The sequence below is a fragment of the Balaenoptera borealis genome, assembly GCF_965194805.1.
Source record: "Balaenoptera borealis genome assembly, chromosome: 1".
NCBI classification, from domain to species: Eukaryota; Metazoa; Chordata; class Mammalia; order Artiodactyla; family Balaenopteridae; genus Balaenoptera; species Balaenoptera borealis.
The window spans coordinates 83,202,597-83,273,473 of record NC_138860.1 but is presented as its reverse complement, the minus strand read 5'-3'; the positions used below and the strand labels follow the sequence as shown (position 1 = coordinate 83,273,473).

General features: G+C 46.2%; 3 protein-coding genes and 1 long non-coding RNA gene across 10 annotated transcripts; 1 reads left to right on the top strand and 3 right to left on the bottom strand.

Annotated features, from left to right (window-relative positions):
• Positions 1–10,906: 10,906 nt before the first annotated feature.
• LOC309628721 (protein S100-A12) lies at positions 10,907–19,180 on the bottom strand. 4 transcript variants are annotated; one of them, XM_082392021.1, is made up of 4 exons: positions 19,052–19,180; positions 15,005–15,122; positions 11,630–11,786; positions 10,907–11,159 (listed from the first exon to the last, which is right to left on the bottom strand). In XM_082392021.1, exons 2-4 carry the CDS (start codon positions 15,058–15,060, stop codon positions 11,019–11,021), a joined length of 354 nt encoding a protein of 117 aa, XP_082248147.1. In that variant the 5' UTR covers positions 15,061–15,122; positions 19,052–19,180; the 3' UTR covers positions 10,907–11,018. The 4 variants fall into 4 exon arrangements, with proteins under 4 accessions (XP_082248147.1, XP_082248145.1, XP_082248146.1 ...); XM_082392019.1 differs by lacking the exon at positions 15,005–15,122 and adding an exon at positions 12,355–12,676 and having other exon boundaries at positions 19,052–19,174; XM_082392020.1 differs by lacking the exons at positions 15,005–15,122; positions 19,052–19,180 and adding exons at positions 12,355–12,676; positions 14,846–14,990.
• A 22,426-nt stretch (positions 19,181–41,606) lies between these two features.
• S100A8 (S100 calcium binding protein A8) lies at positions 41,607–42,711 on the bottom strand. The gene is made up of 3 exons (XM_082392168.1): positions 42,577–42,711; positions 41,954–42,116; positions 41,607–41,803 (listed from the first exon to the last, which is right to left on the bottom strand). Exons 2-3 carry the CDS (start codon positions 42,092–42,094, stop codon positions 41,678–41,680), a joined length of 267 nt encoding a protein of 88 aa, XP_082248294.1. The 5' UTR covers positions 42,095–42,116; positions 42,577–42,711; the 3' UTR covers positions 41,607–41,677.
• Positions 42,712–42,850: 139 nt separating this feature from the next.
• On the bottom strand, positions 42,851–58,013 carry LOC309628766 (protein S100-A15A-like). 2 transcript variants are annotated; one of them, XR_014244725.1, is made up of 3 exons: positions 51,028–58,013; positions 43,664–49,131; positions 42,851–42,994 (listed from the first exon to the last, which is right to left on the bottom strand). XR_014244725.1 is itself a non-coding variant. In XM_082392108.1 (2 exons), exons 1-2 carry the CDS (start codon positions 51,232–51,234, stop codon positions 49,003–49,005), a joined length of 336 nt encoding a protein of 111 aa, XP_082248234.1. In that variant the 5' UTR covers positions 51,235–58,013; the 3' UTR covers positions 42,851–49,002. The 2 variants fall into 2 exon arrangements, 1 of the variants encoding a protein (XP_082248234.1); XM_082392108.1 differs by having other exon boundaries at positions 42,851–49,131.
• A 6,907-nt stretch (positions 58,014–64,920) lies between these two features.
• On the top strand, positions 64,921–69,495 carry LOC309628842. Of its 3 annotated transcripts, XR_014244744.1 has the most exons (3): positions 64,926–67,225; positions 67,535–67,672; positions 68,804–69,495. It is a non-coding gene; the product is annotated as an uncharacterized lncRNA (long non-coding RNA). The 3 variants fall into 3 exon arrangements; XR_014244743.1 differs by lacking the exon at positions 67,535–67,672 and having other exon boundaries at positions 64,921–67,225; XR_014244745.1 differs by lacking the exon at positions 64,926–67,225 and having other exon boundaries at positions 67,260–67,672.
• The last annotated feature ends 1,382 nt before the right edge of the window (positions 69,496–70,877 follow it).

The following is a 70,877-nucleotide window of genomic DNA, read 5'->3' as shown; positions in this document are numbered from 1 at the left end:
ACCCCTCTGCCCACCAGTGCTTATCACAATGTGCCGTAAATATGTCTATGACTCTGCTTCCTCCCTAGACTGTGAACTCCACGAGGTCAAGTCCATGGCATCTGTCTTATTCTCTGCTTTATTCCGAGCACCTAGAGAGGTGGCTGATACACAGTAGGTTCTCAACAAATACTGACTGTTTAGATGTTCTAAAATTCCCCACATGCTCCACGCTCCCTTCTTGGGGGGAGATGTAGAGAAAGGAGGGAGAGGAGGTGGGATTAAAACCAGCAAAATGTCCCCACAACCAGTCGCCAAAGCTTCAATAAAATGCCTCAATCACTGGAAAAAACAACAAACAAAAACAAAACCAGAAGGCTCTAACTATGGAAAACAGTATGGAGGTTCCTTAAAAAACTGAAAATAGAACTACCATATGACCCAGCAATCCCACTACTGGGCATCTACCTTGAGAAAACCATAATTCAAAAAGAGTCATGTACCACAATGTTCATTGCAGCTCTATTTACAATAGCCAGGACATGGAAGCAACCTAAATATCCATCTACAGATGAATGGATAAAGAAGATGTGGCACATATATACAATGGAATATACTCAGCCATAAAAAGAAATGAAATTGAGTTATTTGTAGTGAGGTGGATAGACCTAGAGTCTGTCATACACAGTGCAGTAAGTCAGAAAGAGAAAAATAAATACTGTATGCTAACACATATATATGGAATCTAAAAAAAAAAAAAATGGTACTGATGAACCTAGTTGCAGGGCAGGAATAAAGAGGTAGACATAGAGAGTGGACTTGATGACATGGGGTGGGAGGGCGAAGCTGGGGCGAAGTGAGTAGCATCGACGTATGTATACTACTGAATGTAAAATAGTTGGCTGGTGGGAAGCAGCAGCATAGCACAGGGAGGTCAGCTCGGTGCTTTGCATTGACCTAGAGGGGTCGCATAGGGAGGATGGGAGGGAGGCTCAAGAGGGAGGGGATATGGGGACATGTGTATGCATATGGCTGATTCACTTTATTGTGCAACAGAAACTAACATGGTATTGTGAAGCAATTATACTCCAATAAAAATGTATTTTTAAAAATCCAGAAGGTTCTGGATATCATCACGGCATCTCAAACTGGAAGGTAAGGGCAGCAAGGGGATGGGACTCTGGAACCCCCTCTCCAGTTTTATTCAGTCTTACCAGTTCTGCCTTCATCTGCTGCACACTAGAAGCTTCCATTTGAATAAAGGGATTTGTCTTGAAAAAAGTTTGAACATTATTTGTTTAACCCAACCTGCCTCACCCTCATGCTTGAGTGATTCTCCCCAGTATCCCTGCCAAGCGGTTGGCACAGTTCTGCCTGAACTCCTCCAGGAAAGGGAGCATCCTCCTTTGGTGCTGACACTTAGAAAGTCCTTCATTACACGGAGCCAAAATCTGTCTCCTCGCGCCTGCCAAGCATTAACCCTGGTTTCCTCCCACACCACTGGGGATGCAGAATAAATCTAACCTCCACGCATGCAGCTACCCATCCACTTCTTCAAAATCACATCCAGGCTTTCTCCAGCCTCTATACAGTTGTACCAGGAATGCTCTCCCCACCCTGAAATCTCTAGTGAGTCCCTTAGGGCCCATGAAGGCCTAGAATCTATGTCACCACCTCCAGGAAGATTCCCCTGACCACCCACCTTCCTCAAGCCCATGGTGGCTTCCTCCTCCAGGCCCGTAGAACTCTCTGGTACGTCCACCTTTGCACTTGCAATAGGGAACTGTAACCCCTTATCTGCAAGTCTGGCAGTGGCCCTGGAGGCAGGGACAATAGCTGATTTGTCCCATGTCCCCAGGTACCAACATGGAAAAAGCTCTCAGTGAGCATTACAAATGGGCAAGGGAAGGTAGGGTGGTCCTAGGACCCTGTGGAGCTGGAGGGTGAAGTTGGAGCTTGCATGAGGAGAGGGTAACGTGGGGACTGCTTTGGGCATGAAGGGTGTGCCCTTGGTCTGGCGATCTGGAGGCCAGGAGATGGTGGAGCAGCTGGGCATCAGGACGGCAGGGGACAGAGCTTCATTGATCCCAAGGGTTCCCCCTTTTGCCTATCTCTCTGCCAGCTTGGTCTGAGAGGAAGAGGCTTTTCTGGGCCCCGCGGGAAGGTCTACAGCGAATCACTTTCACAGCCCTGTAGGATTTTCCTAAAAGAGCTGATCGAGGTGACTTAGCCCTTCCATCCCAGTAGTCCCCTCCACCCCCAGAAAGACTGGTTCTACTGAGTAGAGAAGAGCTGGATTCTTCCCTCAGGTAAAGAATAAGAGTGTCAGGGTGAAGGTTAAGATTCCCACTCCAAGTGAAAATTGCTGACTACCTCTATGATTAATGAGTCCTTTCAAGAAACAAAAGCTTTCCAGACAGTATCAAACTCTTAGAGGAAAACATAGGCAGAACACTCTATGACATAAATCACAGCAAGATCCTTTTTGACCCAGCTCCTAGAGAAATGGAAATAAAAACAAAAATAAACAAATGGGACCTAATGAAACTTAAAAGCTTTTGCACAGCAAAGGAAACCATAAACAAGACCAAAAGACAACCCTCAGAATGGGAGAAAATATTTGCAAATGAAGCAACTGACAAAGGATTAATCTCCAAAATTTATAAGCAGCTCGTGCAGCTCAATAACAAAAAAACAAACAACCCAATTCAAAAATGGGCAGAAGACCTAAATAGACATTTCTCCAAAGAAGATATACAGATTGCCAACAAACACATGAAAGGCTGCTCAACATCATTAATCACTAGAGAAATGCAAATCAGAACTTCAATGAGGTATCACCTCACACCAGTCAGAATGGCCATCATCAAAAAATCTACAAACAATAAATGCTGGAGAGGGTGTGGAGAAAAGGGAACACTCTTGCACTGTTGGTGGGAATGTAAATTGATACAGCCACTATGGAGAACAGTATTAAGGTTCCTTAAAAAACTGAAAATAGAACTACCATATGACCCAGCAATCCCACTACGGGACATATACCCTGAGAAAACCATAATTCAAAAAGAGTCATGTACCAAAATGTTCATTGCAGCTCTATTTACAATAGCCAGGACATGGAAGCAACCAAAGTGTCCATCATCGGATGAATGGATAAAGAAGATGTGGCACATGTATACAATGGAATATTACTCAGCCATAAAAAGAAACGAAATGGAGGTATTTGTAGTGAGGTGGATGGAGTTAGAGTCTGTCATACAGAGTGAAGTAAGTCAGAAAGAGAAAAACAAATACAGTATACTAACACATATATATGGAATCTAAGGAAAAAAAAAAAAAGGTCATGAAGAACCTAGTGGCAAGACGGGAATAAAGGCACAGATCTACTAGAGAATGGACTTGAGGATATGGGAAGGGGGAAGGGTAAGGTGGGACAAAGTGAGAGAGTGGCATGGACATATATACACTACGAAACGTAAAATAGATAGCTAGTGGGGAGCAACCACATAGCACAGGGAGATCAGCTCTGTGCTTTGTGACCACCTAGAGGGGTGGGATAGGGAGGGTGGGAGGGAGGGAGATGCAAGAGGGAAGAGATATGGGAACATATGTATATGGATAACTGATTCACTTTGTTATAAAGCAGAAACGAACACACCATCGTAAAGCAATTATACTCCAATAAAGATGTTAAAAAAATAAATTAATTAAATTAAATTAAATTTTAAAAAAAAAAGAAACAAAAGCTTTGGGGTTTCCCCAGCATAACAGTGATTAAAGAACAGAGAAGGCCTGTTGTCAGATGCCTGTCCCTCAGTTCCTATAAGAGGGAGTTGCCCTCCTTGGCAGTGGAAACTGAACTTCTGCGTACATTTCTGGGCATGTTGAGGAAGTACAGTGGCAGCTGCCCGACGCTGCCCAGAGGCTTAACAATGCTCAGAACATGTTCTGGAGCCTGGGTGGTGTGAAATGCTTCCAGAACTGGGCACAGAGATGAATTCTTATAGCATCCACTCATCTGTCTTCTCATTCACTCAGCAGACATTAACTGCAGACTTGCTGTATGTTGGGCTCTGTATAATGCTCTGAGGGGCCCCCATGATAAATACGGCTTCATTCTGTCATTAAGGAACTCCCAGGACTGCAGGGCAGACAGCACAGCTCCTCAAATGATTCCGATATGAAAACTCAAAGGCCAGAAAGGGATAAAGTTCTGTGGGGTTAGAGAGAGGAGGGCTGTCCTTCAGCTGGGCCGTCTCCCCGGAGGGGTGAGTTAAGTCTGGTGGCCACAGGCATCCCAGGATAAACGTGCAGATGCTTCAGAAGGAGGAGAGCACGTGTGCAAAGGCCTGGACGTGGTCAGATGTGGGGTTTGAGCAACAGTGAGGAGCCCTGGGGGTGGAAGAGGGGGAGGTGGGAGATGCAGAGGAGACGGGGACAGACAGTAGGCCACGGAGCTACAATTTCAGCCGAAGAACGGAGGGCACAAGCAGTGGAGGTTTGGGGAGGGAAATGATATAATCATACTTGTATTTTAGAAAAGTCTGTCTGTGCTGTGTGGGATGATTTGGGGTGGGAATGAGACAGTTTAGGAGGCTGCTGCAATAGTCCAGGGTGAGGCTAGGAGAGCCCGAGGTGGTGCTTCTCAGGGAAGATGATGCCTTCAGCCAGGGTCTCAAACTACCCAGACCCCAAGTCAGCAAGGCAGGCGTGTCCCACAACCCCTAGAGGAAGAAGAGAATTGTGTGCTGTTTCCCAAGACCTTGCCAGAAAGCAATGCCTCAGCTTTCACCAGCCGGCTGAGGCAATCTTACACAAGCCTGACACAAGCCCTTCTGTGAAGTAAACTCCAGAATTCAACCTCAACACCTTGCCCCCTCCCAGCGATTGCTGAAAACATGTTTTAGAAAGTCCTGTGTCATAGATTTTGACACTCTAATTACCAAAGTGACAACAGAACTGAAACAATTTGTTGCTCAAGTCCTGTTGCCTCTTGGGACTCAGGCCTGAAACAATTCCTCTACCCCAAGACCCAGGTCATACTCCTGGCCAAACTGGACCCCCAACCCCTGTCCTCAGAGGTCCCCACCGCACACACGAGACAGGGAAAGTGGACACCAGAGGACGGCTGGCCTCCTGTGAGCGTCCCAGGGTTTCCCTTTTCTCTGCGAACTCTCCCACTTTTGCCCATGTACCCAGAATTGTCACATGTATGGTGAGATTGTACAGTGAGAGGGGGACTGTTGCCAAGACCTGAGGCGAGGGGTGAAGAGGAGGGTGATCCCCGGACGGGTGCATCAAGGTGGCAGGATTCTGGCTTGGGGCACGGGGCAACCCAGCTCACTTCCATCCATCCCCCTCCTCTCTTCTCCCTCTACCTCTTGGTTTGTCCCTCTCTTTCTCTATCTTCCCTTCCTACATTCTCTCCCTGAGTCTCTCCCTCACTTGCTGCTTTCTGCCCTCCTGGTCTCAGGGCTGAGGTGCAGTCCCAAGGTGCTTGGGTGCTGCCAGGGAGGGGAATGCCTTTGAGATGTAACTCAGGGTCACATCTCACCGGGATGATGCCTCCAAAACAGAAGATGCTCAGCTTCCAAGATGCCCATTAACAATGGAAGGAGAAAATCACAAAGGGAAACAGTTGAAGGGCTTGAGAGTATTGAGCCTGGAAAAGAGAAGCGGGGGCGTGTCCTCTCCACAGCAAGGTCTCCAAAGCCCTCTGTGATGGGGCATATTTGCTGCCAGTTCCCCCCACCCTCCATCACAAGCATCTCACTTTTTAGCTGTTGGTCCCTTCAGTTAGCAAACAGTAACTCAATTCTACTAAACCAACATTCATCAGTTATTCATTCATTAAGGGACCCCTGTAGGCAGGACACTGTCACAAGCCCATAGAACACAGCAGGTCCCTGTTCGGCTGGAGCTTACGCTTAGGGAGACTCAGGCAAGAAACAAACGGAGGAAGAAAGAATAGATCATTCCAGGTGGGTATGAGCTCCACTGCAAGAGGAAGACGTGCTAGAACAACTACTAGCTGGGCTGGGGAGTCAGACAGGGCTTCCCCGGGGAGGTGACAATGGAAATGAGACCTGGGTGACAAAAAGCACTGGAGAAAGTCTGGAAGGTCTTCGTCAGGTAGTGACACATGAATTATGTTTGGACATCACGCTGGCTGCTGTGTGGATGAGGGGTTGGGGACCAGGTTGGAGGCTGTTGCAGGGATTTATTGAGCCCAGTCTTTGTGTCAAACACTCTGCTCGGTCCCCTGCCCTCAAGGAGCCTTCAACCTAATGGGGGCAACAGACACCCAAATAGCTATTTTCAATATTACGTTGTGGCCAAAAGAAAAGCAACGGTGATAAGCACCAGACGCCCTGGGAGCACAGAGGAGGTGCTTTTCTTCTGTCTTCTTGGGCAAGTGCAGGCCTGCCTGCAGTGGGCGGGGTGGGGGGGGTGGGGGGGAGGCGGGTGGAGGATTAAGGAAACATTCCTCAGACTAATGCTGAAAGGGTGAGGGTTCTGCTTGCCTGGGGCTGGGTTAGGTAATGAGAGAAATCTGAGAAGCATAGGAAGTCAGGGCCTTGCCCTTCACAGCCTGCTTTGCTTCCTTTTAACTTTGAAGACTTTTATATTGACCAAGTTAAATGAAGAGTCCTAGCCATTCTTGCACCGTTGTGGCGGGGGGGGGGGGGGGGGGGGGGGGGGGTCCCTGTAGCCATCCCATTGAATCCAGGCCCTTCTCCTGACTTCCATAGCCCCAATATGCAAGTTGGCTTGACTCGCAATGTGCAACAGCCTACCGGCCTGCGACGTCCTCCTGAAGGGCATGGGTGCACACAGAGCACCTGAGAGAGTGCGCTTGGTGTCCCTTATCACATACTAACTCTCTTGCCCAGAGGGCTCTGTCAGACTCATCATCCCCAAAGCAGCCTGTCGGTGGGGCAGGAGGGTAAGCCCTAGAGTCCCCAAGTTGAAAGCCACTCTGGATAAGAGGTGGAAATATGGGAGGGGGCATGAGCAGGAGAGCTCCCTGGAGGATATGCCATTTGGATTGGGCCTTGGTGGGTAAGCAGGAGTTCCAGAGCCAAAGAAGGGCCCGGTAGCCTGGTAACTACAACAGAGTATCAGACACTTTTTAAATGTTTGTGAATGAAGGGAAAAGAGGGCACTTCAGACAAAGAGAACAGTAGGACAGCAGGTACAAAATCCAAGAAATCTGATAGTCCATGGGGAAACTGGAGAACGTTCTGGAATGGCTGGAGACTAGGGTTCATGGCGGTGGACAGGAGGTCAATGGCGAGATGCTGGAGAGGACATGTCCAGTCTCTGTGGTCCTGTGGTTCTAACTGTCCTCGTGTCTGTTTGCTTGTTTTGTGATACCTGCCATCGTCCGGGGACCAGGCTCTGCATTTTGACGAAGGGACCAGAGATCACCTGGTCCAAACATCACACTTTAAAGATGAGAGACCAGCTCAGAGAAGCAAGGTCATTTGCTCAAACTCACAGAGCCAAGAAGCAGTTGAGCTGGGAGGCTAACCTAGTACATTTTATTCCAGGTTGAAGGCTCTTTTCATCAGCCTTGGGTGCCTCTCCAACTGATGGATTTTGACCATGTTTGGGGACCCTTAACATTTTTCTAAATATGATTGAAGTTCAATTTGTGGTTCAGTTGGCTATTTTGAAACAAAATCATGGCTGTGATTGTTTTCACAATAACAAATGTGCTCGCTTTTGTTCTTATTGGTTGGTTGGGTGGGTGGGTGGCTGGCTGGCTGGCTGGCTGGCTGGCTGGCTGGCTGGTTGGTTGGTTAGTTGACTGGCTGGCTGGTTGGTTGGTTGGTTGGTTGCTGGTTTTTACCAGATGCTAACACTACCATATACATCAGAGTGGCCACAGATACACATGAATGCATTAAGCAAGGGCACAGCTTGTTGCTCTGGCCTTTCGTTTAAAGGCCTTTAAAGAAAGACAGCACCTAACGGCCCTTAGTTACTTGTCTAATACTGGTCAACTTTATCCAAGTTACCCCTAAAATGTAACCTAAATCTGTGCTTTGGTTTAAAATAACCTTTACCTGTTGTGGCTGCAGCAGAGAGAAGATAGCTGACCAGCTGTAACTAAAACCTCCTATATAAATTAGTATTTTACTATTAATGCTAATACCTAGTGAGTGCTTACTCATCATCAGACGTTGTGCTAAGTGTTTTACACGTGTTGCTAGGTTATCTAGTCCTCACCTCAACTCTGGGAAAGGTGCTGCTGTTATTCCCATTTTAGTGATGGGGAAACTGAGGCTTAGAGATTTTAAGTAACTTGTTCAAGGTCTCACAATTAGTAAGTGGTAAAACTAGGATCTGAATCCAGAAATATAACTTTAATCTTCATACTTGGGCCACTACCCTTTCAGTGCCCAAATATAACTTCATTCTCATCCTTCTAGATCCTACTCAAAGTTCTCCATCCCATCCAAGTATCTCAGAACATTAAAATTGGATGACACCTGAGTGTTCACCTAGTCTAAACTCTTCAAATGAATTTACCGAATTCCTTTGAATTCTTCAAAAATGAGGACAGAGATCCAGAGAGGCAAAGTGTTTTTCCCAAGGTCACTCAGCGAGTGAGGGCTTTCCCTGAATGGTCCCCCTTTCTCATTCAGTGATGGAAGCCTTCCAGTCTCAGGCCATTCCAAGACCGCCTTCTCTGGGTCCTGAATTCCTTCATCTTTGGCTAATCCCACTCCACCCTCATCTTCAGCCTCTCCCCCTGCCCCATCCCCAGGAGAGGGTCTCCACAGGCTCCTGCTTCCTCGCATACTTTCCACACTTCCCTCCTGCCTCAGCTTTGCCTCAGATCCACATCTCATGACATAGTAGTTTCCTCTGCTGGGTGGTCCAGCAGACCTCCAGCCCTGGGACCTGTCACTTTCTGGCCTCAGTCCTGAATCCCAGCGTCCTCTGCATCATCTCCACCCAGCTTTGCACCAAATAAACCAAAATACAAACCCACCTCTGCCCCAATATAAAGCTTCTCTTCTCACTTTTCCTCATATCAGTCATATCTGGGCTCCAGCAAGTTACCTCACCTTTTAAAAATGTCGTCATACACTCTGCCCTCCTGGCCTGTCCCTCCTGCTGAGGAGGGGGCAGGGGAGCAGCCGCTGGTGCATCTGCCAGAGCCCAAGTTTGTGCCCTGGCTGCTGTGACTGTGGTGTCCTAGCCTGCTCAGGCTGCGAGAAGGAATGCCATAGGCTGGATGCCTTAAACAACGGACATTTATTCTCCCAGTTCTAGAGGCTGGACATCTGGGATCAGGCTGCCAACGATGGTTAGGGGCCTGGGGAGGGCTCTCTTCCTGGCTTGTAGACTTGCTGTGTGCTCATGGAGAGAGAGAGAAATCTCTCTCTATTCTTCTTCTTATAAGGGCACTAATCCCATCATGAGGGTCCCACCCTCATGACCTAATCTAATTACCTCCCAAAGGCCCCATCTCCAAATACCATCACACTGGGGGTTAAGGCTTCAAGAAGTGAATTTGGGAGGGCACACAAACATTCAGCCCATAACATACGGGTATTCTGACATCTTGACAAAATGGACCTCTTGACCTCTGGACTAAAGGGACACCCCATCTATCCCAGACCTGACTCAGCACCAGACAGTGGTTGGTGGGCAGGGAGGTCCCCAGTGACTTCTGCCCATTCAGACTGAATGCACTTTTCACCAGGGAACAGTGACCCAACACTTGCCCCTTAGGGAGATTATTCCTGTCCTCAGAGACCATGTTCCCTCCTGTTTCCCTCTGGACCATTTATAGGGAATCAAATCAATAGCCTATTGATTTCCATACATTCATCCTTGTAAGAGATATTTCTGAAACACCTACTGCATGCCAGGCACAGTGCTTTTGCTAGAGACCCAGTGCCTACTCTCACACACCCCCATCCATGGAGGAGACGGACATAGAACAAATAAGCACATTAGTGGATACAGAATCACAGCAGGAGAGAAGAGCACAGAAGGAGAGCAGCTTAGTCCTAGGGGAGCATTTCACAAAGAACCTGGACTAGACCAGCATGCGGAGGGAGTCTGGCCCAAGAAGTCTTCCCTCCCCTTATCCTGTGCTGGACAGAGCTCATGCTCTCCCCCTCCTCCTGTCTCTCTTCTTCCCACACCCTTGCAAAGTTCAGCCCCAAGTTTCATGGCCCATACAGGAAATATAAGTGAAATCAATCATCTCACTCCCTTACTCAAAACCCCCTGTGGCTCCTTAGCACACTTGGCACAAAGTCCAAGGTCCTCCCCACGGGCTGTAAGCCCCTGCTCCCTGCTCCCTGTTTCCTGCAGGCTCTGGTCTCCCACCAGCCCCACCTCAGATCTGCACCCGCCACTGTGCTGTTCTTTGAGCAGGTCAGACACATGCCCGTCTTAGGGCCTCAGCCTCTTTCTGCAGGAACTCTTGACCCACAGACATCCGCAAGCTGCTCTCCTTCCTTTCTTTTAGATTTCTGCTCAAACACATCCCTCAATTATCATATTTAAACCAGTATCCCTGTCCTTCCCTCTGCCCCTTATTTCCTTGCTTTAGCTTTCTTCATATCACTTATCATTACCTACCAGTGTATTGTATGGTATATTTTTATGCTAATACCTAGTGGTTTGTCTGTTGGTTCATTTTCTATCCCCTCCCCAATAGAACGCAAGCCCCAAGAGGACAGGGACTTCACGTCTTTGGTCTCTGGCTATTATAGATGCTCAGTAAATATTTGTTAAATAAATGAATAAATGAACAAATAGGGGACATTTAATAAATTATTGGTGAACAAATGAACAGAGCAGGGGTTCTCAGAGGTCTAAATGGGGACTGTCGGAACAGCAGGGGTGAGGAAGGATCAAGTTTTGTGAAAGAAAAAAGTACACAGACACTGTTAAGAACGGTTCAAGGGTACTTTTATTAACTCTCGCTTCCTTCAGGCAAGGCAGACTTCGGTGAGGAGAAGGGAAAGTCTTCTTGGGGACATTGCTGGAAGAGCCCATCAGAGCGTCTACTCTTGGTGGATAGCCTCATGGGCAGTCTTCAGCACCCTGGACACCAAGACTATGAATTCCTCAAAGGTGACCTGTCCGTCTTTATCAGCATCCAGCTCTTGGAATACTTTGTCAATGGAAGGTTGGTCTTTGGTGTTCTTGGAGAAGGGAAAGCAGGGACAGTGAGCTCCCCTTTTTCCAGGCCTCGAATCCCTCAGAACTCAGCTTAGGGAGGCCTGGGAACACTAACTCATTAGCCAAAACTATGTGGGAGAATCCAATGTGAGAAAACAGAAGACAGAGAGAAGCAGCTGTCTTGGGCCATCCTAGAATCAAGTCTTGACCTGGAAGATGCTGTGTAGCTCAGCAATCCAATCCCACCCTGCCCTGCCTCTCTCCACTTTACAGAGGCAAGAAGGAGCAGAGCCTAAGGTGATGGTGGGAGTTATTCAGAGGGGAGGCAGAGCCCCTGTCCCACAGCTGGTTGGGGGGCAGGGGGAGACATCCTTGAAAGCTCAAACTGGGACGAACCCACCCCAGTCCTTGTCCCACCATCATCCTTCAGGCCTTGCCACTGCCCTCAGTGCAAGTGGTTGGGCAACATTGCCAAGAGAGGGGCATCATGTACCTTGAGGGCATTTGGAAGTTCCTTTGTGATCAGCTGCATCAGCTCACGCTTGCTGAGGGTGTCATAATGCCCCACCCGAATGGAGTATTGGTGGAAGATGTTGATGATTCCCTCCAGGTGGTCTTCCAGCTTCGTCATCTCCCTAACTTCACATTCACTTTCAAAGAGACAAAGAAGGTCTTGTCAAGGGGCAGTTCCTCCCCCACCCCACAGCACTTTCACTCTCTCCTCTCTTTCCGTATCAAAGGTTTAGACAAGGGATGACTACCCCTGGGTCTGCTCTGCGTTCTCTCTGCTCTGTGTTTGATCCACGGTGAATGTTCTCATGTGCGGATAGGATGGGGGGAGAAGGACGTAGAATACCGTCTAAAGTCTAAAAGAATCAGCCTTAACTGTCACGGTGTTCCATGTCCCCCCGTCTCCTGGGGACTATAGTTCAGAGGGTGTTAATCACTCAAGCTCACCTGGGAAGGGTGCTGTGGTTGGCCAGGCTGTTCCCTTTCCCCCCAAGTGTTGGTACTTTAGGGCCCTTACAGATGCCAGCCACCCCACCCACCTCGGCCATCCCCAAGTCCCGAGACTGAGTTTTCCTAGCAGAGCAAGAGCTGGCATCCTTGGGCCAAAAATACAGTCAACCCAGAGCGGGTCCAGCAGGCAGGGGGTTGTGGCTTCCAACAGCCTGCCAAGTGGCCCCCTGAAGGCCCAGCCAAGGAAAGGACACTTACCCCTCAATGCACAGAAGTGTGGAGGCAGCAGTACTGGTGAGGAGCCCTGAGCCAGGGAGGTGTTTATAAGGCATGTGTCACCTTTGACCTCGAGTGAAGAAACTTCTCTGATTCACCATGGGGCACGTTTCTCTGTTGCTCAAGAGAAGCTTCAAACATGTGGCTCTGACTGCAAAACGGGCAGCTCAGATTGCAAGAGAACAAGTTTCACTGCAGGCATGGCTCCTACCCGGAAAGGGAAGGGCTGGGGAGAGGCATTTGCTGAGTGTCTATACAACAAAAGTGATGGTGATAATAAAGACAGTCAAAGTAGACATGTAATCTGGGAACAGAAAAAGGACATTGGTTTAAAACTAAAGAAATCTGAATATAAAGTATGGAACTTAGTTGATAATAACGTGTCAAGAGCAGTTGATTAATTGTAATAAACGTACCACACGATGTAAGATGTTAATAATAGGGGAGACTGTGTGCAGGAATATTGGAACTCTATATTATTTTCCCAATTTTTCCATAAATCTAAAAATGTTCTGAACTAAAGTCTAAGTGTTTGTTTGTTTGTTTGTTGGCCGCGCAGTGCAGCTTCCAGGATCTTAGTTTCCCGACCAGGGATTGAACCCAGTCCACAGCAGTGAAAGCACCTAGTCCTAACCACTGGACCACCAGGGAATTCCCTAAGTGTTTTTAAAAGTGACCATGTATTGGTCACTCACATCATGCCAGACACTGCCTTACACAAACCCTCACTTAATTCTCCAAACAGCCCTCACTCCAACAGCGTTAATGGATTCCCCATTTTGCAGATGAAGAAAATGAGTTTGGAGAGGTTAAGGAACTTTTCTAAGTGCCAAATCCAAAATTGTCTGCTTTCAAAACCTTTGCCATTTTGTAATTTTTCCCTAAAATGAGAATAGTCTTTTGTTATCAAAAATAATACATGCTTGGGGCTTCCCTGGTGGCGCAGTGGTTAAGAATCCACCTGCCAATGCAGGGGACACGAGTTCGAGCCCTGGTCCGGGAAGATCCCACATGCCGTGGAGCAACGAAGCCCGAGCACCACAACTACTGAGCCTGCGCTCTAGAGCCCACGAGCCACAACTGCTGAGCCCATGTGCCACAACTACTGAAGCCCGTGTGCCTAGGGCCTGTGATCCACAACAAGAGAAGCCACCGCAATGAGAAGCCCACGCACCGCAACGAAGAGTAGCCCCCACTCACCGCAACTAGAGAAAGCCCGCGAGCAGCAATGAAGACCCAACACAGCCATAAATAAAATAAATAAATAAATAAATTTATTTTAATAATAATAATACATGCTCATACTTTTTGTAAAAAACCTAATTTTTGGTAAATGCCACAATCTTATATCAGACCCTGACCTTTTTCTTCCAGTTTGTTTCCTAATGCCATCAATTCTTGATTAGCCTTTTTTTTTTTAATGAAAGCTTCTTTATTTATTTATTTATTTATTTTTGGCTGTGTTGGGTCTTCATCTTTGTGCGAGGGCTTTCTCTAGTTGCGGCGAGCAGAGGCCACTCTTCATCGCGGTGCGAGGGCCTCTCACTGTCGCGGCCTCTCTTGTTGCGGAGCACAAGCTCCAGACGCGCAGGCTCAGTAGTTGTGGCTCACGGGCCCAGTTGCTCCGCGGCACTTGGGATCCTCCCAGACCAGGGCTCGAACCCGTGTCCCCTGCATTGGCAGGCAGACTCTCAACCACTGCGCCACCAGGGAAGCCCTTGATTAGCCTTTTTAAAAATTCTTTCTTCCACGCTCTCCCACACCCTCCAAATCACTGTGTGAGACTCAGGGACAGAGCAGCACAAATTCCGTGGCTGCCCTCCCAGAGTTTGGAATCTAATGGGTTCAGACACCTTCCTGAATCGTAGGAAGAGTTCACTGCACGTGATGGGGGTGGGGGGTTGCTGGGCGCTAGTCAGGCCGAGACTAGCGACCTGGATTCCACACTGGCAGGGGTACTTGGGAGAACCAGGGCTGCCTGGCAAGCCACAGTGGGAAGGGTGCCAGGGACCAGCCTGTGCCCTCGGGCAAGCGTTTGACCTCTATGAGCCTGTTTCTTCATTTGTGTGGTCACCTCACCGGACTCCTTTAGTTCCCAGAGTTGTTATGAGGCTCAGCTGACAGAATATGTGAGAAAAGGCTTGAAAACAGTAAAGTGTCATCTTTAAGTTGGTTTTTCTTTTGCCCTTACCCACCCAGCACGGACGTGGATCATTTAGCCCAGCCAGCATGAAAATGAGCCCAGAGACAGCCCTCCGGGGCCCAGCCACTGGATACTGGGGGTCTCCTAGCAGAACAAAGAGACCTGCCTCTTCTGTGTCTTGAGGAGTGTCCACTGGTGGAGGGGCCTACACTCCAGCTTTCCCTCTGAGCACCAGCCCCTACACCTGTGCCCGTCCAGCAAGGCCTTCCAGAAGTCAAGGGAGTTCACACAGAAGGCTCCTGACACAGGGAATAATATCACTTGCCTTACCTTCCTCCTTTCTCCCACCTGACCCCACTGAAAAGGTAGGATTGGCCCCAAGGGGCAAGGCCAAGCCCAAGTGATGTTCCCTCCTGCTGCTGGCCTTGGTGCTCCCAAGGGTATTCCAGAGACTGGTGGCCTCCGGGCTATTCCTTGGGCTGGTCTTACCGCCCCATCAATAGGAACTCCACGAGGCCAAGACTGTGTAGGAAGCTGATGCTCATGGCAGCCAAGAAGGATGAAGAGTATGGGAAACTCTTTTGTTGATAGTTTGATACAGATGGTACTGTAATGGTAGATGCATGTCATTTTACATTTGTCAAAACCCATAGAATGTACAATGCAAAGAGTAAACAGTAACATGAACTATGGACTTTGGTTAACAGTAATGCATTAATGTTGGCTCATCGATTGTAGCAAACATACCACACCAGTACAAGATGTCAATAACAGGGGAGCTGGGGGAGTGAGGGCTAAGGGGGTATTTGAGAACTCGCTGGACTTTCTGCTCAATTTTTCTGTAAACCTAAAACTGCCCCTGAAAAATAAAGTTTATTAATTAAGAAAAATACTACTGCCTCTGAAGTCATTATGCACAAAAAGTAATAGCATACTACGCAACAGGAAACAAACTTTTCAAGTAAATTTTGAGCCAAATTGATAGAGATTTACTTTCACAACTTCCTCTATAAAGTTGGTCAAAATACCTTGACAATGGTGGGGAACCTAGCACATTAGAAAAAAATTTTAACTAGCAAAAACGTGAATTCATTCTAATTCTTATAACCTCAACAAGAAATAAACACATGCTCTAAAGTAGAAGATAGACAGAGCTTCAAGAGTAATAAACCAAATGTGATCATGTAAACACCTCGAAAAAGTATATCAAGATAACTAAATTTTCATAATGCAAAAAACAATGAATTAAACTGATAAATCTGAGTAAAGAGTATATGGGAATTGCTTGTACTGTACTTGCAATTTTTCTATAAGTTTGTACTTATCAAACTAAATTACATCAACTTGAAATGATACCAAAATTTTAAAGTACTCATGGCAACCGAATGACTCTGTTAGTCACATCAAGAAGTGGGGAGGGGCACACGTAGAGCATAAAATGGGGCAGGGTGACCAGAAGGGGCAGAATGGCAGCCCACCGAGCTGGGTTTACCCTCCAAGTTAGCCCAGAGCCTGGCTCTGGGTAGAGACAATAAATATGAGTGCCCTACCCTTACAGAGGCACCTTCTCTGAAAAATGCTTCTCCAGGAGGGAAATAAACTCCCAGGTAAGCAAAGAGAGGGGAAAAAGAGGGTGACATTGCTTTAAAGGATGGGAGGCACTGGGTCTAAAGGGACTCCATCCCCAGAGATGTGAAAAGAGCCTCAGATCCACTCTAACCTCTGAGCAATGATGAGGAGAAGAGGAGCATGGGTTTCTTCACCTGGCAAACACTTCCTGGCCCTTCATATCTGCTAGTCACTGCTGGCCAGGCACTGGGGAAAGCAGCCATGAACAGGACAGACGTGATACTGACCTCGCTGAGCTTACAGTCTGGGGAGGACACAGACGGGAAGGGCTCTCTGGTAAGGCAGGGACAGAGCTAAAAAGGCCAGGAAAAGAGAGGCATTGCTTCTTCTTGTTTGAACAAAATTAATCATCAGCTTTATCCTCAGTTTTGGCAAGCAGAATGTCAAATATCTTTTACATCTAAGGGGGGAGGAAGACCTCTCCCTCAGTTATTCTGGGGTGCAAAGCTAGTTACTGGACCAGTTTTCAAAAAGTATCCCAGGGTTTTCAGGAAGTGAGACAGCAATCCCTCTATGCCTTCCCCCACTTTCCCGTCACAGCCTCCAAATTTGGCAGTTAGAAAAAGCTGTCAAGTTGGACTAGGATGACCATGATCAAAGTGCCATGGTAGGAAGAGGTTATCAAGGCCTCTGAAATAAAATCTTTTGAAGTCTAGCCTGGTGACCTCCATTCAGTACCACAGACTCCCCTGCATGCTTTGTGTTAACCCAGTTACCATAGCAACATATACAGAAAGGAGCAGGGTCCAGGCCCCATATGGGGCACCACTGAGGCCTGGATGAGGACCTGGACCACCCCTGCATTGGTGGCCAGCAGTTTGCCCCTGAAACTGCACAGTCCAGGCTTCAATGACCACACCTTACAAGCACAAGAAACTACTGCTTTTGGGGGACAGGTGAGTGAGACCCCAGCTCCCTGCCCCTGTGGCTTGTGGAGGCAGAACAGATCCCAGCAATGGATTAAGAAAGCCCCTGGGGTTTTTGAGCAATTCAGGGATGGGGAGGTCACAAGAGGAGAAACTGGACAGGTAGGAGCACGAGCAAATGGCAGGAAAATAAGATGCTTGTAATGGTGTGTTTATCCGGAACTGAACAAATCATGTCACAATTCAATTTGCAATTTCATCCAGATTACTCAGCATCATGGACTAATTTGCCCTTCAGAATTAGACAACTGGTGGGGGTGGGGGGAGAGGTGTGATGAACTGGGAGATTGGGATTGACATATATACACTAATATGTATAAAATGGATAACTAATAGGAACCTGCTGTATATAAAAATAAATAAAATAAAATTCAAAACAATAAAAAAATAAAGAATTAGACAACTGATGTTGAGACAAGGCTGTGATTATGTTAGGAAATCGGGTGTGGCAGAGACTGTCCAAGGTCACTGTTTCCTTTCTTTTTACTTTTTCAGGTGAAATTAACTGTTTTTTTAACAGCTTTATTGAGGCATAATTGATGTACAAAAACTGCACATATTTAATGCATAAAACTTAATGAGTTTGGACATATGCAAACACCCATGATACCGTCACCACAATCGAGGTCATAAGCACATCCATCACCTCCAAAATTTTCCTTGAGTACCTTTAGTTTTGTTTTTGATTTCTGTGGTAAGAACATTTAGAGTGAGATTACCCGCTTAACAAACATTCGCGTGCACGATACCGCATCATTAACCGCAGTCACTGTGTTGTATAGCAGGTCTGTAGGTCTTTTTCATCTTGCAGGACTGTAAATTTATGTCATTGAACAATAATAGTCATGCTGCCTTTGAGGATGCCACTCGAAGGGGTGAGACTGATTAAAGAACTCCGAAAGGATGCTTCTTTTTGTTTGTTTTCTTTCCCTCCCTTACTACTGCATTCCATATCATTTTCAGACATGCAAAAGACTACACATAGCATATGTCCATTATAAGACAAAATAAAACAACAAACATCTGCAAATCTACAAGAGGCCTTAGTCCCCTGGACAGAAACCAGGTGATTGGCAAAATATTCCAGAAAGCAGAGAAGAAAGAAACTAAAGAATTTTTTGTTTGCTAAAAAATGTAATTCTCTGAGAGCCCCCAGACAAGCCAGCAGACTGGTCAGGTGTGCTTCAAGAATGATTTGTTACTAGCCAAGACATGGAAGCAACCTAAATGTCCATGGACAGATGAATGGATAAAGAAGATGTGGTATGTATATACAATGGAATACTACTCAGTCATAAAAAAGAATGAAATAATGCCATTTGCAGCAACATGGACGAAACTAGAGATTTTCATACCAAGTGAAGTAAGTCAGAAAGAGAAAGACAAATGTCACATGGTATCACTTATATGTGGAATCGAAACTATGACACAGGGGGCAGAGTCAAGATGGCAGACTAGGAGGACATGGAATTTGGGTCTCTGCACAACTAGGACACCTACCAGGCACCGGTGTGGAACCATGGACACCTAAGGGGATGGGAGGAACCCCCAGTGACCGGGTAGGATGTGGGGCAAGGGGGGAGTGAGGGGGGGAGGAAAAGTGGAGGTGGGCTGGGACTGATGCCCCTGAGGGGTGGCAGGGGGAGGGGAGGAGTGTTCCTAAACCCAGTGGGACCCACCCACGGTTAGGGGTCCAGTGGGAACAGGGGAGACCCTGGTGTAGACCCGGGGAGGGGGGACACAGAGGAATGGAAGGGAATGGGGCCAGTGCTTTCCCTGTCCACTTAGGCACCTGGACAGCCCATTGGGCTCCCAGGCCTAATCCTCTGCCCTCGGAGCCTCCCTGCTGCCATGCAGAGCCCAAGCCCCGCCCCTACACCCCCACCAGGGCCCTACCTCTACACTCGGAGACCCCCTCTGAGACCCCCTCCAACCACGCTGGGCCTAAACCCCATCCACATGCCCTCACCCAGGCCCTTACCTCCAAACTCCGGAACTCCACAATCCAGAGGCCCTCCTTTCCACGTGCTGCCTCTCCCGTTCCCCGCAGGTCCTAAGCAGAGGCCCCACCCGCCCGACACTTGAAAATCACCTGCCTAGGCCCCACCCCCAGGGCCTTTTCTGGCTAAGTGGTCCTGAGCCTAGGCCCCGCCCCATGCTCAAATATCACCCCCACCCACCCACCCAGGTCCCACCCATCCTAAACCCCGCCCCTGCCTAAGTTCCACCCCTGCCTAAACTCTGCCCGCATAGCCAAGGCTTTTTTTTTTTTTTTCTGTTTTTCCTCTTTTAGATTGGGACTCCGTTTTACCTTGTTGATTCATTGTTGTTAATTCATTTATATTTTTATTTTTCCTAATAAATCTTTTATTTTTCTAATTTTATTTTATTCCTTATACTTTGTTATTGTTCTGCTCCTTTTGGCTTGTTCCCCTCCCCTTTTTTTTCTTTTTTCTGTTGTGGTTTTATTTTTACCTTGTTGCAGTTGTTTCAATTATATTTTTATTTTTCCTAATATATTTTTTACCTATTTTTATTTTGTTTTTTATTCTTTGTAATTGTATTACTCCTTTTTTTTTTTTTTTTTTTTTTTGCCATGCCACACGGCTTGCGGGATCTTGGTTCCCAGGCCAGAGGTTGGGCCCAAGCTCCTGTGGTGGGAGCTCTGAGTCCAAACCACTGGACTAACAGAGAACCTCAGACTCCAGGGAATATTAATCAAAGTGAGGCCTCCCAGAGGTCCTCATCTCAGCACCAAGACCCAGCTCTATCCAACTGCTTACAAACTCCAGTGCTGGATGCCTCAGGCCAAACAATGATTAAGACAGAAATACAGCCCCACCCATTAAAAAAAAATGAAACGACAAAAAAATATGTTACAGACAAAGGAACAAGGTAAAAACCTACAAGACCAAATAAATGAAGACAAAATAGGCAACCTACCTGGAAAAAATTCAAAGTAATGATAGTAAAGTTGATTCAAAATCTCGGAAATAGAATGGAGAAAATACAAGAAACATTCAACAAGGATCTAGAAGAACTAAGGAGCAAACAAACAATGATGAACAACACAATAACTGAAATTAAAAATACTCTAGAAGGCATCAATAGCAGGATAACTGAGGCAGAAGAACAGATAAGTGAGCTGGAGGATAAAATGGTGGAAATAACTGCCAGGGAGCAGAATAAAGAAAAGAGAATGAAAAGAATTGAGGACAGTCTCAGAGACCTCTGGGACAACACTAAACGCACCAACATTCGAATTACAGGGGTCCCAGAAGAAGAGAAAAAGAAAGGGTCTGAGAAAATATTTCAAAAGATTATAGTTGAAAACTTCCCTAACATGGGAAAGGAAATAGTCAATCAACTCCAGAAAGCACAGAGAGTCCCATACAGGATAAACCCAAAGAGAAACATGCCAAGACACATATTAATCAGACCATCAAAAATTAAATACAAAGAAAAATATTAAAGCAGCAAGGGAAAAGCAACAAATAACATAGAAGAGAATCCCCATAAGGTTAACAGCTGATCATTCAGCAGAAACTCTACAAGCCAGAAGGTAGTGGCAGGACATATTTAAAGTGATGAAAGGGAAAAACTTGCAACCAAGATTACTCTACCCAACAAGGAGCTCATTCAGATTTGATGGAGAATTCAAAAGCTTTACAGACAAGCAAAAGCTACAAGAATTCAGCACCACCAAGCCAGCTTTACAACAAATGCTAAAGGAACTTCTCTAAGCGGGAAACACAAGAGAAGAAAAAGACCCACAAAAACAAACACAAATCATTTAAGAAAATTGTAATAAGAAGATACATATCAATAATCACCTTGAATGTAAATGGATTAAAGGCTCCAACCAAAAGACAGAGACTGGCTGAATGGATCCAAAAACAAGACCCTTATATATGCTGTCTACAAGAGACTCATTTCAGACCAAGGGACACATACAGACTGAAAGTGAGGGGGTGGAAAAATATATTCCATGCAAATGGAAATCACAAGAAAGCTGGAGTAGCAATACTCATATCAGATAAAATAGACTTTAAAAGAAAGACTTTTACAAGACACAAGGAAGGACAGTATATAATGATCAAGGGATCGATCCAAGAAGAAAACATAACAATTGTAAATATTTATGCACCCAACATAGGAGCACCTCACTAAATAAGGCAAATGTTAACAGCCATAAAAGGAGAAATCGACAGTGACACAATAATAGTGGGGGACTTTAACATCCCAATTACAACAATAGACAGATCATCCAGACAGAAAATAAATAAGGAAACACAAGCTTTAAATGATACAATAGACCAGATAGACTTAATTGATATTTTTAGGACATTCCACCTGAAAGCGGAAGAATACACTTTCTTCTCAACTGCACATGGAACGTTCTCTAGAATAGGTCACATTTTGGGTCACAAATCAAATCTTGGAAAATTTAAGAGAATTGAAATCGTATCAAGCATCTTTTCTAACCACAGCACTATGAGATTAGAAATCAATTACAGGAAAAAAACAGTAAAAAACACAAATACATGGAGGCTAAACAGTGCGCTGCTAAATAACCAAGAGATCACTGAAGAAATCAAAGAGGAAATCAAAGAATACCTAGAAACAAATGACAACAAAAACACGATGATCCAAAACCTATGGGACGCAGCAAAAGCAGTTCTAAGAGGGAAGTTCATAGCAATTCAGGCTCACCTCAAGAAACAAGAAAAATCTCAAATAAACAATCTAACCTTACACCTAAAGCAACTAGAAAAAGAAAAACAAAGAAAATGCAAGATTAGTATAAGGAAAGAAATCATAAAGATCACAGCAGAAATAAATGAAATAGAAACAAGAAAACAATAGCAAAGATCAATAAAACTAAAAGCTGGTTCTTTGAGAAGATAAACAAAACTGAAAAACCTTTAACCAGACTCATCAAGAAAAAAAGGGAGAGGATGCAAATCAATAAATTTGGAAATGAAAAAGGAGAGATTACAAGTGACACCGCAGAAAAACAAATGATCATAAGAGACTACTACAAGCAACTATATGCCAATAAAATGGACAACCTGAAAGAAATGGACAAATTCTTGGAAAAGTACAACCTTCCAAGACTGAACCAGGAGGAAATAGAAAATATGAGCAAACCAGTCACAAGTAATGAAATTGAAACTGTGATTAAAAATCTTCCAACAAACAAAAGTGCAGGACCAGATGGCTTCACAGGTGAATTCTATCAAACATTTAGAGAAGAGTTAACATGTATCCTTCTCAAACTCTTCCAAAATATAGCAGAGGGAGGAACACTCCCAAACACATTCTACGAGGCCACCATCACCCTGATACCAAAACCAGACAAAGATGTCACAAAAAAAGAAAATTATAGGCCAATATCACTAATGAACATAGACGCAATAATCCTCAACAAAATACTAGCAAACAGAATCCAACAACACATTAAAAGGATCATACACCATGATCAAGTGGGATTTATCTCAGGGATGCAAGGATTCTTCAATATACACAAAACAATCAATGTGATACACCATATTAACAAATTGAAGAATAAAAACCATATGATCATCTCAATAGATACACAAAAAGCTTTTGACAAAATTCAACGCCCACTGATGATAAAAACCCTCCAGAAAGTGGGCATAGAGAAAACCTACCTCAACATAATAAAAGCCATATACGACAAACCCACAGCAAACATCATTCTCAGTGGTGAAAACTGAAAGCATTTCCTCTAAGATCAGGAACAAGACAAGGATGTCTACTCTCACCACTATTATTCAACATAGTTTTGGAAGTCTTAGCCACAGCAATCAGAGAAGAAAAAGAAATAAAAGGAATACAAATTGGAAAAGAAGAAGTAAAACTGTCACTCTTTGCAGATGACATGACACTGTACAGAGAAAATCCTAAAGATACCACCAGAAAACTACCAGAACTAATCAATGAATTTGGTAAAGTTGCAAGATACAAAATTAATGCATAGAAATCTCTTGCATACTTATACACTAACAGCAAAATATCAGAAAGAGAAATTAAGAAACAATCCCATTTACCATTGCAACAAAAAGAATAAAATACCTCGGAAAAAACCCTACTTAAGGAGGCAAAAGACTTTTACTCAGAAAACTATAAAACACTGATGAAAGAAATCAAAGTTAACATAAACAGATGGAGAGATAACCATGTTCTTGGATTGCAAGAATCAATATTGTGAAAATGACTATACTACCTAAAGCAATCTACAGGTTCAATGCAATCCCTATCAAATTACCAATGGCATTTTTCACAGAACTAGAACAAGAAATTTTACAATTTGTATGGAAACAGAAAAGACCCCAAATAGCCAAAGCAATCTTGAGAAAGAAAAACGGAGCTGGAGGAATCAGACGCCCTGACTTCAGACTATACTACAAAGCTACAGCAATCAAGACAGTATGGTACTGGCACAAAAACAGAAATATAGATCAATGTAACAAGATAGAAAGCCCAGAGATAAACCCACACACATAGGGTCACCTTATCTTTGATAAAGGAGGCAAGAATATACAATGGAGAAAAAACAGCCTCTTCAATAAGTGGTGCTGAGAAAAATGGACAGCTACTTGTAAAAGAATGATATTAGAACACACCCTAACACCATACACAAAAATAAACTCAAAATGGATTAAAGACCTCCATGTAAGGCCAGACACTATAAAACTCTTAGAGGAAAACATAGGCAGAACACTCTATGACATAAATCACAGCAAGGTCCTTTTTGACCCACCCACCTCCTAGAGTAAGGGAAATAAAAACAAAAATAAACAAATGGGACCTAATGAAACTTAAAAGCTTTTGCACAGCAGGGGAAACCATAAACAAGATGAAAAGACAACCCTCAGAATGGGAGAAAATATTTGCAAGTGAAGCACCTGACAAAGGATTAATCTCCAAAATATACAAGCAACTCATGCAGCTCAATATCACAAAAACAAACAACCCAGTGCAAAAATGGGCAGAAGACTTAAATAGACATTTCTCCATAGTAGACATACAGATGGGCAAAAAATGCATGAAAAGATGTTCAACATCACTGATCATTAGAGAAATGCAAATCAAAACTACAATGAGGTGTCACCTCACACTGGTCAGGATGGCCATCATCAAAAAATCTACAAACAATAAATGCTGGAGAGGGTGTGGAGAAATGGGAACCCTCCTGCACCGTTGGTGGGAATGTAAATTGATACAGCCACTATGGAGAATAGTATGGAAGTTCCTTAAAAAACTAAAAATACAACTACCATATGACCCAGCAATGCCACTACTGGGCATATACCCTGAGAAAACCATAATTCAAAAAGAGACATTTGGGCTTCCCTGGTGGCACAGTGGTTAAGAATCTGCCTGCCAATGCAGGGGACACGGGTTCAAGCCCTGGTCCAGGAGGATCCCACATGCCACAGAGCAACTAAGCCTGTGCACCACAACTACTGAGCCTGCACTCTAGAGCCCATGTGCCACAACTACTGAGCCCACATGCCACAACTACTGAAGCCCGTGTGCCTAGAGCCCGTGCTCCGCAACAAGAGAAGCCACCGCAATGAGAAGCCTGCACACTGCAATGAAGAGTAGCCCCCACTCACCGCAACTAGAGAAAGCCCGTGTGCAGCAATGAAGACCCAATGCAGCCAAAAATAAACAAATAAAAATAAAGTTTAAAAAAAACACAGCTATAAAAACAAAAAAGAGAGCTTCCCTGGTGGTGCAGTGGTTGAGAATCTGCCTGCCAATGCAGGGGACACGGGTTCGAGCCCTGGTCTGGGAGGATCCCACATGCTGTGGAGCAGCTGGGCCCGTGAGCCACAACTACTGAGTCTGCACGTCTGGAGGCTGTGCTTCACAAGAAGAGAGGCCGCGATAGTGAGAGGCCCGCGCATCACGATGAAGAGTGGCCCCCGCTTGCCGCAACTAGAGAAAGCCCTCGCACAGAAACGAAGACCAACACAGCCAAAAATAAAAATAATAAATAAATAATAAATAAATTTTTAAAAAAAGAGAGAGACATGTACCACAATGTTCATTGCAGCACTATTTACAATAGCCAGGACATGGAAGCAACCTAAATGTCCATCGACAGATGAATGGATAAAGAAGATGTGGCACATATATACAATGGAATATTACTCAGCCATAAAAGGGAAAGAAATTGAGTTATTTGTAGTGAGGTGGATGGACCTAGAATCTGTCATACAGAGCGAAGTAAGTCAGAAAGAGAAAAACAAATACCGTATGCTAACACATATATATGGAATTTTAAAAAGCGATACTGATGAACCTAGTGGCAGGGCAGGAATAAAGACGCAGAGGTAGAGAACAGACTTGAGGGCATGCGGGGGAAGGGGAAGCTGGGATGAAGTGAAAGAGTAACATTGACGTATATACACTACCAAATGTAAAATGGATGGCTAGTGGGAAGGTGCTACATAGCACAGGGAGATCAGCTTGGTGCTTTGTGACGACTTAGAGGGATGGGATAGGGAGGGTGGGAGGGAGGCTCAAGAGGGAGGGGATATGGGGATATATGTATACATATAGCTGATTCACTTTGTTGTACTGCAGAAACTAGCACAACATTGTAAAGCATTTATACTCCAATAAAGATGTGGGGGGAAAAAAAGAAAGAAAATGTGAGACAAATGAACCTACCTACAAAACAGAAACAGACTCACAGACATAGAGAACAGACTTGTGGGATTGCCAATGGGGAGGAGAGTGGGGAAGGGATGGACTGGGAGTTTGGGATTAGCAGATGCAAACTATTACACAAAGAAGGGATAAACAACAAGGTCCCACTGTATAGCACAGGGAACTATACTCAATATCGTGAGATAAACCATAGTGGAAAAGAATATAAAGAAGAATGTATATATATATCTATAAGTGAATCCGTTTGTTGTACAGCAGAAATTAACACGACATTGTAAATCAACTATACCTCAATTAAATTTTTTAAAAATTTAAATAAAATAAAGAGCCTTTTAATAAAAAAAAGAATAATTTGTTACAACAAAAGAAATCAGTAATTTTAAATAAGGCAAATACTTCCCCTTAGGGAAAAAAAAAAAAAAAGGAATGATTTGTTAGCTTCTCTACCTCAGACTAAATTTCTTAAGACACTGAGCCTCTTCCGGGAAGAGGGCTGGCCCACAGTGCTTGGATCAGAGGATTCTGGGAATGAGGCCGCCCCAAGGCTCTGACCCAACCCCAGGCAGTTGGTGGAGCCAGTCAGGTACCAAGAGGGAGTGTGGTTGATGGGAGTTGACATTACAGTCTCAGGGGAACATCATTCCAGACAGGACTGGGAACCTAGCTGAAAATTCTAAGAGAAAAGGAGAGATGAAGGAGGTCATGAAACCCTTCAAGATCCATATGGGCTTCACATAGAGAAAGCCTCTGCCACTGTGGTGGAGAAGCAGAGGCCACACAATGTGTACTTGCAGCTGTGATGAATTATGTGGCCCCAGTGGGATTTCCTAGAAATCTGGGAAGGCGACTGATGTTGCTAGATCCTGTGCTCCAGAAGCTGCTGGAGAGGCACCAGGGCCCAAGGGTGCACCAGGCAGACTCGACCAGGCTGAGTCATGGGGATGGGGGACACCCGTCACAAAGGTCTCTGTGCTGTGGGCCTCCAGCTTGACTGGTGTCCCTGAGGCTAGTTCCAGAAGGCAGGGGAGAGGAGTAGGCTGTGGTCCATAGCAAGAGGGAAAAGAGAGACAGACACATCTCATTTGAGAAAGCAGCTAAGAGCCCCATGCAGGCCAAGGCACCTGGCTGGGACTTTTGAGTTCCACTCATGGCATCAGTCAATGTGAACTTCTAAAGCTCTGAAGGTCTGGGAAGGGGCTATTTCCAAGACAAGCTCTAAAGGCCTTGAAAAAATGAAAATGGCCATCCTCTCACCTACCTGTGGGAAAGATGCCCATTTTCTGGTGACCTAACCCCACTTGGTGAATCTGTCTATAGCATTCCAGAGGCTAAGGTAACGTACACAGGCGATGGCTTCTGAGGAGCTCCCCACCCCACAGGATTCAGCTCAGTTAATACGAGGGTCTCTTCCTTCCCCCGGGGAAGAAACATTAGAGGAAGGTGGTAAAAACTCAGGTCAGGGAAAGGCGGCCATCCAAAAGAAAGTCAGTAGAGATCTCTGCTCCCCCAGCTGCACCCCACCGCAGAGAACAGGAGAGGAAGGAGAGAGGGTTTCCTTGGCAGGGAGCGAGAGCCGCCCCTTCCCAGCCTGGGGAGCCCCAGAACTGGAGAAGTCCACCACCCTGCAGGTGAGAATGGCGTGAGTGATTGATCAGCCACTAGTGTCCAAATCCAGATGGATTAAAGCCTGAAACAGGAGCTGTTTACCTGTTTTCAGAATAGGGAATGCAGAGAGCTATCTTGAAGCAGTTCTGTTTTGCTCTGTGGGGCAGTGGTATTGAGTTGCCTGCCCTCTGACCCCCGGTATGCAGTTAGTCAGCATCACTGCTGGCTGATCTGGGGAAGAGAAATCTCCTGGAGATGTGAGGCAGGAGAAATGTATTGGCACCATCCAGATCCATAGGCAGGAAAAGTTTCCTGAAGTCAAGTTACCACGAGGAAATGGGGAGACCATGCCAGTGACAAAGGAGACCCAGGGATAATAAGAGTGATGGAAATTCTTCCAAACCCAGCCTTCCTGTGTGGTTTGGGTGACAATGCCTGGACATCAGAGTAGGAAGTAAAAAGAACAGAACTTGTTTCCCAGCACAGAGCACCACAGAGCCTGGCCTTTATAGAGGGCGTCCCAGCAGCTTGCTAGAGAAGCATCATCTATGGCATTGTGCAGACTGGCCTTCAACATCAGCTCCTATAGCAAATAGAAGCAACCACAAAAGAGACTGCTGCTGTTCATGAGAGCAGAATTGATCCCCAGACCCCCACTGGCCTGAGTGAGCCCTAGCCTCAAGAAGGAGATACCAGGCTTCCTCTTAATAGGGGATGTGGAAGCCTGAACAGCTAACTGGGAAAATAAAAAACACGTGACTGTAATTGATCAAATCATACCTATTGCATTTGGGGGTTCCTTGGAAGACTCCCGTCTGCCTCGTGGATCAATTGATTTCCCTGGAATTGGAGCCAGCTGCTTTATGAGACAGTAGCTATAATTGTGTTGAAAGTTTGGTTTATGGGGACGGATGTGATGTTGACTATCAAATGTCAGTGCTGGGATGGGCTGAGTCTGAAGGATTCCTACAGGATACCTCTAAACCCTTGGACAGTACAGAGTGGTTGCCAGAATATTCTGGAGTAAAAAGAAGGCAAATAAATAAAGCATTTTTTGAAATTAGTGAAAAGGTAATTCTCTGTGAGACCCAAAATAGATAATAGAAAAGGAGTGCATCAGAAATGACTTTTTGAGGTCCCTACCTCAGACTGTAAATTTCCAAATTTCTGAACCGTTTCCTAGAGGAGGGGACTCTTAGTATCTGATGTCTCCAGAGTGCTAGAGTATGGCACCCTCTATTCTGCTCCAAGCCTGGGTGTTCCAGATGCAGGCTATGGAAAAGACCATTCATCCTACAGAGGAAACTAAGAAACACCAACAAGTCAGTAATGTTACCAGTAATGTTTACCAGTAATGACATTAACAGCCTCAGGGGAGGAATTAAGTTCAACTTGGATGGACACATTCCTGAAAAAATAGTAGCAGTTATACAGAAGAAGAAATAAGGGAGGCAATGAAATGCAGAAACAAGAGTGCCCTGCAGGGTATTAGTTTACTTCACATGGTCAATGCCTCCAGATCTCCCATTACTTCTCATTTAGTTTTCCTTGTCTTATAACACTGGCTAGGGCCTCCAATACAAATATTAAATAGAAGTGGTAATGGAGTCATCATTGTGTTCTTCCTTTCATTAAAGATGAATGTCTGGAATCAACCTAAATGTCCATCAACAGATGAATGGATAAAGAAGATGTGGGGTGGAGGAGCTTCAACATGGCGGAAGAGTAAGACACGGAGATCACCTTCCTCCCCACAAATACATCAGAAATACGTCTACATGTGGAACAACTCCTACAGAACACCTACTGAACGCTGGCAGAACACCTCAGACCTCCCAAAAGGCAAGAAACTCCCCCACGTCCCTGAGTAGGGCAAAAAAGAAAAAAGAAAAAACAGACACAAAAGAATAGGGATGGGACCTGCACCAGTGGGAGGGAGCTGTGAAGGAGGAAAGGTTCCCACACACTAGGAAGCCCCTTCGCGGGCGGAGACTGCGGGTGGCGGAGGGGGGAAGCTTCGGGGACATGGAGGAGAGCGCAGCCACAGGGGTGTGGAGGGCAAAGCGGAGAGATTCCCGCACAGAGGATCGGTGCCAAGCAGCACTCACCAGCCCGAAAGGCTTGTCTGCTCACCCGCCGGGGCGGGCAGGGGCTGGGAGCTGAGGCTCGGGCTTCGGTCGGATCGCAGGGAGAGGACTGCGGTTGGCGGCGTGAACACAGTCTGAAGGGGTTAGTGCACCACAGCTAGCCAGGAGGGAGTCCGGGAAAAAGTCTGCAGCTGCCGAAGAGGCAAGAGACTTTTTCTTGCCTCTTTGTTTCGCGGTGCGCAAGGAGAGTGGATTCAGAGCGCCAGCTGGACGAGCTCCAGAGATGGGCGCGAGCCGCGGCTATCAGCGCGGACCCCAGAGACCAACATGAGACACTAAGGCTGCTGCTGCCGCCACCAAGAAGCCTGTGTGCGAGCACAGGTCACTGTCCACACCGCCCCTCCCGGGAGCCTGTGCAGCCCGCCACTGCCAGGGTCCTGTGATCCAGGGACAACTTCCCCGGGAGAACACACGGCGCGCCTCAGGCTGCTGCAACGTCACGCCGGCCTCTGCTGCCACAGGCTCACCCCGCATCCATACCCCTCCCTCCCCCCGGCCTGAGTGAGCCAGAGCCCCCGAAGCAGCTGCTCCTTTAACCCCATTCTGTCTGGGTGGGGAACAGACACCCTCAGGCGACCTACACACAGAGGCGGGTCCAAATCCAAAGCTGAACCCCGGGAGCTGTACGAACAAAAAAGAGAAAGGGAAATTTCTCCCAGCAGCCTCAGGAGCAGCGGATTAAATCTCCACAATCAACTTTATGTGCCTGCATCTGTGGAATACCTCAATAGACAATGGATCATCCCAAATTGAGGAGGTGGACTTTGGGAACAACAATAAATTTTTTTTTCCCTTTTTCTCTTTTTGTGAGTGTGTATGTATATGCTTCTGTGTGTGATTTTTTCTGTATAGCTTTGCTTTTACCATTTGTCCTAGGGTTCTATCTGTCCATTTTTTTGGTTTTTCTTTTCTTTTTTTTTTTTACTTAAAAAATTTTTTTTCTTAAAAATTATTTTTTATATCACTTTATTTTATTATACTTTATTTTATTTTATTTTATCTTCTTCTTTCTTTCTTTCTTTCTTTTCTACCTTGTATTCTGAGCCTTGTGGAAGACAGGCTCTCGGTGCTCCAGCTGAGCGTCAGGGCTCTGCCACTGAGGTGAGAGAGCCAAGTTCAGGACACTGGTCCACAAGAGACCTCCCAGCTCCACGTAATATCAAACGGTGAAAATCTCCCAGAGATCTCCATCTCAACGCCAAGACCCAGCTTCACTCAACGACCAGCAAGCCACAGTGCAGGACACCCTATGCCAAACAACTAACAAGACAGGAACACAAACCCATCCATTAACACAGAGGCTGCCTAAAATCATAATAAGGCCACAGACACCACAAAACACACCACCACACGTGGACGTGCCCACCAGAAAGACAAGATCAAGCTTCATGCACCACAACACAGGCACTAGTCCCCTCCACCAGGAAGCCTACACAAACCACTGAACCAAGCTTAGCCACTGGGGACAGACACCAAAAACAATGGAAACTATGTATTTGCAGCCTGAGAAAAGGAGACCCCAAACACAGCAAGTTAAGCAAAATGAGAAGACAGAGAAACACACAGCAGATGAAGGAGCAAGGCAAAAACCCACCAGACCTAACAAATGAAGAGGAAATAGGCAGTCTACCTGAAAAAGAATTCAGAATAATGATAGTAAAGATGATCCAAAACCTTGGAAATAGTCAGGAGAATATACAAGAAATGTTTAACAAGGACCTAGAAGAACTAAAGAGCAAATGAACAGTGATGAACAACACAATAAATGAATTTTAAAATTCTCTAGAAGGGATCAATAGCAGAATAACTGAGGCAGAAGAACAGATAAGTGACCTGGAAGATAAAATAGTGGAAATAACTACTGCAGAACAGAATAAAGAAAAAAGAATGTAAGGAATTGAGGACAGTCTCAGAGACCTCTGGGACAACGTTAAACTCACCAACATTCGAATTATAGGGGTCCCAGAAGAAGAGAAAAAGAAAGGGACTGAGAAAATATTTGAAGAGATTATAGTTGAAAACTTCCCTAATATGGGAAAGGAAAAGTTAATCAAGTCCAGTAAGCACAGAGAGTCCCATACAGGATAAATCCAAGGAGAAACATGCCAAGACACATATTAATCAAACTATCAAAAATTAAATACAAAGAAAACATATTAAAAGCAGCAAGGGAAAAAAAAACAAATAACACACAAGGGAATGCCCATAAGGTTAAGAGCTGATCTTTCAGCAGAAACTCTGCAAGCCAGAAGTGACTGGCAGGACATATGTAAAGTGATGAAGGAGAAAAACCTACAACCAAGATTACTCTACCCAGCAAGGATCTCATTCAGATTTGATGGAGAAGTTAAAAGCTTTACAGGCAAGCAACAGCTAAGAGAATTCAGCACCACTAAACCAGCTTTACAACAAATGCTAAAGGAACTTCTTTAGGCAGGAAACACAAGAGAAGGAAAAGACCTACAGTAATAAACCCAAAACAATTAAGAAAATGGTAATAGGAACATACATATCGATAATTACCTTAAATGTACATGGATTAAATTCTCCAACCAAAAGACATAGACTGGCTGAATGGATACAAAAACAAGACCGGTATATATGCTGTCTACAAGAGACCCACTTCAGACCTAGGGACACATACAGACTGAAAGTGAGGGGATGGAAAAAGATATTCCATGCAAATGGAAATCAAAAGAAAGCTGGAGTAGCAATTCTCATATCAGACAAAATAGACTTTAAAACAAAGACTATTAAAGAGACAAAGAAGGACACTACATAATGATCAAGGGAGCAATCCAAGAAGAAGATATAACAATTGTAAATATTTATGCACCCAACATAGGAGCACCTCAATTCATAAGGCAAATACTAACAGCCATAAAAGGGGAAATTGACAGTAACACAATCATAGTAGGGGATGTTAACACCCCACTTTCACCAATGGACAGATCATCCAAAATGAAAATAAATAAGAAAACACAAGCTTTAAATGATACATTAAACAAGATGGACTTAATTGATATTTATAGGACATTCCATCCAAAAACAACAGAATACACATTCTTCTCAAGTGCTCATGAAACATTCTCCAAGATAGATCATATCTTGGGTCACAAATCAAGCCTTGGTGAATTTAAGAAAATTGAAATTGTATCAAGTATCTTTTGTGACCACAACACCATGAGAAGAGATATCAATTATAGGAAAAAAACTGTAAGAAATACAAACACATGGAGGATAAACAACACACTACTTAATAGTCAACAGATCACTGAAGAAATCAGAGAAGAAATCAAAAAATACCTAGAAACAAATGACAATGAAAACACAATGACCCAAATCCTATGGAATGCAGCAAAAGCAGTTCTAAGAGGGAAGTTTAGACCAATAAAATCCTACCTTAAGAAACAAGAAACATCTCAAATAAACAACCTAACCTTACACCTAAAGCAATTCGAGAAAGAACAAAAAAACCCCAAAGGTAGCAGAAGGAAAGAAATCATAAAGATCAGATCAGAAATAAATGAAAAAGAAATGAAGGAAACAATAGCAAAGATCAATAAAACTAAAAGCTGGTTTTTTGAGAAGATAAACAAAATTGATAAACCATTAGCCAGACTTATCAAGAAAAAAAAGGAAGAAGACTCAAATCAATAGAATTAGAAATGGAAAAAGAGAAGTAACAACTGACACTGCAGAAATACAAAGGATCATGAGCGATTACTACAAGCAACTATATGCCAATAGAATGGACAACCCGGAAGAAATGGACAAATTCTTAGAAATGCACAACGTTCCGAGACTGAACCAGGAAGAAATAGAAAATATGAACAGACCAATCACAAGCACTGAAATTGAAACTGTGATTAAAAATCTTCCAACAAACAAAAGCCCAGGACCAGAAGGGTTCACAGGCGAATTCTATCAAACATTTAGAGAAGAGCTAACACCTATCCTTCTCAAACGCTTCCAAAACATAGCAGAGGGAGAAACACTCCCAAACTCATTCTACAAGGCCTCCATCACTCTGATATCAAAACCAGACAAAGATGTCACAAAAAAAAGAAAACTACAGGCCAATATCACTGATGAACATACATGCAAAAATCCTCAACAAAATACTAGCAAACAGAATCCAACAGCACATTAAAAGGATCATACACTATGATCAAGTGGGGTTTATCCCAGTAATGCAAGGATTCTTCAGTATATGCAAATCAATCAACGTGATACACCATATCAACAAATTGAAGGAGAAAAACCATATGATCATCTCAATAGATGCAGAGAAAGCTTTCGACAAAATTCAACACCCATTTATGATTAAAAACCCTCCAGAAAGTAGGCATAGAGGGAACTTACCTCAACATAATAAACGCCATATATGACAAACCCACAGACAACATCACCCTCAATGGTGAAAAACTGAAACCATTTCCACTAAGATCAGGAACAAGACAAGGTTGCCCACTCTCACCACTATTATTCAACATAGTTTTGGAAGTTTTAGCCACAGCAATCAGAGAAGAAAAAGAAATAAAAGGAATCCAAATTGGAAAAGAAGAAGTAAAGCTGTCACTGTTTGCAGATGACATGATTCATAGAGAATCCTAAAGATGCTACCAGAAAACTACTAGAGCTAATCAATGAATTTGGTAAAGTAGCAGGATACAAAATTAATGCACAGAAATCTCTTGCATTCCTATACACTAATGATGAAAAATCTGAAAGTGAAATTAAGAAAACACTCCCATTTACCATTGCAACAAAAAGAATAAAATATCTAGGAATAAACCTACCTAAGGAGACAAAAGACCTGTATGCAGAAAATTATAACACACTGAAGAAAGAAATTAAAGATGATCCAAATAGATGGAGAGATATACCATGTTCTTGGATTGGAAGAATCAACATTGTGAAAATGACTCTACTACCCAAAGCAATCTACAGATTCAATGCAATCCCTATCAAACTACCACTGGCATTTTTCACAGAACTAGAACAAGAAATTTCACAATTTGTATGGAAACACAAAAGACCCCAAATAGCCAAAGCAATCTTGAGAAAGAAAAAAGGAGCTGGAGGAATCGGACGCCCTGACTTCAGACAATATTACAAAGCTACAGTAATCAAGACAGTATGGTACTGGCACAAGAACAGAAATATAGATCAATGTAACAAGATAGAAAGCCCAGAGATATACCCACACGCATAGGGTCACCTTATCTTTGATAAAGGAAGCAAGAATATACAGTGGAGAAAAGACAGCCTCTTCAATAAGTGGTGCTGGGAAAACTGGACAGCTACATGTAAAAGAATGAAATTAGAACACTCCCTAACACCATACACAAAAATAAACTCAAAATGGATTAAAGACCTAAATATAAGGCCAGAGACCGTCAAACTCTCAGAGGAAAACATAGGCAGAACACTCTATGACATAAATCACAGCAAGATCCTTTTTGACCCACCTCCTAGGGAAATGGAAATAAAAACAAAAATAAACAAATGGGACCTAATGAAACTTAAAAGCTTTTGCACAGCAAAGGAAACCATAAACAAGACCAAAAGACAACCCTCAGAATGGGAGAAAATATTTGCAAATGAAGCAACTGACAAAGGATTAATCTCCAAAACATACAAGCAACTCATGCAGCTCAATATCAAAAAAACAAACAACCCAATCCAAAAATGGGCAGAAGACCTAAATAGACATTTCTCCAAAGAAGATATACCGATTGCCAACAAACACATGAAAAGGTGCTCAACATCATTAATCATTAGAGAAATGCAAATCAAAACTACAATGAGATATCATCTCACACCAGTCAGAATGGCCATCATCAAAAACTCTACAAACAATAAATGCTGGAGAGGGTGTGGAGAAAAGGGAACCCTCTTGCACTGTTGGTGGGAATGTAAATTGATACAGCCACTATGGAGAACAGTATTAAGGTTCCTTAAAAAACTAAAAATAGAACTACCATACGACCCAGCAATCCCACTATGGGACATATACCCTGAGAAAACCATAATTCAAAAAGAGTCATGTACCAAAATGTTCATTGCAGCTCTATTTGCAATAGTCAGGACATGGAAGCAACCTAAGTGTCCATCAACAGATGAATGGATAAAGAAGATGTGGCACACATATACAATGGAATATTACTCAGCCATAAAAAGGAACGAAACTGAGTTATTTGTAGTGAGGGGGATGCACCTAGAGACTGTCATACAGAGTGAAGTAAGTCAGAAAGAGAAAAACAAATACCGTATGCTAACACACATATATGGAATCTTAAAAAAAAATAATAATTGGTCAGAAGAACCTAGGGGCAAGACAGGAATAAAGATGCAGACCTACTAGAGAATGGACTTGAGTATATGGGGAGGGGGAAGGGTAAGCTGGGACAAAATGCAAGACTGGCATGGACATATATACACTACCAAACGTAAAATAGATAGCTAGTGGGAAGCAGCCGCATAGCACAGGGAGATCAGCTCGGTGCTTTGTGACCACCTAGAGGGGTGGGATAGGGAGTGTGGGAGGGAAGGAGGTTCAAGAGGGAAGAGATATGGGGACATTTGTAGATGTATAACTGATTCACTTTGTTATAAAGCAGAAAGTAACACACCATTGTAAAGCAATTATACTCCAATAAAGATGTTTAAAATATATATATATATTCAAAAAAAATTTTTTTAAAAGATGTGGTACACATATATGATGGAATATCACTCAGCCATAAAAAAGAATGAAATAGTACCATTCGCATCAACATGGAGGGACCAAAAGATTATCATACTAGTGAAGTGAGCCAGACAAAGACAAATGTCATATGATATTGTTTATATGTGGAATCTAAAGAAAAAATGATACAAATGAATTTATTTATAAAACAGAAACAGACCCACAGACAGAAAACAAACTTTTGGTTTACCAAAGGGGAAATGGGGGAGAGGGATAAGTTGGAGGTTTAGGATTAACATATACACACTACTACATATGGAGTAGATGATCAACGAGGGCCTAGTGTATAGAACAGGGAACTATGCACAATATTTTGTAATAACCTATGGGGGAAAGGAATCTGAAAAAGAATCGATATATATATGTATGTATAACTGATCACTGTGCTGTACACCTGGAACTAACACAACATTGTAAATCAACTATACTTCAAAAAAAAAAGATAAATTTCTCCATTAAGTATGACATTTATGATTGGGTCTTAATAGATACACATTATCATGGAGGGTTCTAGGACCAAAGCAGGAAAGAAATCCAGAACATCCTATCTGGGTTAGATATTTTGCTCTAGAAAGCACAGGGGGGAAAAAATGTGCCGTAGCAAAACAAGATGCTGAGCAAGCTGAACTGGATGGAGCCCTTGCTGGGCTAGGTTGATGAAGAGCCTCCCTCTGGCTTTGGCTGCAAGACAGTCCCATGCTTTCTGCTGCTAATGAGGCCTATTCAGGAGGAAGAAGAGGAGGTTTCTGTCCAAAGAAAGAGGAATGGTTACAGATCATTTGAATGGGTACAGATCATAAATGTCTATGCCCTGATCTTAGCAGCCAGTTCAGACCGTGATTTTGCAACTGAAAATTATTCACATGGGAATTTCTACCACTCCTAAGACTGGAAGGAAGCTCCCCAACCCAGAAGGAGGCACAAACCCTAAGAGCTTACAGACCTCAAAATGTCAATCCTCTATTCTACAGTCATTGTCTGGAGGACTGCTCATACCAGGAAAAAAAAAAAAAAAAACCACAGTAATTCAGCCCCAAGGCAGGGTGAGGTCCTGGGCAGAAGAAAGAGGCCCAAGAGAGAAGTTCATTCTGGCACCTGCTGGCCCTGCTCTTCACCCCTGGAAGGCAGAGACCCTGCAGGGGGTCCTCACCCTTCTGGTCCTCACAGAGACCAGAAAGGCCAGCAGAGGAAGGGCGGGCCCTCTGCACTCACAGGATGGAAATCAGCTAAAAGAAAGCGCTTTCATGTCTGAACCAGGGTTTCTCACCTGGAGACAACCACAGATCTAATCCTAGCTCTGACATTTGCCAGATTAATAATTTGGTCAAGTTTCTTAACTTCTCGGAATCTCCTCATATGCAAAATGGAAATAGTAATTACGTGTCTTATAAGGTTGTTACAGGATAAGCTATCACAAAGTCTAGTGCTTAAAAGCAAAATTATCAACAAATATAGTGGGCCCATGTCAAAATTCTTGTTTGAATTCATTAATGAGAGAAACAGCAAAGAAGGCTTTTAAAGCTGGTTTGAAGAATATTTGAGAATACATAAAGACATTCAGGAAAGGAACGCTTAAGTAAGATTCTTAATTTAAATATGACTCTTTTAACTTTCAATAGGGTGATAAAAATTAAAACAGGGGTTTAACATCTCTACCAGGCTATAAAATCATATTACCCCATCAAGCAGATATATAAACTGCCTACTTCTTTATCCACTGTGACTTGTTAATCAAATATACTGTGCCGACCATGTTACATTCCCCAAGAGTGCCAGACGATAGAAGGTTAACAAGTAGCAAGGACTTGCTTCCATTCAGGCAGACTCTAGCATGAGATCAAAGACTTAAGCAATCACCAGTTTGTCTTTCTCTAGGTTTGAGATGATTTTTTTCCTTTCACACCAACAAATAGAAGGAGCCCAGTAAGTGTTAGCAGCTTTCCCTCCCCTCCTCAGCCCATATGAAATTAGGGTGAATTCCCTAGGTCAGGAGGCCAGAAGGTAGGCTGGTATCTGGACCCGACCAGAATCATTCTGGCTCCCAAGTGGAGGGATGTACGGGGAAGTCTTTTCCACTGGAATAAGCTCTGTGTTCAGCTGCTAGACACCAGTTGCCCAATTCCAGATACTCCCCATGCTCTTTAAGACTTTTGTCACAACTGTGAGACACTTGGCTGAAGTCAGGAGTCTTGGGTGGAGAAGTGGGATTTCAGATAGGTCATACTCTAAGGCCCCAGAAGTCTCAGTGGCCAGATCTGCCGCAATTGGTGAGCCAAGGTCTACTTTGTGGGCTCAAACATTGCATGAGGTTTCCTGCTAAACCACTTATTTCTCAACTTCCCACCGCCTTGTTCTTCTTTTGTAGCTGGGGAAACAGGAAACCAAAACATCTTGCTCTGTGCTACAAGCCCTGTCTGATTCTGCCCAGTAGGTCCTGTAATGGCACAGCCTTGCTTGTAAATTACCATCTGCAAGCCTGGCTACTCCACGGACCTTCCAAGGATGGCCTCCCTCACCTCTGCCTCGTTCTCCAGGTGGCCAGTGCCAGCTGGGCCACGTCCCATGTCCAGCCATGAGCCCAGGTATCAACCATTTGATAGCTCCAGGTCAATGCAATTCTTCACAACCAGTGGCCCATCACTTATGGTGAAACTCCAAAGGGCACTCTGGGCTACCTTCTGCATGGTCCTCTGAGAGGACTCAGAGAAAGCAGACTCATTGGACTTTCAAATAAAGGCAAACAATTAATAATGGTAAATCTCCCCCAAAGGATCCATTAACAGCAAGTCTAACAACGCATTTTCAAGGAGAGAGAAAGGCACTGTGATATGTTGCCCCTCACACACACACACACACACACACACACACACACACACATACATACACACCACCACCACCACCATCAATGTGGATAACTGAGAGGCAGAATCAGGTTGCTCCCTCCTTTTGTGCATTCACCCATTATATTCCCTAAATATTGAGTGAAGCCTGGGATGCTGCTTGGTGAACCCTGCCAACCCTTCCTGTCTTTTTTTGCCTGGGCCATATTTGCGCCAGCAGTTCAACTTTAAAGGTGCCTCTGAGAGCTGCATGAGAGTTTCCTCAATGCAGAGAGTGTGTTCACACTCCTGAATTAGGTGGAAGCACTTGCTTTGGGAAATAGATAAAGTGATCCTTCAGGAAAGCTGAAAAGGAAGTAATTTTGTCCCTAGCCTTCCCAGGCTTGCCCAGAGGAGCCCATCTCCATATCTGATAACTAGACGCCCCCTATCCCATTTTATGTCCCAATCTTAGTTCTCTGCTGGCTGCCAAACATTTTCACTGGTACGTTAACTGATAATAAAACTGGTTGGTAATTAAAGCCTTGGTCAGTGAATAAGGGTTTAAGCTGTTACCTTTCCCTGTTCATTTGCATTTCTATATAAGTAAAGTCTACTACAAAGGAAAAACCCTGTGATCTGGGGTGAGTAATCTTCAGCATTGTGATCCAGTTCATCTGAGTGGCATTTTGTTGGGTGGGGGAGGGACTTGCTCCTCCTGGGTACAAAGCACTTCTGTCTTCTCCAAAGATGCCCTCCTTCCCCCACCCCCACCCCTCAGGGTTGGGTTCCTCTTCAGCCCAGGCTCCTGGGGTCAGAGGCACACAATCATCCCAGAGAGGGTTGAAGGGCCCCTACTGTTTATGCAGAGGCTCAGTGCCTCATGCACACAGTGGGACCCCAAGCCAGCGTCCATCTCCCAGGACATAGTGCACCCCGAGCTTCACAGAGCAGGAGCGTTGTGAAGGGGTAGGGATGGCAGCAGAGAAACTGATTTAGGCCTTAGCAGCACACGTCCCCACCAAGTCCGGCCACACACAAAACAACAGTAGAAATACTCCACCTTTCATTACTAAAATCCAGCAGCCATGACAAGTGTTCTTAACCTTTTAGGGGCCTTTGGACCCTTTTTTAATAGTGAAAGAGGGGTTTCCCTGGTGGCGCAGTGGTTAAGAATCCGCCTACCAATGCAGGGGACACGGGTTCGAGCACTGGTCCGGGAAGATCCCACATGCAGCAGAGCAACTAAGCCCGTGCGCTACAACTGCTGAGCCTGTGCTCTAGAGCCCGCAAGCCACAACTACAGAGCCCACGTGCCACAACTACTGAAACCCACTCGCCTAGAGCCCGTGTTCTGCAACAAAAGAAGCCACGACAAAGAGAAACCTGCGCACCGCAACGAAGAGTAGTCCCCCTCACCACAACTAGAGAAAGCCTGCGCATAGCAACGAAGACCCAACGCAGCCATAAATAAATAAATAAATACATATTTTTAAAAAATAGTGAAAGACTCAGAGGAATGAGCTTCTACATATACACTCAAAATGATGCATTCAACTTTGATTCCATTCCAGAGATATACCGTAGACCAAGTTAAAACCCCTGGTGTAGAGATTCTGGTGACAGCTCCCAACCCCCTTCCCCAATACTAACACCACCGCCCCATCACCTAAGTGGGGACAATAGAAAATGTCCCAAGGCACAGCATGGAAACTCAACTTGGGAGTTGGATTCTGGTGAGAGGTGCCCATTCATCTTCTGGCCCTCCCATTTCCCCAGACCCTTGGAAATCCAGAGTAATGATGGGGAGATTATTTTAGATAAATCACTGATTACCAAAGCATTCACCCCACAGGGAAGCATTTGAGTACCCTATTCTTTGAGTTGATCTTTATTAATGTATTAGCCTATCTGCCCATTCCTTTATTATTTAATCACGTTAGGAGGTTGGGAATGGAGAGAGAAGGAAAGCTTCCAAAATCTCTTAAGGAGAAATTACAAGTGTAGAGCCAGGGGGCTTATTAGTGTTACTTAGTGTAGAACTCTAAGCATCCACTTAAAGTCACACCACACATAGAATCAATCTCTCTCTTTCTCTCATACACACACAGACACACTTCCACATAGTTATCTCCCTAATTTCCTAAAAGTTACATCTAAGATAATTAGCTGGAAATTACAACTTAGAGAACACTATGAGCTTTCCTTGCGTCACCCTGTTCTCATATCACCCATTTGGGAACAAGTAGGAAAATCAACAGCTATAGTGTGTTGGACTTTGTAGAATCCTTAAGTCAATGGAACCCATGACTCAGGACCGTGGGGCTGGAAGAGCCTTGGGAATCATTTAGGGAGAACACGGGGAAGAAAGCAGACAAGACTCGTGAGAGATGGAGAGTGGGGGCAACAGAGGTTTGTTTTTCTTCCTTGGGTTTTCCAACCCTCCCTCCAACCCCCAGGACCCTCATTCCACAAGAGAAAAGCAAGAGACCAAGAGAGGCCTGAGGTATCAATTACTTTATTACTCTGAAGGGACAAGTCCAGGGGACCAGCCCCAGGGCTCTATAGCTCTGCTATTTGTGAATGTCTTCATGGGCTGCCAGGCCCACCTTTATCACCAGTGAGAGGAACTCCCGGAAGTTAAGTGCGTCATCCTCATTGACGTCCAACTCTTTGAACCAGGTGTCTGCATCCTTTTTCTGTGAAGATTGGAGAGAAAGAAGCCAGAGTGTAAAGATCTCAGGGAAGCTGAGGCATGGCTGGCTGCACAGGGCAGCGCCAGGGACCAGTGACCCAGGGTGTCATCAGAGCCGGGCAGAGACCCCCGACCACACCCAGCCCCTCCTCACCTCCAAAAACTTAGGACACTCCGTCTGTAACAATTTCTTCAAGTCATCCCTATAGATGGAGTGGTAATTCCCTTTCACCAGGGAGTACTTGTGGTAGACGTCAACGAGGCAGTTCATGGCACTCTCCAGGTCCGTCAGCATGGTGCCCAAGGATTTGTCCTACCTGGAAGACAGAGCACACGGGCAACCCTGGCATGGGGATGGTGCCTAAGGGGACACTCTGAAGGCTCATACTCCAAGGGATGGCTCTGTCCTGGATGGCACCATCCAGATAACTAAACCCAGCATAGGCTATGGCTATGATGGGAAGTGGGGGACGATGTGGATGAGGGTGTGGAAGGAAGCAGGGTACACACACACACACAGTTACTGCCAGCTCTCCCCATGCCCCCAGCCGCTGCCCAGGAAGGGCCCAGCTTGGGAATCAAACGTGCCCTCACCCAAAAATACTAGAGCACTCGGCTCCTTCTTCAGCCCCGGCTCACGCTTCTCTTCCGGGAGCCCTGGACTCAGTCCAGACCTCCCCGAGCTTTCTCTCCCCTCCTCAGAGAAGGCTGCTGCACTCCTCAGCCCTCCCCAGGGGAAGCCCAAAGTGTGGGACAGACTGGGGCAGTTCCACTTACCAGGTCTCCCCAAAACAGAGTTGACAAAAGACATGCAGGGCTGAGTGTCGGCTCCCTTTTATAGCAACGAGGCTTGGCCGGCTGCCCAGGGCCTCAGGCCACTCAGAGGCAGCTGCTCCCTTCGAGGATTGCTACAGCCTCTGGTTTCCCAACAAGGTGAATGGGGCAATAACTGCACAGAATGAAAAGTTCTGATGCGGAGCTTGGAGCGGGGTGGGGGGAGCACAGGAAAGGTAGAAGGAGGAAAGCTTTTGCCGGGCAGTGATGCCCAGCAGGAGAAATCAGGAAGACGGCATGGTGAGGCCTCCTCTTGTAAGCTGCTAGCAACCCCTGGCTTGGTCAACCAGGATGCCCACTCCTGAGTCCTTCCCACGGTTGCTGTGGCTATTCCCGTGGCTAGTGGCCAGTCTGTGCATCTCTGAAATGGAACTGAAGTTGAGTGCATCATTTTGAGTGCATGAGTATAAGCTCATTCCTCCATAGCTTTCATCACATTCTCAAAAGGGTCCAAAGGCCCCTAAAAGGTTAAGAACACTTGTCATGGCTGCTGGATTTTAGTAATGAAATGTGGAGTATTTCTACTGTTGTTCTGTGTGTGGCCGGACTTGGTGGGGACGTGTGCTGCTAAGGCCTAAATCAGTTTCTCTGCTGCCATCCCTACCCCTTCACAACGCTCCTGCTCTGTGAAACTGGGGGTGCACTGTGCCCCAGGAGACGGACGCTGGCTTGGAGTCCCTCAGTATGCATGAGGCACTGAGCCTCTGCATAAACAGCAGGGACCCTTCAACCCTCTCTGGGATGATTGTGTGCCTCTGATCCCAGGAGCCTGGGCTGAAGAGGAACCCGACGATGAGGGGTGGGGGTGGGGGAAGGAGGGCATCTTTGGAGAAGACAGAAGTGCTTCGTGCCCAGGAGGAGAAGAGGAGGTGGCCAATTCCCCCCGGATTTCAGGAGGACCAAGTCCCTCTCCCACCCAACAAAATGCCACTCAGATGAACTGGTTTCCAACACTGAAGATTTGTGGTGCATTTCTCTTGCTACAAAGCCCTTCGGACTCACATAGCCTATTAAGATACTGAGAACATGCCTATCAGGAAGGCGGGGCAGAGCCCACTCAGTCTACACACACAGAAGTCAAGCCCCCAGGAAGGTGAAGTGATTCCTCCAGAGTTTCCCAGTGCAGATGTGTCAGAGCCCAGACCGGATCCCAGAGCATCAGGCTCCCAGAGTGTGATCTGACAAGAACATGACTCTGCTGAGAAAACTCCTCCCCTCTCTCCCTCCTTCATGCAGTCAACAAATATTTACTCTGTGCTCCTCCAAGGCCTAGGCCATCACGGCCTCCTAGGGGAAGTAGATAGGATTAGCCTCTCTCTCCTTCATGTTTCTACAGCCCTTTGGGCTCCATTTTCTCATTAACTTTATAGCTGTGTGACCTAGGGCTAATTACTTACCCTCTCTATGCTTTAGTTACATCAATTATTAAGTAGAGATTAAAAATAGAGTCTACCCTCAGCCTACAGAATAGGAGAGAATATTTGCAAATCATATATCTGAGAAGGGATTAATATCCAGAATATGGAAAGCCTACAACTCAACTCCAAAAAAAACAAACAACCCAACTGAAAACTGGGCAAATGTCTGAATAGACATTTCTCCAAAGAAGACATACAAATGACCCATAATCACAGGAAAAGATGCTCCACCACACTAATCATTAGGGAAGGCAAATCAAAACCACAATGAGATACCACCTCACACCCATTAGAATGTCTGCTGTCAACAAAGACAGAAAATAACAAGTGCTGAAAAGGATGTGGAGAAATTGGAACCCTTGTGTACTGCTGGTGGGAATGTAAAATAGTGCAGCCACTGTGGAAAATTATGGTGGTTCCTCAAAAAATTAAAAACAGAATTACCATATGATCCAGCAATTCTACTTCTGGGTATATACCCAAAATAATTGAAAGCAGTCTCAAAAAGATATTTGTACACCCATGTTCACAGAAGCATTATTCACAATAGCCAAAATGTGGAAGCAACCCAAGTGTCCATCCACAGATGAATGGATAAATAAGTGTGGTATATACATGCAATGGAATATTATTCAGCCTTTAAAAAGGAAGGAGATCCTGACACATGATACAACATGGGTGAACCTTGAGGACGTTAAGCTAAGTGAAATAAGACAGACACAAAAAGACAAATACTGTATAATTCCACTTATATGAGGTACCTGGATTAGTCAAACTCACAGAGACAGAAAGTAGAATGGTGATTGCCAGGGTCTAGGAGGAGGCGGAGGTGGGGAGTTATTGTTTATTGGGTGCAGAGTTTCAGTTGCGAGATGATGAGAGTTCTGGAGATTGGATGCACGACAACGTGAATACACTTAACAAAACTGAACCGGACGCTTAGAAATGGTTGCAGTGGTAAATTTTATGTTATTTGTATATTATCACAATTTAAAATATTTTAAAATTCGAAAGCCTTCCACATAAAAAAAATAAAATCTACCTGATAGTGTTGTTGTGAGGATTAATAATAGATGAAAAATATTTATGATTTGTGGGCTTTATTAATTTGCATTATATTTTAATTAAAGTTTACACACACACACAAAAATGTGTGAAGTGCTTAAAGCAGCGCATAGTAAGCAAGCACTGTGTGAGTGTACAGCGTGATTACTGCTCTGTAAATGTGCCTGATTCCCCAGCTGGGCTGTGAACCTTCGAGGACCCTGACTGGCTCATCCATCTCTGCCTCCCTGGGACCCAGCACAGTGCCTGGCATATACTATAACAGCAACAACAATCAATAAGAACAAACAATAGCAAAATAATAGCTAGTATTTACTGGGTTCTTACCATACACCAGGAATCATTGCAAGTGCTTTACTTACATCAGTCCATTTAATCCTCACAGTAATCCTATGAGTTATGGTCTATCGTAATTCCCACTTTACAGAAGAGGAAGCTGAGGCCCACAGAGATACAACATTTGGTACATCAAAGGACTTAGGCGACTTATGACCCACTGTGACAGCATCTACTTTCTGCACCTGCCTGGAATGTCTCTTTGCCAGTAAAGGCCTCCTCATCCTTCCTGCCCCAGCCCAGGCACCATCTGCTCTCGTCCACCCCTGACTCTCCTTCCCCCACCCTTATCAACACTGAGTTCATTCTTCTCTCCTCCATGCTACCAAACCCTTCTGCATCACAGCATTTGCCCTACTATATTAGAGTTCATCTGTTTATTGCCTGTCTTTTCTTTGGGTCTGGGAGCCCCTTTAGAGCAGAAATCACATCACATCCCGGGGCCTGGTGCATACTAGGGGCTCAGTTAATACTTACTGAGGGGATAAGTGAATGCCAAATTGAACGCTTGATCTAGCCCTTACCCAATGTGAAAATTCCCTTTATCATACCCAGCCACTTTAAGTGGTTTTTGGAACAAGACAGGATATAGATCCATCAACCAAATGCAGTCTACCTTCCTTGGCTAGTCAACCTCTTGACAGGAAAATAGGGCTGTTTCTGACATCTAATATGACAAGTTTTCAGCCAATGATCAAGCACTTGGTGCACACCTATTATTTGCCAGGCCCCTTCTATATGACCTGGCACAATACCATCTTACCCCAAATAGCGCATCATATTATCAAAGTGTTTTTACATCCACTAACTCTTTTGATAACCCTGTGAAATGGACATCATAGGTACAATTATTCCTACGTGACAGATGAGAAAACTGAGGCACGGGGAGTCACCTAAGGTCCTCTGGGCATACATTCTGCTTTGTGTTGGTGCTTAGGTGCCAAAAAGCACACTTTAGAACAACAGGGTCGTTTTTTCTGAGATTCTATTTCGCGTTTGTTCACTAGCCCGGCATGGAGCTCACACTGACCTCTTTCAAGGGGGGTGATGGTGAGGTTGATGAAGATGATGTTTTTCCCAGACCCTGGACCCCTCGGGAGATGCCTGCCTTGAAGCCACTCCCCTGAGAATGTCCCTGTGGAGACAGCTTTCTTCATCCAGAAAGGAAGGAAAACAAAGCCCCAGGTCCAGCAAGGGAGACATGAGCCATGACCCCCTCCAGCCTCATGCGCTTGTCCATGGAGCCTGCCGACCAGCGAGGCCGTGAAATGCTGCCCCCAGAGATGCTCCCCCTGGACAGGCAGCCTTGGGGGCCTCCAGGAGGGCAGGACCAGGCTGAGCTGACCTGGCAGAAGAGGGTGTCAGGAATTGGGTAAGCACATGGGGGAAAAGGCAGCTCCTGTAATCAGACTGACAGACGTGGGGCAACCATGGGGAGCGGAACCTAGTCCTGTTTACAAGAAAGAGCTCAGTCCCAGCACACACAGTCCCTGGTGAGTCCCAATACCAGGCTTTTGCCTGCAGCTAAGGAAATGCGGACAGAGCCCGCAGGGTCGGTGGAGAAACCCCCCAGGAAGGGGCAGGAGGACTGGGCTGAGCCGCCCCTTCATACTCCAAGCCTGTAGAACTCAACACATTTCAGGTGAGACAGGCAGGGAAGACCCACCTGGGCCTGGGGCAAGGTGTCCTGAGTCACCCGGCCAACTGTCTCCAAGTCTCTGGACGTGACTAAGCGACCTGCAGGAGGCAACACAGACCTGGGTCATGGGATTCCAATCAGCAGGCGCCATCCCTGCATCACCCCCTCCCTGAGCACGCTCTGTGTGACAATGCCGGGCCCTGCGCGGGACATGGAGATGACAGGACGTGGTGCCTGTCTTGGCGGAGGACACAGACAGGAACACAGCTCCATGCAGCAGGACAGGCACCTCCACAGGGGAAGTCCAGACGGAAGTGGGGGTGGGCGGCTGCTGACTTTTAAAAGGCGAGCACTGGGGACTGGCAGGCGTGGACGGGCATCTATGGCAGGCCTGCTTGCAAGCTCCACTGATCAGGAACAAAGGTCCCTGGCTCGGCCTGCAGGGCACTGCTCCCCATGTTTGGTTCACAGACCCAGCTGGCAAAGGGAACCAAACCAAGTCCCTTAAATGACACCCACAATCATCTGCACAGGGGAGCAACACAGATGATTACCCATTATTCTTTTGAAACTCATCGTTTCTATCACAATGCGCTCAGGACGTGGGTCCTCAGACCATCCTCAGAGAAGAAACCCTCCAGGAAGGACCCAGCAGGGCCTAAAGGCAGAGGCGACCACCCCAAGAGATTCTGCATCCGATTCGTGGGCTCCCAGGGAGAGACAAAAACAAACAACGCAGAAACAGGGCAGGGGCAGGTCTCACCAGGGAGGGATCAGGGCGTCACAAATAGCCCAGAGTCAGAAAAACGCCCGCATGCCTCATCATTTTTTTCTTAGTAAAAACCAGACCAAACCCTCCTCTTCTCCAGGAAGCCTTCCCTGATTGACAGTCACCCAGGTCCCACTCATCACTCTTCCCTTTGACAGGCTGCATTGCCGGCTTTGCCCTTGACTCCATCTCTGACTCATAGTGGGAAAAACCCACCTCACAATCTTCCCTCCCAGACTGGCCCGGACCTGCCACCCGATGTCAATTACCAGTGTCACCTTCCCCTCCCTGTCCTGGCCCCTTCCCAGGCCCAGGCTGCACCGCCTTTGTTGGGACTCTCTTTTGAAGTTGGAAGAACTTCTGCCCTCCTAACTCGTGTTCAGTCCTGTATGTGTAGTGAACGACTGATCAGAACATCTCTGGTGTCACCTTCCCCTCCCTGTCCTGGCCCCTTCCCAGGCCCAGGCTGCTCCACCTTTGTTGGGACTCTCTTTTGAAGTTGGAAGAACTTCTGCCCTCCTAACTCGTGTTCAGTCCTGTATGTGTAGTGAACGACTGATCAGAACATCTCTGGTGTCACCTTCCCCTCCCTGTCCTGGCCCCTTCCCAGGCCCAGGCTGCTCCACCTTTGTTGGGACTCTCTTTTGAAGTTGGAAGAACTTCTGCCCTCCTAACTCGTGTTCAGTCCTGTATGTGTAGTGAACGACTGATCAGAACATCTCTGGTGAGCCCCGGCTTCCTTGTCAAGGAGCCAGCTCCCCAGGAGAAGAGACTCCTCGCTCTCAGACTGAAAGCTGAGGGCAGGGGCTCTGTCTACCCTCCTCAGACAGGGGCTCCTGGGGGCAGGGGCTGTCTCTCACCCAAAATGGCTGATCCTCAAAGTAGGACCAAACCTCCTCTTTCTGGACCCAGAGCAGAGGCCCAGAACCAGGAACTGAACAACATCCAGAAATGTTTACGAGGTTGCTTTATTCTCTTCCTTCACAGCTGTCCTTACCGCAGACACACAAGGCAGAGCTGTACCTTCAGCTGCCCGTAGCCAGGTCGCACCTGCCCCCCAGCCGGCCCCTGTGGGGAGGCTGCCTGTGCTCCCCCTGATAGAGTCTGTGGTGGGCGCTGCGCTGGGCACACAGCTGCCGGTGCTACTGCGGGTGGCAGTCCTTCACCAGCTTGCCCAAGCGGTAGAGGGCCTCCTCAAAGCAGATCTGCTTGTCCTTGCTCTTGTCTGCCACCCGGAACAACTCCGTGATGGAGTATGGCTCCTTCTGGCCCTGAGGGGTGGGCAGAGGGTCAACCACGCCCCCAGGCATCGCCCCGCAGCAATGGCCAGCCCCCCCCCCCCCGCTGCCTGCCAGTGGGAGGGCGGGGTGGGGGACAGTGGCCTGGCCCTGCCTGGATGGGGCTTGCAGGACGCAGATCCTCACTCACACAGTCAGTGGCCAGGACAGCCTATGCGGCAGAATCCGGCCAAAGAGGCAGTGGCATGGTGGGCACCTCAGCTAACTGGACCTGGGGCTGCATGGGAGACAGAGTGCAGGCAGGGCTCCATTTGCTGGCTGACTGCACACCCCACAACACAATCCACATTCGTCCACTATCGGAGGCTGTTTAAGCCCGTCTCCCCTGCAGGGACAGCCCAGCCCAGGGGCTTCGGGGTGGAGAGCTGTGCCTAGCTCCTCCACACTGGGAGCTCCCAGGGCAGAGCCCACCGCCCCACGTTTCTGCGTCTCCAGCACTGCTGCAGGGCCAGCACCAGCTGGGGTCACATGTCTGCATGCCCTGGCACCGGCCCAGGAACTGTTTATGACACTGGGCCCATGTCACCTATGGGAGGGGCAGATCAAGGGAAAGGCCAGAGCCGTGGGCCCCGGAGCTGGCCAGGATGTCCCAGAGGAGGTGGCCCTCAGGGCTGAGAACTGGGGATGGTGTAGGGAGGAAAGGAGCATCTGAAGTGGAAGGGACAGCAGGGAGAAAGTCAGGGGTCAGAGGGCAGGTGAGGACAAGTTGGCGCACTGGGCAGTGTGGGTGAAGCAGGTTTCAGCAGGATTTGGCTGATGGGCATGGGGAAGCCGGCATGAAGTTCTCAGAAAGCTTCCAGGAAGGACGTTGCTGCAGCCATAAGCAGCTGTGGGCCTGGGGGCGACCCTCATCCTCATGGCAGGTCTCCCCCTCCAGCTCCCCCACTGCCCCACCATCTACTTCTTATAATCTTATCTCCTCTGCAAAGCTGGTTGAGCCGGGAAACTGGAGGCCTACGGCCTTGGGCAGGCTCACCCCGGCTTCCCTCATCTCAGCCCCCTGCGCACGCTGCTATGTCTGCCCTGTGAGCCCCCGAGTGCAGGGTCTGAGGGTCCTTGCCCAGCCCCACGACATAAGCAACTGGCCCTGGAAAGAAAAAAGTCTCCCTAGAAACAAGGACTAAAAAGTCACCCTAGCCCCCGCCTTAGTGATCCTCGTGGCTACACTCCAATAAACTGAGGACAAGTCTGTCTCCTCTGACGTGTCCCAAAGGCAGTCAGGGGACACAAGAAGTGACCAGAGGAGGTGCCCCTCCTGGAATGCAGGGCCTTGAGTCGGGCACGACCTGAAGTCCTCTAGACATAACAGTCCAGAGACCCCGCCGGGGCTGGGCACCAAGGGCCGAGGGCAGCGCCCCACAGACACTCCTGCCGGCCTTGCAGTCCCCAAGGAGCCCAGTAATCATGGGGCTGGGCCTGATGACAGAGGAGATGCACCGGCCTGCAGAGGGTGATTGAGCCCAGCCTGGGTTCCGGTGGGGGGGTGGGTAGTGGCTTGTGCAGGCCCCAGGAGAAGGGGCTGGGGTTCAAAGGGCAGTCCTGGGGCCAGGCGCTGATTGAACTGGCCTGTGGGCAGAGGGAAGATTTAGGACCCGTTCTCGCCAGAAGCAGGTCAGGCAGAAGAATAAACAGGTTTGGGGTTAGGACTAAGTTTCAGGCAGGAAATTTCAGGACAGGGAAGGACAGAAAATAAGGCTGGGCTGGGCCATGTTCCCCCCACCGCAGATCCTGCCCTCCACCCTCCCTCAAGGCCCCTCCCCTAGGTGAAAATGCTCTTGGGAGACAGCTGTACCTGCACTCTCACCACTCACTTCCACCCCCACAACCAACCCCATACTTCATCCCCACCCGACCTCAGACCCCACACACCATGGTCCCCACGAAGCGGGGCACGTTGTCCACGAGTAGGGCCTTCAACTCCTCCAGGGACAGGGTCTCCAAGTCCCCTTCCCGGGCCGCATACTGGTGGTAGCAGTGGATGATTTGGAAGAGGGATTCTTCCACTGGCATGTCTGTCATGGTGGCTGGGCCTGGGCCCAGGACAGGGGCAGCTCTGGAGATGCAGGGGGCGAGCATCAGGGGACAGTGGAGAATCTGGGGGAGAGCACAGCACAGCAGGCCACACTGAGGCCAGGCCACAGCAGGTGGGCACTTCCTCCAAGAATCCTCTGCCCAACCTGTCTCAGGCCCCCTCCCTGCCCTCCATCTGACCCCTTGCAAACCTGGCTCAGAGTCCCCGCCCTGCAGGAAACTTTGCCGTGAACTCTTAGGACAGGGCTCTGTCCCTTCCCTGAGACAGGAGCCTTGCAGGAGACAGGAGCTGTGTTCTCCACGCCCCAACCCTGCCCTCGGCTTAGGAGTCCCCGAAATCAAGAATGAGAAAAAACTAGACTCTTCGAAGCAAGATGGTGTTTTCCAATGGAAATATTTTTAAACCCCTTGAGAAGGCCAGATCCCCACTACCATAGACTATTTTGTACCACAAACAGAATATTGAAATAATTACACCACCCCAAAGCCCAGGCCTGCTCAAATATCATTTTCCTTTCTTGGTTGAATACAGACTGCACAGGGATCCCCATCTTTCTCCTACCCCTGCCCTGACCCTCTCTGAAGGAGTCTGCATGCCATCTGCATGGCCCCGTGGCCTCCCATAGCTTCTGTGTGCTGAGGCTGTTCAGTGCCCAAGTGGTGGGGGCAGGCAGGGGCGCCGCAGCCTCTCCCATCCCCCTGCAGCCCCATCCCGGTGCTCTGCACAGGTGAGGGACAGATGCCCTCAACCCCCCGCTCCCCACTTCTTTCGGAGATGAGATCCCTGTTTTCGGGAGGCAGGGCTGTCCTGTCGGGTCAGCTGTCCTCCTTGGATTCTGGGCAGATAAGACTCAGGACAACTGGTCCCAACTCTTACAGAGCCAGCCAGGCACTGGGAGAAGCCCCTTATACACAGCATCCCATGTAATCCTCACAACGACCTTGTAAGGGAGACATCATTCCCTCATTTTCCTGAGGAGGAAATGAAATTCAGAGAGGTTAAGTAAATTTCCCAAAATCACACAAATGACCACCTGCAGCTAGATTCAATCAATGCCTTTGGGAACAACCCCAAAGACTTATAATTTTGGGCCCTTAGCCCCTTCGGGGCCACAGTTATGCTGTTGGGACATCCATCTACACGGCACACATCCTCCAGAATGGGTAAGCAGCCCCCCTCTGCTTTCCTGGACCTGTGCAGACCCAACACAGCCCAGCCCACCCCTACAGCTCTCTTGGACGGGGTGCTGACCTCAATCACTGCTGGACTGAGGCTGCTGTGAATCCACCGTCCCGATCTGTGTTTTATCCTAGAGATTCCCCTGTGCTCAGGCAGGAGGCAGTTGTGGGAGCACAGGCTCCGCCGCCCAGTCCCGCATCCTGCCCATCCATGGTGCCTCCAATTATGGCAGCCAGTGCTGTGATTCTTCGCAGGTTCCTAGCAGCATGACTGAGTCTTAATTGCATCCCTGAGATGCCATCACGTGACACTTGCCTCCCACAATTAACTCAGCCAGTTTCAGGGACCCACCTGCCCTTAGCGCCTGGTCTGAAACATCTCAGAACCACAGAAGATCATGTTATCCATCTTCCTGCCTCAGAGTTCATCATCCCAGCTCCAGGGCTTGGGTGGGGTCAGACACACAACTTAAATACATCTTCCTGGGATGTCCTCCCCCAATTAACGAACCCCCAGACTCCACAGTCGTGAAGCACATTCACTCATCCAACAAATATTTCTTGAGCACCTGGCCCTTTCTAGGCAATAAGAGTAAGACATGGGGCCGGCTCACAGGATGGGGATGCGTGGAGGGGACAGAGTCACACACCGGCAAGAAGCACTGTGAACATCACTAATTTAGTGGCATGAATAGGGTACCCTGGGCACCCAAGGAGCACCTTCTGCCTGGAAAGGTGAGGAAGATTTCCTTAGGGTGATGCTATTTGTGATGGCACTTGAAAATTTGGTTGCAAGGAGGCGCATGGAGGACCAAGCACTCCAGACAGAGGAAACAGCATGGACAAAGGCTCAGGGGCATGAGAGAGAGTGGCCTGCTTAGGGGATGAAGCCCACAGGGTACATCATGACAAGCTGGAAGAAACAGGGCTGGAGAGGTGGGATGGAGACAAAATGTGAAGGGCCCTGTGTGCCAAACTTGAGCTGCAACTTTATCCTGCGCATAGAAAGTAGCTGATAGAGGATTTTTAAATGGGTTGAGTGATGGGTGAGAGGTGAGAGAGAAGTAGTAGGAATACCTTTACTATAAGGAAATAACCAACTGCAAAGTGGAAGTGATCTGCTCAAAGAGGGCCCAGATGTGTAGGCTTGGCCTCCATACAGGTGCCATCTGGGTGACAGGTCCTTGAGCGACAGAGGAACTGCCTTCCCCCATCTCAAGCCTTCTCTCAGCCACCCTCTTCTACCGCCATCTCACCCATGCATCTCCCCTGGGAGGAGCCACGCAGGCTGATGAGTAAACCTCCCAGAAGGGGGCACCAAAGGACAGGTAATTGAACCAGAGATTAAGTCGCCGCATCCCTGAAGGTTTGAGAGAAAAATAGGTAAACACTGAAGGCAAAACATTTTCCAGGGTGATCCTTCATTCATCTACCCAACATAATGATTTCTTCAGCAAAAAAGTGGTTCATCAGTACACTTTTATGTTTTGAAAATAAAAACAGGGCTCAAATTGCTAAATGGTAAAACAATTTGGCAATGCCAAGCTGCAGTTGCAGAGAATGTTATTGAATACGTTTGAGTCAGCCATCATTCCCCTGGGAATTTATTCCAGGAAAGTAATCAAACAGACATTTAAAAGCAATAAATAGGGATTTCCCTGGTGACACAGTGGTTAAGGATCCTCCTGCCAATGAAGGGCACACGGGTTGGAGCCCTGGTCCGGGAAGATCCCACATGCCACGGAGCAACTAAGCCCGTGTGCCACAACTACTGAGCCTGCGCTCTAGAGCCCAGGAGCCACAACTACGGAAGCCCACTCGCCTAGAGCGTGTGCTCCGCAACAAGAGAAGCCACCGCGATGAGAATCCCAGGCACTGCAACAGAGTAGCCCCCGCTTGCCGCAACTAGAGAAAGCTCACGCACAGCAACGAAGACCCAACACCGCCAAAAAAATAAAAATAATAATTTTTTAAAAAGCAATAAATAGGAAAATGTTCACAACTACAATATCTATAGCCAAGGGACAAAATAGAAATAAAAACCTTGAAAACAACAAATTAACAAATTTCATATGGCAATACATCCTTGGACAATCTCTGCATGATAATTTGTCACTCAAAAGGAGCTCCATTTTTGGCCCATAGCTTGAAGGGGGGTGGGAGGTCATAGTGCACGCCTCTTCACCCTGCCTTTGTTCAATCTGGGAAAAAATTACTCTCCATACCATCCCAGTACATAATGATGACCTCCTTCCACAACTGTGATGTAACTACTGTTTTCAATTATTGTTATGCTGCGGACATGTTCTCACACTATTAATCAATGTGAGCCTGATTTTTAGTAACTGCATAGTGATCATTTGTTTGCATGTATCTAAATTTGTTTTATTAATCCATTATTGGTAGACATTTAAATTACTTTAAGTCTATACATTTTAATCAACTCTTCCTTAATGTTGATGTTTCTTCAGAATTTTGCCCTGTGTTCTAGGTGCTGGGAGAAGGGGAACAGAAATGAATTGATATCCCCTTCCCCTGCCAGAGCCACCACCCACCTCTCATTACCACAAGCAAGTGCCTGAACCAAGCCAACCCCCACACACCCACACCTGGACAAGGGCATCACCGCTGCAGTGAGAGCTCCCATATACCAAACCCAAGAGGGATCCCCCCAGCCATGACTTCCTTCTGCGGGAGAAAAGGAGTATCCCAGCAGCCTTCCCCATCCTAACATGAAAGTCCATAGACACCTTTACAGTGTTACATTAGACTGTATGTGTCCAGATATTTACCTTTACCTGGGAGATTTATGCTTTCACATTGCTGTTTAGTGAGTTTTCATTTCAATTTGAAGAACTCTCTTAAGCATTTCTTGTGAGACAGGTCTAGTGATGACAAAATCCCTCAGTTTTGTTTGTCTGGTAAAAGAAAAAAGAAAAGGCCAGGATCTAATCGTTTCATGGGAGAATTCTACCAAACATTCAAAAAAGAATACCACTGCTTCTTAAACTCTTTCAAAAAATAGAAGAAGGAGCAACATTTCCAAACTCAGTTCTTGAGTCCAGCATCACCCTGATACCAAAACCAGACGAAAATTATACAAGGAAATAAAACTACAGGCCAGTACCCATGATGAACATAGATGCAAAAATCCTAAATAAAATCCTAGCAAACTGAATTCAACAGTACATTAAAAGGATCATGCACCATAACTAAATGGGGTTTATCTCAGGGATGTGAGGATGGTTCATATGCAAATCAATCAAGGTGATATAACACGTTAACAAAATTAAAGGAAAAAAACACATGATTATCTCAATAAATGCAGAAAAGGCATTTGACAAAGTTCAACACCCATTTATGATTAAAACTCTCAACAAAATAGGTACAGAAGCACCTTATCTCAACACAATAATGGCCATATATGAGAAGCCCACAGTAACTTCATAGTTCATGGGAAAAAAACCTGAAAGCTTTCCCTCTAAGATGTTGGCATAAGGCAAGGATGCCTACTCTTGCCACTTCTTATCAACATAATAATGGAAGTTCTAGCTAGAGAAATTAGACAAGAAAAAGAAGTAAAAGGCATCCAAACAGGAAAAGAAGAAATAAAAGTATCTCTGTTTGCAGATGACATGATTATATACATAGAAAACCCTAAAGACTAAACGAAAACAACAAAAATCCTGTTATAAATACAAAACCAATTTAGTAGAGTTGCAGGATACAAAGTAAACCTATGAAATCAATTGTGTTTCTATACACAAACAACAAACTATCCAAAAGGGAAATTAAGAAAACAATCTCATTCACAATAGCAACGAAAAGAATAAAACCCTTAGGAAATAACAAGACAGGTGAAAGACTTGTACTCTGAAAAATTATAAAAACATTTATGAAGGAAATTTTAAAAGACACAGACAAAGGGAAAGACATCCTATGTTCATGGATTGGACGAATTAATATTGTTAAAATGTCCATACTACCCAAAATGATCTACAGATTCAATGCAATCCCTATCAAAATCCCAGTGGCATTATTTATAGAAATAGGAAAACGATTCTAAAATTTGTATGGAACTGCAAAAGACCCTGATAGCCAAAGCAATCTTGAGCAATATGAACAAAGCTAAAGACTTCACATTTTATGATTTCAAAATTCATTACAAAACTACAGTAATCAAAAAACTACAGTAATCAAAACAGTGTGGTACTGGCATAAGAACAGACATATAGACCAATGGAACAGAATAGAGAGCCCAGAAATAAATCCACACCTTAAGGTCAACTGATCTTCAACAAAGGTGCCAAGAACACAAAATGAGGAAAAGTCAGCCTCTTCAATAAATGGTGCTGGGAGGGCTTCCCTGGTGGTGCAGTGGTTAAGAATCTGCCTGCCAATGCAGGGGACACGGGTTCGAGCCCTGGTCCGGGAAGATCCCACATGCCACGGAGCAACTAAGCCCGTGCGCCACAACTACTGAAGCCCACACGCCTAGAGCCCATGCTCTTCAACAAGAGAAGCCTCCGCAATGAAAAGCCCGCGCACCGCAATGAAGAGTAACCCCCGCTCACCACAACTAGAGAAAGCCCGTGCACAGCAACGAAGACCCAACACAGCCAAAAATAAATAAATTAAATGAATAAATTTTTTTAATAAAATAAAATAAATGGTACTGGGAAAACTGAATATCCACATGCAGGAAAAGGAAATAGAACCCTGATCTCATGATATACAAAAATCAACTAAAAAAGGATTAAAGACTTAAATATAAGTCCTGAAACTGTGAAACTCCTAAAAGAAAACATAGGGGAAAAGCTTCTTGATATTGGTCTGGGCAATAATTTTTTTTAAATAGACAGGCATCACGGAAAATAATGGAGGTGTCCTCAAAAACTCAAAAACTTAAAAATAGAATTACCTTATGATCCAGCAATCCTACTTCTGGATATACATTCAAAGGAAATGAAACCAGGATCTCGAAGAGATATCTGCATTCCTGTGTTCATTTCAGCATTATTCATGTAACCAAGATATAGAAAAAACCTAAATGTCTATAGATGAATGAACGGTTAAAGAAAATGTGATATGTGTATATAGTGAAACATTATTCAGCCATCAAAAAAGAAAAAGATCCTGCCACTTTCAGCAACATGGATGAGCCTGGAGAACATTATGCTAAATGACATAAACCAGACACAGAAAGACAAATCCTGCATGATCACACTATATATGAATCTAAAAAGGTTGAACTCATAGAAACAGGGTAGAAAGGTGGTTACCAGGGGATGGGGGGAGAGGGAAATGGGAAGATGTTGGTCAAGGGATGCAAAGTTTCAGTAAAGCAAAACGAATAAATGCTAAAGAGCTAATGTACAGCAATGTGGCTATAGTTAACAATACTTTATTGTATACTTGAAATTTGCCAAGAAGGTAGATGATAAGTGTTCACACTGCTGGAAAAAATAAATATATATATGTGTGTGTATAAATAAATATACATATATATACATATATTTCAGGGTGATTAATATGTTAATTAGCTTGCTTGCAGTGATGATTTTACAATGTATTGTGTATATCAAATCATCAAATTGCACACCTTAAATATATATCATTTTGGTCAAATATTCCTCAATAAAAAATAAATAAATTGTTTAACATTCTGCCTTCTAGAAGCTCATAGTCTGGAGGTAGAGACAGACCCCTAGACAAACCTTCAAGGTAGTGTACTTAGAATAGAACCACAGCTTGGTGCCAAACATGCATCCCTACCACCACTGCCAGGACACAATCCCAACCTTCACAAACATCCCAGCCTTCAACATCTTTCCAATTGTGAAGACCAGTCATTGAAAGCGACACCATGTGGCAACCAGCAGTCACTGCAGCAAAGGACTCTCTGGTTAACTTGAGAAAGAAGATTCACCCCCATTGGCCTCAAAGCCCCCAGGGTTTAGACAACTCAAAGATAGGTAAAGACCTCAAGAGAGTAATATTAGATTTCTGGTTGGGTGGAGAGGGGAATTCAAACAATTACTTTAAAAAGTAAAGAATGGGACTTCCCTGGTGGCACAGTGGTTAAGACTCCACGCTCCCAAGGCAGGGGGCCAGAGTTCGATCCCTGGTCAGGGAACTAGATCCCACATGCATGCTGCACCTAAGAGTTCGCATGCTGCAACTAAGGAGCCCACCTGCTGCAACTAAGCTGGGGCCCAAATAAATAAATAAATAAAAATTTTTTTTGTAAAAAAGTAAAGAGTTATGGCCACTTTGGTACACAAGATGATGAATCAGATTATACTGGTTAAATATCGAGGCTCCATTTGGGATTTTTGCCAGTTCTCATTATACCTACTTTCTATTTTACAGGCCAATTTTGTCTTTATGATTAGAGCAAACTGATATCATAGTCAATGACTTCACCGGTATCTGAAACATGGGATGGCCTATGCTTGAAGGGGGATTACTAGATACTTTAGAATCCTTAGGGGGGAATGTTTAGGATGAAAGAGAACAGAAGTGTGATATTATTACATTTTCTGAGCAACTTAATTTCTTTACCATGTAGAAAATAAGAAGAGTATCAGAGTATGGGGAGTGCCTTCTGTAAGATCGAGAGATTTCTGGAGACTGAGAAAATAACTAAAAGTATAAAAATAACTTTAGAAGTGCTTCTTCTGTACTGAGTACTTCCCCATGGACTTTGAATATATCCATTCATCTCATCTTATAACAGTTGCTGATCAGGAACCCAAGGAACAACAAGGTAAAGGAACATGCTCAAGGTGACTCAGCTAGTAAATGCAGAGGCATAATTCAAACCTGGCTCCACGTCTGACTCCACGGAGCCTCTTCTTTTTTTTAAAAAAACAGCTTTATTGATATATCATTGACATATAAAAATTGTATATATTTAAGTTATACAACTTGATGTTTTGATATACATATACATATACATTGTGAAGTGATCACCACAATCAAGCAACACCTCACATAGTTACCATTATGTGTGTGTATGTGTTGAGCAGACTTAAGATTGGTCCTCTTAGTAGACTACAAGTATACAGTACAGTATTGTTTTGGGGTTTTTAAAAATTATTTATTTATTTATTTGGTTGCACCAAGTCTTCATTGCAGCAGGCAGGCTCCTTAGTTGCAGCTCGCAGGCTCCTTAGTTGTGGCGTGCAAACTCTTACCTGCAGCATGCATGAGGGATCTAGTTCCCTGAACAGGGATTGAACACTGGTCCCCTGCATTGGGAGGCCCCCTGTGCCACCAGGAATGTCCCTACAGTACAGTATTGTTAACTATTATCACCATGTTGTACATTAACTACTATATTACCTTGCCTCTAAATAACAGTAGATCCAGCCAGGGGAAGAGTCCTGCCGTTAGAGAAGAGAGCTAATACAAAGCACACTCAGATGGGAGCCAGCCTGATGTGTTCAAGGGACAAAAAGAAGAGCCAGAAGGATGTAAAAGAAAAGCAGAGAGAGAGATGGGAGGTAAGGTCTGAGAGGTGGGCAGAGGCCAGACCAAGAAGGACTTTGCAAATTGGGAGTTTACTCGAAATGGGATAGGAAGCCACAGAAGGATATGCCATGTTCATGGACTAGAAAACTCTGCTATTGTAAAGCTCTCAGTTCTCCCAAAAGTGATCTATAGATTCAGGGCAATCTCTATCAAAACTCTAGCCAGAATTTTTGTACAAATTGACAAGCTTATTTTTTTAAAAAAATGCATAGAATTGCAAGAGGCTAAGAATAGCCAAAGCAATTATGAAAACGAAGAGTTGGAGGATTTATAATACTAGACGTTAATTAAGGTTTATTATAGTAACTAACATAACTAAGACACTGTGGAACTGGTTCAAGGATAGTCAAATAGACCAAGAGAACTGTAAAAAGTTAATAAACAGAAACCTCGAATAGAGTTGGGAGACCAGCAGGGGGCGCTCTCACATTGAGACAATAGCAGAATCCAGCAGGAAGACTCTTCTTTCCTGTCAAGGACTTGGTCAATGGAAAGACCTGGTGTCTTTGTTTGCTATAGCCCTCCCAACTTCTTTTTCTTCCCTATAAAAGTATTCTTCTTCCCTTGTTGTCAGGGACTCGCACGTGGCTCTCCATGGTTGCAGACTGAACTGCAATTCTCTACTGATCCCAAATAAACCTATCTTTGCTGGAGAAATATCTGGTGGTCTATTTGTTTCAAGTCAACAGAAATGAATGGAGAACTGAGATAAAGACATATTCATACAGTATACTTGTTCTATGACAGAAGCAACACTGCTGAGCAGTAGGAAAAGGAGAAGTTTTTCAACACATTGTACTGGATCAACTGGATATTCACGTGAAAAAAAATGAAACTTGACCTCACAAGTAGACAAAAATCAATTCCAAATGGAACGTAGGTCTAAATGTGAAAAGTAAAGGAATAAAGCTCCTGTAACATAAGAAAATATCAAGACCTCGGTCTAGGTAGGCAAAGATTTCTTAAACAAGACAAAAGGAACACTAATCCATTTTGCAACAGAAAGAGGATGGCAAGTGGGGCTCAGGAGCAGCTAGGCAGGTGTCCAACCCCAGGGTCCCTAAGTGAGCCCAGGTTCTCCAAGGGCCACACCCATGCCCCCAGGGTCTCCCCGCTCTGGGGGTCTCTCCCTGCTCCAGATCCAACCATACCACTGGTAAAGATAACCAGGTAGTCAAGAAAATGGTCTTTCTTCAGACTTTTCCTCTCTGACCGATTTGGGCTTCTCTTCGATGCATCTGTGAAATAGGGTGACCAGGTCCCTGGTGGCCTCCTCGGACACATTGCCACTCATTTTTGCTGTCAACAGGCTGTGACTGACAAAGCAACAACATAGGTGTATTTTCCAAACTGAGAGTCTGTAGGAAAGAAGAATGAGAGATGAGGGCTGTGGAGGGGATGAAAATGGAGCCAAAAAGAAAAACTATGGCCTTGCTTTTCCTTTGATCCAGATGACTTGGTAGGAAGCTCCCTAAGTAGGAGCAGGGGGTGGGGTGAGGGGTGAGGGCTTAGACTGTGAACCCAGGAGAAGATGCCGTGGAAGAGAAGGGGTCAGGGGTGGGGAGATGGGGCTGAGCTGTGGGGTTAGGAATCGCAGGTTCTGCTTATGGAGTGCGGGGGACACGGGGCTGAGGAGAGGTCATAGAGACAAGAACAACACCCCCGGGGGCCAGAACCTGCCAATCAGTACCCACCTTCCTCTACTACCACCCCACCTTGGCATCCCTTCACCCACTAACCCAGGGCACTCAAGGCTGGGGTCCTCAAGGAATGATCCAAGTTCTGGTCAGAACAGAACCAGGATCCTGGGGGACCTCACCTGCCCACTCAGGGACTTATATCAAGGGAAGGGTCACGTCTATAATGAAAGGGACAGGCTTTCATATCAGGGACCTGACCCACCCAGACCTCCATATGACAAAGTCACTGAAGGGCACTGGTTTTAAGAGAAAGTGAGTGGAGGCAGAGACATCTTCTGTACACTCCTATCCCTGTACACAAAGCCTCAAGATGGAAGAGAGAGAAAGAATGATTCATTAGAGAGCAAAGTCTCCAGTTGCTGCAGAAGCATTTGCATCTGGATTCTGTCAGTAGATGAGCTAAAAGCAAAAGGACCTTGGCAGAGAATTTTATAATCAGCCTAAAGGACAAACACCTAAACGACAAGAGAGCTGGCCTTTGGTTTGGGGCTTAAATCAAAAGACAGAATCAATCAGTTTTTACTCTATCCCATGTCTCCCCATCCCTGTCCCCCAGAGTGAATGATTCAGAGGTCTATGCTCATTGGAGCTGAGAGATAATAGAAAGTCCATATTGGCCTCTTCCCCCAGTTTCTGGCACAGAGTTCCTGAAACCCTCGCACTAGAAGCATCTTTTGTTCTAATACTTGGTCTTTGACCCTGGTTCCTGACACAGGGCTCTTGAAACCCTTGTAATTTCCTGGGTGATAGGAGTGTCTTTTGCTTTAACGAGGCAACTCGGGGCGGGCTCCTGATTGAGGGCTGGTCACCAGAAATACCAAGCCATAATTAGAAGCTTGGAATTTTCAGTCCTGCCCCTCATTCTCTTGAGAAGGGACAAGGGCTGAAAATGGAGTTAATGATCCATCATCCTAAATGATGAAGCCTCCATAAAATCCCAAAAGTATAGGGTTCAGAGGGCTTCCAGGAGGTACGGGAGAGTGGTACACCCAGAGGGGGCATGGAAGCTCCACTTCTCTTCCTACATACCTTACCCTGTGCATCTCCTCCATCTGGATGTTCATCTGTATCCTTTATTGTATTCTTCAATGAACTGGTAACTGCAAGTAAATGTTTCCCTGAGTTCTCTGAGCCACTATAGCAAATTAATCGAATCCAAAGTGTGGGAGAAGGCATGGGAACCTCCGATTTTTAGCCAAGTCGGACAGAAGTTGTGGGTAACCAGGAGACCTATTTGCGATTGGCATCTGAATTGGGGGGCAGTCTTGTGGGACTGAGCCCTTAACCTGTGGGATCTGACTCTATCTCCAGGTAGATAGTGTCAGAATTGAGTTAAATTATAGGACACCCGGCTGGTGTTGCAGAGAATTGCCTGTTGGCGGGCTGGGGGGTTGGGAGCAGGGAGGTGGGAAACCCACACACTTGGTGACCAGAAGCAACAGAGGTGAAATTTTTTTGTCTGAGAGTAAAGGAGACACACAGGAAAGAAACTCACAGTAGGGAAGAAGTGGGCTTTTCCCTACTCAGGAGGGAGTACTGTGCGTTTTACCAATCTAGACTCACCTGAGAAGGATGAGATGAATGGTCAGAATGATGGCTGTCCACAACTGATGATGCAATGGCGACATCTCACTCAGAGGCGTTCACCCCCTCCCGCGGAGCCACCCGACTCATCCCCGGGATTTGTTAATTACCCACATCTGTGGGCCCCAGGGCTAGGTTTACTCAACACCACAGTCAGCCCAGAAATACCTAAACCAGCTGAACAGAAGAGCCTTCTAAGTGACCACCTGCACTCGCTAGCCTGTGACCCAGCCCAGCGAGAGACGACTTGCCTCTCAATGCGCAGGACCCTTGAACTGTGATGGAAACCAGCACTAGTGAGGGGCAGAGGATAGAGGTCCCTTTATTTAAAAGATACAACAGCTTTATTTAATTCACATACCACATAATTTACCCATTTAAAGGGTACAATCATTTTTAGAATATTCACAGAGTCGTGCAACTATCACCACAATTAATTTCAAACATTTCCGTCACTCACAAAGAACCCCTTACCAATTAGCAACCATCCTTATTTCCCCCAACCCTCCCCCTTTAACCTTAGGCAACAACTAATCTACTTTCTGTCTTCATAGGTTTACCTACTCTGAACATTCCATATAGATGGAATCCTACAGTATGTGGTCTTTTGTGGCTGCCTTCTTTCACTTGGCATGATATTGGTGATAATTAGACATTAACGATGCTTTTCTCTATTAATTTTCACTTTCCCATTCTTTGAAAATCATACAATGCCTCTTCTTGTTTTGATTTTTGGTTGGACTTGGATTGAAATGCTTCTTTGATATTGTAGCAGAGATAAATATTTTTATTCTCCAATTTATATTATCGTTTTCCTTAAACATCAAGAATAATGAATAAAACACATTTTGACTTTAAAATAAAAATAAATAAAATTTAAATGTGATAAAAATAAATAAAATTTTCCTGCTTCTATTTTCATTAACAACTGCATCCCCAAAACATGATTTTATGCAAAGCTCTGTGGTAGGCATTGGGGAAAGAATAGAATACAAATAAATAAGAAAATCCCTCAGTCCTTCAGAAGCTTTCATTGAAGACCAGAAGGCACGCACCTGCAAAAAAAAAAAAAAAAAAAAAAAAAAGGTGCAAGATTGATGCCCCATGTGGCAACAAGCAAAGACAGCCCAGCAGCCCTGGAGAAACCTCATGTGACAACCATGTGTGACAAGTGCTCAGTGGCACCACCAAGTGGAAGCTAGAGAAACAGAAAATCAAATCTCCAGGCTTAGGGCAGGAGTCTCCCACTGGGCCTATGATTGGGACCACCAGGAGAGGAACACTGCTGCCTGGAACCAGACTCCCAGGGAGCCTTCCTGGCATGCCCCCACCACTTCCTCCCACTTACCAGCTTCAGCCTAGATGCACCAGACTTAGCTTGATGAGATTGGGTGAGAGATCAGGAGTAATCTTTGCAAATTTGAGTGGATTCTCCACAATGTCCCAAATTTGAGCAGAGGAGTGCCTAGGGAACTCCTGGGTCACCTCTCAAAACTGCCACTGTATGTGGCCTCAGAGAAATCAATTCCTTTGGTTATAAAGGTCACAGAATTAATACCAGTAAATCCTCCCTACAAACCCATTGCAGACAGGATCTGGAAAGCTTTCCAGGAAGGGACAACAGGCTCTGGGCTGCATTTGAGTCTTCCCACCCTCCAGGGTGATAGCTGAGAGGCAGAATTGTGTCCTAATACCCTCCACTGAGTGCCCACCCACCACTCCCTCACCTCCTGGCACTCCCCTAGCTGCTGCTGGAAGCCTGGGGTGCCTGGCCAGCACAGCCCTGCGTGACCACAGACACAGCAATCCCTAGCTCTGATCATCGACTCACTGCCGCCTGCCCACTGTGTGTCAGCTGCTGGCAATGCTCCAAGGCCTACTCAAAGGATGCCCCCCAACCACTCTATCCCTGATTCCCCCACCTGAAAAGTCATTTCACCCTCCTCAGAATTCCCACACGCTTCCCCCGAACCTCTCTGACGATACCTCATTTGCTAGTTCAGCCAGTGTCCATGGAGTTCTCACCCAGCACTGGGCACTGGGGCCAGTGTGAGTGAGACATGGTCCAGATCTCAGTGAGCACAGCCAGGGGACAGCACGGGAAATGAACCAACATGCACAAGGACATGGGGACTGTGGCCCTGCCTGGAGGTGTCACACAGGAAATGACCTCTGAACTGCAGGAGGGCTGGGGTGTGTGTGCCACGGCCTTCCACCCTCTCCACTGCTACCGCCACCTGGCCTGGGTGCCCCCGCACCCCGGGTCGACTGGGTTACTGGCATGCCCCCCAGAGTTGGAGCGATGCTCAAGAACCGTCCACACCTGCAACATCTCTCTCTCCTCCCCACGTGCACATCCAGATCAGAGTCGGCTCTCAAAACGTAAATTATATATAAATATAAACAATCTAATAAACAAACTACAAAAAGAACAAGTTGTTCCCTGTTTTCTTCCGCCACCAAATTGGGATCTCCTAGAAAGCCGGGACTGTGGCGCCTCTTTGGAGAAGCCCTCAAGAGGTCCCAGGATGGGGAAGACATCGACCACCAGTCTGGGTCTCCACCCCCCTTCTGTGAGCTATCCTATTGTCAGCCAGGCCCCCAGTTGGTGGATAGCTACTTGGGTGAATAAGGTGGTTCCAGAAAATAGGCCCTGTCCAAGGGAGACATCAGACCAGCTCAGGAGAGGCCAGGGAGCCTGAGGACGGCACACCAGGTGAACCAGGGATGCTCTCGTATCAGACAGGGAAATTCAGGGCGGAGGTGCAGGAAAATGTTCAGTATCAGCGATTCATCAGCCCCTTTCCTCACCAAGCCTTGGCAGGCTCCCCTGACTCCCCCATCTTGTTTCCCAAGCCTGGACCAGCCTTTCCACTGCAGGTTGGAACACAGCAGAGCCCACGGTCTGGCTGCCAAGCCCCAAGCAGACTGTTTTGCATGGAGGAAGGAGGAAGTTCATGAAGACTTATGGGAAGTCTGCGTCAAGGGGCCAGGAGGGAACTTGGCCCAAGCCCCTGCCTGCAGGCTCATTCCATGGCAGTCACCACCACTAGACCTAGACAGTGGGGCCCCAGTGGCTTTGGCACCCTTGGGGCTGTGAAGGAAATTCAAGAGTGAGGAGGTGAGGTCAAGACTCAGGGTTCTGACCCCCAGTGTCCCCTCAGCAACAAGTGACAGGGCTGAGCCCACTGCCCTCTCTGGCTTCCCTCGTCTGTCACTGTGGGTCGTGAAACCCGTCTCCCTCCCAGGATCCACTGAGGGCCTGGTGTGAAGATGGCAGTGAAGTGACCTGCTTCACTCCTCTGGACTTTGAGTCCCAGAAGGCTGGTCCTGATATGACCCAAGAAGTTTCATTGAGAGATTAAGGGTAAGGATGTGAACCAGGCTTTCCTGGGATCGATCCTGACTGCTGTTTCCTAGCTGTGTAGTCTTAGTTCACTTCAAATCCTGATGCACGTATTTTCCACTCCTACGTGGAGACAACAGATCCCCCTCGTAGGTGGGGAGGGCTAAAGAGACAGCAGCAGCAGCAGGTATCTTGGTGCCTGGCACATCCTAAGCTCTCAGTAAGTGGCGGTGGTGGTGATTATTGCTCTCAGGCCACGTCCGTAGAAGGACTGAGTGAACGAAAGTGGAGACCATGCTGCCTTCAGCGTCCAAAATTCCATCCTCTTCAGGCCCAGAAACCCAGTTTTCTCAACCCGGTTCCCTGTCCTGTTGCGACACACCGCACGGGCCGCCCAGCCCCAGATCAAGCTGGGGACAGCAGAAGGCTCTAGGGGAGGTTCCTTGGAAGGTGCAAGACCCGGTGTCCTGGGATTTGGCCGGGAACCGCTGAGCACACCCTCCTGGGTGGGGCCCACCCGGGTGGGGCCCACCCAGCTGCATGGGGCAATGTTCCAGGAGACAAACAGCAAACATGGTCTCAGGGCTCCCAGCCCCTGGGAAGAGCCCGGCTGAGCCTTCTAAAGGGACCGGTCCCTGCCCAGGTGCACATCTCACTCATCCTTCTCCTCGGTGACGTCTCCTCAGCTCAGGTGAGTCTGCACCTGCCTCTCTGCCTTTTCTAGGAGGAGTGCACAGGGCCCAGCGTGGAGGAGGGGAGAAGCAGCTCTGGGAGGGGATGCAGGAGCCTGTGATCCAGTCCCAGCTCTGCCACCAGCAAGGCTGTGTGCTTTCACCCCTGCTGAGGGCCTCATCTATGCGGCAAGATGACTGACCAGATACTCCCTGTTCCTCCCGTGGGCTCCTCTGTGACAACTCTTTTGGAAACCGCCCCACTGGGGCCCGAGGACCATCCTCAACCTCCTTGTCTTCTTTCTTCTCTGGATCCACCTGCCTGTCAGGCCCCAGGCTGGTGAAACCCACCCCACCCCACCCTTGGGGAGAGTGGGCGCCCCTGACAAAGCCTTGACGGCTCCCTAAGCCCAGGCCTGGGACCCCCACTCACCATGAGTCCGCTGAGACATCCTGCCCCCACCCAGGTAAGAGACTGATCCACCAAAGCTCCCCATCTGCTCCCCAGCAGGGAAATGCTCAGGGACCATCTGGACACGGGCCTCAGCTCTGGTCTTGGCCAAGTTGACAGAAGGCCTTGCGTGGCTCCTCTTACTGACAAAACAGCGGGGATCTTTCTCCTACATCAGAAGGCCACGGGGTTTATCTGAGATGCCCACACGTGTGAAACGGGGTCATTTCCTGGGTGCTTTGGAAAGTCTGGGAAGCGAGGGCTGCTCTGTCCAATTTCTCTGGTTGGGGTCCAGGGCAGCCCAGACCTCTGACTGTTGGGGGAAGAACCTGCTTAGGGAAGTCAGACCTTCTCTTTATTTAAATGAGGTCAAGCCTTGGAGATGCAGAGAGCAGAGAAGTACAAAGGGTTGATACGGCCCAATAGTCAGCAATTCTAATGAGCCCCATCTCCCACATTCCACCCAATAGCCTAGAACTGGGGCAGGTATTTCTGTTCACTTCAATCCCAGGCTGACTCTGGTCCCCAGTGCCTCCTTCTCACTCTCAGGCATGGTCCAGGAAGAGCCCCACCAGGGCTCAGGACAGGGCTGCGTTTCTCTGCTCACACTCATGCCCGGGACCCTCCGCAGTCCATTTCATGCAGAGCTTGCCTTACGGTCATGCGGGACCTCCAGGGGGTCTTCCTGAAGCAGCCCAGGAGGGTCAGAGCAGATCAGAGATGACCCTGCTCGGCCCCCGTGACTCTAACCCTGATGCTGAAGTTGAACCGGGAGGAGATGGATTTGCTGCTGTTTGAAGTGTGGGGTCATTCAAATGCTCTGGTTGCTGGGTCCCATCTCAGGCTCAGTCCTTCTCACTGCCGCTGACCCCTACATCTCTGCTTCCACATTCTGTGGCTCTACCCACAGTGGACGTCTGCTGACCTCCTTCATCTTCTTAGACCCTGCCCTGTGGGGACCCAGGCCCCACGCTTGGTCCCACCCTCCTCCTTTTCAGCAACTCCTCCCACCACATAGAGAAGCACACTTGCTTCTGTTCCATCTGAGCCTCCTTTCACTGGCTGCTCAGTCCCCATCCCGTTATCCTAACTTGGAGACCCTCCCCTGGGGAAGGATACAAAAGCTCACTGTCTCTCTTTCTGGCAGCTGTGCTCAAAGTCAAGATGAGCAGCACTGAGGCTGAGAAGACCACGATAGGCACGAGTGACCTGTTTCACAAATACTCGGGACCCGAAGACACCATCGAGAAGGGGGACCCGCCGAAGCTGTTGAAGGAGAATTCCCCCAACTTCCTCAGTGCCCGTGTGAGTCGGGATCTGGCTTCCCAATGTTGCTCGGGCCCTGGCACGGCTGAAGACGCTTTGCTCTGGGACCTTGGACAAGTCACTCTCTTTCTCTGATCCTCAACTTTCTCAACTGCAAAATGACATAGTAGGACTTCCTATCCTGGCTTATTATCAGGGTAAAAAGAGGTGATGTTTGTGGCAAAGTAGGAAAATATGTGGATATAAATGGTTGATATTAGGTTGTCAAAAAGGGCTACAACTGGAGGGCAGTGAATGTGTCCCCTCGCCTCTGCCACCCCCCCTGCATGAGACTCAAGCTCTTCTGCTCAGGCGCTGAGAGGCTCGAGAGGCTCCCACAGGATCCTTGAGATAAGAGGGAGGGTGATAGAAATTCCATCACCGACCGAATTGTCTTTTAGAATAGGAACAAAATTTTAATTTATTTATTTTGAAGTATAGTTGATTTACAATGTTATATTAATTCCAAGTGTATAACCTAGTGGTTTGATATTTCTATAGATTATACCCCATCAAAGTTATTATCAAATAGTAGTCATGTTTCCTGTGCTGTACATTACATCCTTGTATCTTATTTATTTTATACCTAGTAGTGTGTACCTCTTAATCCCCTTCCCCTCTCTTGCCTCTCCCCTCTGGTAAGCACTCAGTTGTTCTCTGTATGTATGCATTACCGACAGAATTTAACACCCCTTATTACAATGAAGAACTCATTTGCAGACCTGTTTTAACCTGAGAGTTAGAATGTTCTGAACTGATTACAAAAAGAAGGCGTTACCAGGTAACAAGGAAATTGGGTAAGCAAGAAGAGGGATCTCAGAGCAGGTAAGATCCTGGAGGCCAAAAAGCAAACAGGAGAGGAGGGTTAGGTTGGAGAGGACAAGGATGGGGCTTATTTCTTTACTTATTTACTTACTTACTGGTTTACTTGAAGTATAGTTGATTTATAATATTGTGTTAGACTCAGGTGTACAGCAAAATGATTTAGTCACGTATATATGAATAGGACTGATTGTGAGCCCCTGAGGAGAACTTAGGTAGGTGGTAGCCTTGAAGGGGGTGGGGCAGCGGGTCTGGGGCTGGAGACCACCCACCAGCACACTGGGCAGCGCAGCTCTGGGCAGAGCCTGCTCACCATGTGAGGTCTCTTGTCCAAGTTCACATCTGGGACAAGGACTCTCCCTCAATGAACTGCAGGGCAATGGCAATGTCCCCACCCCATCCCACACTTGCCCTCAGTCAATGCCACACCAGACACATCTGTGCTGCTCTGGGTCTCGTTTCTCTGTCTCTGCCTCTCCCTCTTCTCCCAGCTCATAACTCCTGTGGGACTGAATTTGCCTTGTTTTTTGTCTTTTCCCGCAGACCAAAATGGGCACAGATTACTTGTCCACTGTCTTTGAGAAAAAGGACAAGAATAAGGACAAGAGATCATGACTCTGAAGGGAGTAGATTTATCTTTTTGGGGGGACTTGACAGCCGTCAGGCTAGAGGAAGATAAGTTTAACACGGATAATTGAAATTCACATATAATCCTAACTCCTCATTGTCGGTGGTGGTAACTACAGCCTCTCTCCTCTAGCAAGGAGGCAGTAAATCAGATTATCATCATCCTCAGGAAGGAGAGCAATCTGGAATGTTAATTTTCCAGCTGAGATTACTGGAAGTTTCCTTTCGGTTTTTTTTTTTTTAAGGGAGAGAATAAAAAAGGAAGAAAGCCAAAGCCGTGTGACTGACCTGATCTTGGTGCTCTGGCCAGATGTCAGGCCTGAGCCTCTGAGGTGGGAGAGCCAAGTTCAGGACATTGGACCACCAGAGACCTTCCAGCCCCACACAGTATCAATTGGCGAGAGCTCTCCCAGAGATCTCTGTCTCAACGCTAAGACCCAGCTCCACCCAGCGACCAGCAAGCTCCA

What these genes read in the sequence shown, in the direction of transcription:
- LOC309628721 (XM_082392019.1), bottom strand. Translation starts at nt 12,428, where the DNA reads ATGCCTTATAAACACCTCCCTGGCTCAGGGCTCCTCACCAGTACTGCT. An exon ending in ACACTTCTGTGCATTGAGGG is followed by an intron (nt 11,787 to 12,354) that starts GTAAGTGTCCTT and finishes TCTCTTTGAAAG; the next exon opens with TGAATGTGAAGTTAGGGAGA. An exon ending in AACTTCCAAATGCCCTCAAG is followed by an intron (nt 11,160 to 11,629) that starts GTACATGATGCC and finishes CCCTTCTCCAAG; the next exon opens with AACACCAAAGACCAACCTTC.
- S100A8 (XM_082392168.1), bottom strand. Translation starts at nt 42,094, where the DNA reads ATGCTGACGGACCTGGAGAGTGCCATGAACTGCCTCGTTGACGTCTAC. An exon ending in AGTGTCCTAAGTTTTTGGAG is followed by an intron (nt 41,804 to 41,953) that starts GTGAGGAGGGGC and finishes CAATCTTCACAG; the next exon opens with AAAAAGGATGCAGACACCTG.
- LOC309628766 (XM_082392108.1), bottom strand. Translation starts at nt 51,234, where the DNA reads ATGCTCGCCCCCTGCATCTCCAGAGCTGCCCCTGTCCTGGGCCCAGGC. An exon ending in CCCGCTTCGTGGGGACCATG is followed by an intron (nt 49,132 to 51,027) that starts GTGTGTGGGGTC and finishes CCCACCCCTCAG; the next exon opens with GGCCAGAAGGAGCCATACTC.